Here is a 71,202-nt window from a genome sequence, read left to right on the forward strand (position 1 = left end):
AATGCTGGCATACACTGCCCTTGTTGGTCCTACAGATCCTGAGTCACAAAGCAAGGCCCCACTCTGTACTTTTGCCCAAAGTGTGGTGTGTGCGGGGGTATATCTCAGTGTAATGAATTTCATTTCAGCCAGTTAATTGTTTGTGCTATTAAATAACATGGACACGTGCCCAGAGGTGGTATTCTAGGCATATTTGATTGCAAAGAATTGCACAGTAGGTTAATAATTCAGTGGCCCCATAGATTCCCCAGAGGGGCTCACTTACTTAACAACTGCCATGTCTCAAGTGCTCAGATGCCCTGCAAGGGCTCCGAGTGAAGGTGCCATTTACTGCAAGGGGCAGTACTTCATTCATAAGGTTCTGGAGGAGAGAATGTGTCCATGGTCCAGCCTGGCACAACATCCCCATGTACATCTCCAGAGCTAGGAGGCCTCCAGCCATCAGACCTGGCCTTCGCCCTGCCCAGCTCGTGCTGTTACAGAGTCTTTTTCTTAGGCTATGTCTACACTGCACACCTTACAGAGAGTGGCTGCAGCCACGCCGTTGTAAGCTGCACAGTGTAGTCGCTCCGTGGTGCCGGGAGAGAGCTCTCCCAGCAACAAAATAAAACCACCCCGAACCAGGGCGGTAGCTCATTGCTGGACGAGAGTCTCCCGCCGATGAAGCACTGTCCACACCGATGCTTTTTGTTGTTACAACTTTTGTCGTTCAAGGGGGTATTTTTTTCACACCACTGAGCAACAAAGGTTTTAATGATAAAAGTGCCAGTGTAGACAGAGCCTTTGTGTGAGTAACATTTTAGTCTTGGAAGAAATGTTTGTGGTGTTTTGGTCATACAAGGCGAGAGGGAGCTGTGGGAGCTGCAGGACAGTTTGCTGTCTGCCCAGGGCTCTGATCAGAGTCAATTCTTGAGGAAGAGTTGTTTCCTGGCCCCCTGGCAGTGGTGTTGGGCTGAGATTCCTGGGAGAAGGGCCTGCCTGGCTTCTCCATTCCAGAACCGGAATAGGTGAAAATAAACTTAGCTACACTCAGAATATACCCAGACTCCACGTCACTGATTGCCTCTCCACTGGGGAGCTGGCCTTCAAGACCCAAATGTCTGCCATGGCTCACAGAGGGCTGACACTGGTGTCAGAAAAGGGACACTGATGTTGCTAAAAAAGGCAACAATACAAACACCTACTGGCAGGGGGTGGCTTCCATCTATTGGGCTGGGTCAATCCTCATCAAGGCAGGTGCAACTGCCTAAGTGCCGGGGTAATCCCTTCCACAGATGTGAGCAGGCTGGTGATGTGATCAGTGCAGAGAAGAACAAACACCCTGACAAGGAACAGCGTGAATGTTGGAAACAACCGTACACCGCTGTTCCCTGCAGCTGTGAGACAGACAGGAGGGGGCAGCGTTCCCATGAGCTCAGCGTGCCGGGCCTGAGCTCTTGTGAAACGCTGGAAGGACTGATCGTAGTAATAGCGATTCTGACCACCCGGGGGAGCTCGTCCTCTATCCAGTGCTGGAGCTGGGCGTCTGGGTGAGTGCAGCCGTGTCCAGGTGCCAGGCTACAAACTGCGGGGACAGAGACATCTCTGGGCTTGGGGCTTTTCATACCCCTACAACTGTCCCCTTTCCAATGTGACCCTGGAGGACACTGTGCTTTAGATTCTCACTCCCCAGCCACCCCCCTCCCCGCTCTGCTCCCCGGGCCCTGGAGCAGGGGCACTCAGACTGGCCGTCTCCTTTGGAATGGCTGGAGGGTCACGACAAGATCACCAAAACCCAGTGGCTGCTCTGACCCGGGAGGGGGAAGCGAAGGGGAGAGAAGCAGAAGTTCTCTCCCTCTTCTCCTGCCACATTCCCATCCCGCTGCCCACACCAGGTCCTTCTGCAGGGAAAGCCACAAAAATCCATCAGGAACCAGCTGCCTTGCTCACCAGGTGCCCCATTGCTCACAGTATCCTCAGCTGGTTCCTCACCATCTTTCAGTGAGTTTCCCATGGGCAGTGTGCAGCGCAGAAGGGTTTCAGCCCCTCCCCTACCCCTTTCCAGCAGGACATCCCTCAGCAGCATCTTCCAGGAGCACCATAACCACCCAGCCGCACGTCCACCACCCAGCAGCCGCCACATTGTCCGCTCCCAAACCCCCGCCAACACCCGCCCCAGGCAGCAGCTGCGAATCCCAGAAGCCATCAGTCCGCACCCGCCAAACCTCTCAGAGACACCTGCACAACCTGCACCGCCAGCAAGTCCCAGCACCCGTCCCACCAAGGACACACAGCCCCAAACCAGACAGGGTTCCTTGACGCAGCAGAAGATTGTGGGTCAGGGTCATGACAAGAAACCCAGCTAGCTTTGCAGTGCCAAGCAGACAACGTTGGAGACTCCTCACTCCGAGGGAGTGTTCTGAACGGTAATGGTCTGAGTAGAGAGAGCACTTAGGGAGCCCCTCACCCCCAATATAAGCTACATTTTTCCTTGCAAATGGGAAACAAAACAATTCTTGGGTCTGTCCGTAGCTGTACTGAGGGGAGGGAGGTGCCAGCAACAGCCAGTGAGCAGGGGGCAGATTTGCATGAAGGGGCTGTTCTCCAGCTCTGGGGGTTTAAGAGATAATTGGAGGGTCCCCGCCACAGACCCGTTTGCCTCAGGAAACCGAGCTTGTCTGGATCCACCATGGCCTGGGCCCCTCTGCTCCTCTCTCTGCTCACTTACTGCTCAGGTGCGGCGAGGGAGGGGGGGCTTATCTCAGTCTTTCAATCAAAGAGGGTCTTTGATTTTAGACCCATTTCTCCCATTGCTTCACGCGGCTGCTGGCCCAGAGCTTTCATCATCATGATTTTATCCCCGTGTTTTCTCCTCGTCTTGCAGGTTCGCTCGCCCAGTACGTGCTGACCCAGCCGCCTGCAGTGTCTGTGTCTCCAGGGCAAAATGCTCAACTCACCTGCACAGGCGAAAAGATTGACAAGCAGTATGTGAGCTGGTACCAGCAGAAACCTGGCCGTGCCCCCGTACTCGTTATATATGCAGATAGTGAGAGACCCTCCGGAATCCCGGAGCGATTCTCCGGGGCCAGCTCCGGTAACACGGCCACGTTAACCATCACTGGAGTCCAGGCGCAGGATGAGGCTGATTATTACTGTGAGCGGTGGGACAGTGACAGCAGCTCTGCTCACAGTGACACAGTCAGGCAGGGAAGTGAGACACAAACCTCTGTTGTCGAAGGGACACATTTATTCTTGTTCTTCCTGTGACAGCGTGAGGGGCCCTTTCCGAGGTGGGAATGGAGGCTTCTTATTTCATCTGCCCAGAAAGCCTTCTCAGCAGCCTGGGGTCACAGTATGGTTCCTTAGTAAGCCCTAGGAACCATCTCACCTCCCTGCATGGGGGAAAATCCTGGCCCCATCCATATACAAGGACAGCGAGGGACCCTCCAGAATCCCGGAGCAATTGTGTCTGTTGGGGCCCTGACTGATGCCATCTCAGCACAGCTCTGCTGGGGAGCTGGCCACACGTGGAGTCCTGGGCCGGGTTGGGCAAGGACTGAGTCTCTCCTCCCCTGACACAGGCTCTGCCGCTGTGCAGACAGGGCTCCGTGCTCCTCTGAGTGGAGAGGCCCATTCTGCTCCCAGAGGAGTGTTGGAAAGTCCCCCAGCAGACAGCTCCCCTGTGGGCTCCTGCCCCGGCCAAGCAGGCATTGCTACTGCAAACCCCAGGGGTCCTGAGGAAAGGGAGAGGGGACACACCCCTGCCTCTCACGAGGAGGCCGGGTTCCTCAGCAGCCCATCAGTTGCTCTACTTCTCAATCAAATCCCCAGGGGAGTGGGATGAATGCCCAGGGCATAGAAAGGCAGAGACGCTCTTCCAGGATATTGTGATTACACCTGAACTCTGTGGAGATTTACGGTTCCTCGGCACTCTCGGTGCAGGGGATCTAAGGTGGTGACAGTCAATTTCTAGTCTGTCCGGCAATGTTCAAAAGCGCAGGGTAAAGCACTGTGCAGGAGCCCGGGGTGGTTCTGCCTCGCTGCCCCTTCCCCTGGGGACGGGTCTGTCTGTGTCTCACAGAGTTAGATTCATGTAGCCGCACCCTGGTGGCTGCCCAGCTCTAGAATGTCTTAATCTTTATCCAGGGGGCTGCAGCTGCCTCAATAACTGGCTGATCTCTGCCCAACGTAACTAAGCCGAGGGCCTGATCCGCTGGTTAGTGTGGAGAAGGACATCCTGGAAGGAAGAGGCTGAATGCTGGAAGGAACTGGTTAGCAATGTTCCCTACAGCCCTGGAGAGTCAGGGACGTGACCATGGCAAGTGCGATGCTGGCCACTAGGGGGCAATAGTAATCTGTGGGAGCCGACCCCACTGCAGGGAGTGGCTGTGAGTGCTGGTGTGCACTGGCCCTAGATGTTGGGGAAGGTGCGTTTGCCACACGCTCAGAGGCAGGGGCTGTCAGCGCGCCCAGCACTAGACCCCTCCGCCTCGAGCCCACGAACACTCACCGTCTGCTGAATAACAAAGGACGCAGTGTGAGGGCTGCCAGAAATAAACGGGGCATCGCACTTGGCACGACGGCTTAAAGGGAGAAAGAAAAGATGAACCAGCAGCTCCTCACTCGTTCCCGTGGGGCGGCCAGGCCAGACCTGAGCAGGGCTGTGACCTGCTCACTAGGGGCCAGGTTGCAGTTCCCAGAGTGAGGAGCCAAGTCCAGCCAGCGCCGTGGAATGGGGAGTTTCTGCGTCACATTGGGACTGTCCTGGGAACCATGGATTTTTCTGCAAATATCAACAGCCTTCATCCAGCCTCCACTCCGAAACTAGCCCAAATCCTGTCTCCATCCAACAGCACCCACCCATCCAGCACCCACTCCATAACCAGCCCCCACACCAGTCCCCATCCAACAGCACCCACACCATCCAGCACCCCAGAAATGATCACCCCAAAACTGGCCAGCATTTCTTCCTGCAATGACCGAAAATAGTGGCATAACTCTGAAAACAATTGTGGCCTGGGAGCATGAGAAGAAACCACAGTTTAATGTGAGGTCCAAGGCAGATAAAATTGGAGACTTCTGGGGAGAGGGGTCTGCACTTGACGTTCTCAGCAGACCAAACCCACTGGGAGCTGCTCACCTCTGGCATGAGCTGAACTTTCTTCTTGCTGATGAAAAGCAAAGCAGTCTTTTCCCCTACAGGTGTCTCAGGGGATTTATGCAGAGAGGCTCTCCCCTGGGTCCCTTCGCTCTTGGGGAGTGAAAGGCAGCAGCAGCCAGTGAGCAGGGGGGCTGATTTGCATGAAGGGGCCGTTCTCCAGCACTGGGGGTTTAAGAGAGGATCGGAGGGTCCCAGACACAGACCCGTTTGCCTCAGGAAGCCGAGCTCATCTGGATCCACCATGGCCTGGGCCCCTCTGCTCCTCACGCTGCTCACTTATTGCTCAGGTATTACAAGCGGGATAGTTTTTCTCCATCTCTTTAGTCAGGGGATTTTCTCTTCCTCGGGTTCCTGCACGGCCTGTGGTGTGTTAGCTCTTGAAATATTGATTGTATCCCCATGTTTTCTCCTCCTGTCTCAGGTTCTCTCGCCCAGTACGTGCTGACTCAGCCGCCCTCAGTCACTGTGTCTCCAGGGCAAAACACTCAACTCACCTGCTCAGGGAACAACATTGGGGGCAAGAATGTGCAGTGGTACCAGCAGAAACCTGGCAGCGCCCCCCTACTCGTTATATACTATAGTAGCAGCAGACCCTCCGGAATCCCCGATCGATTCTCCGGGGCCAAATCCGGTAACACGGCCACGTTAACCATCACTGGAGTCCAGGCGCAGGACGAGGCTGATTATTACTGTCAGGTGTGGGACAGTGACAGCAGCTCTGCTCACAGTAACACGGCCAGATGGGGAAGTGAGACACAAACTGCCCGTTGACACAGGGGATCATTTATTCTCATTCTTTCTGGGACAGCGTGAGGGGCCATTTCTGAGCTGGGAATGGAGGCGTCTTATTTCATCTGCCCACGAACCCTTCTCGGCAGCCTGGGCTCACACTTTGTCTCCTTAGTAACCCCTGGGGTGGGAAAGGGCTGAGTCTTCCCTCCCCTGGCGCAGGCTGCAGGCTCTGCACGCCAGTGAGTTGACAGGCCCATTCTGAGCATTAGTAAGTCTCCCAGCAGACAGCTCTCGTGTGGGCTCCTGCCCCGGCCAAGCAGCCATTGCTAGTGAGAACCCCAGGGGGTCCTGAGGAAAGGGCGAGGTGCCACACCGCTGTCTCTCAGGAGGTGGCCAGGTTTCTCAGTAGCCCACCAGCTGCTCTTCTTCTGAATCCAGTCCTCAGGGGAGTGGGGTAAACCCGGCAGTGACACCGTTACCAAGTGTCCAGAGGGTTGTCAATGTGCACCTGCCGGACTGGAGTTGTGCAGATCAGTGATCGAGCGCTTCTGGGGGGATCTCAGCCCCGAAAGAGGGTTTGCTGAGAGTCCCCCCTGGGTTCAACACGGGGCATCGAAAGGCAAAGTGAGTTCCACGTAACTATTGCTGCTCCAAACGTTTCAGACAAATAACTTATTCGGCAAAAGGTGCAGTTTCAGTCCAGCCGAAAGGACGCACAAATTGGACCCGGCTCGTTTTGGCCAGTCACAAACTGGCCAGAGGGGGGCTGGTGCTGCTCTTACTGTTCCTGACACCCCCACCCATTCTTCATTTACCCAGTGGGGAGGGTGCTCACCTAGACCAGGGGCAGCCCACGTTCAACTCCCCGCTCTGGAACCATTCCAAACCAGACTTTTCACGTTTCAGATTCGATCTGAGCTGAACTGAAGACACGTCCAGTGACGCCGGCTATTTAACCATCTCCGGGGCACTGGCAGAGGATGAGGCTGATAATTACGGTGCTGTGGTGCACAGCAGTGCCTGCTCCAGTGACTCGGTCAGATGGGGAAGTGAGACAAACTCCTCCCTCCCCTTTCCCCATCCAAGTTCTGTGGTGGGAGGAACAAAAACACACAAGCTGCTGTGTTTGGTTTCTGCCCGTAACGCATCACACAACAGTTGTTCTTCTCAGCGAAGCTCATTTCCCCACTCTCGGCAGTTGCCCAGTGATTCCCTAGTCTTCCCTGTTCTCTCCTCAGACTCTCTCTGCTGGGGTCCAGGTAGACACCTCTAAGAACATAAGAACGGCCACCCTGGGTCAGACCAATGGTCCATCTATCCCAGTAGCCTGGCTTCCCACAGCGGCCAGTGCCAGAAGCTTCAGACGGAATGAACAGAACAAAGCAATTACTGAGTGATCCGTCCCCTCTCGTCCAGTGCTAGCGTCTGGCAATCTAGCCATTGATGGACCTATCCTCCACGAACTTACCGAGTTCTTTTTCCACTCCTAGTTATTCTTTTGGCCTTCACAACATCCCCTGGTAACGAATCCTACAGGTTGACTGTGCGTTGTGTGAAGAAGTACTCGCTTAGGTTTCTTTTAAACCTGCTGCCTATTAATTTCATTGGGTGACCCCTGGTTCTATTGCTATGGGACAGGTTAATAATACGTCCTTATTGACTCTCTCCGCACCAGTCATGATTTTATGGACCTCTATCATCTCCCCCATGTGTTCTCCAAGATGAACCATCCCAATCTTTAGAATCTCTCCTCAGATGGAAGCTGATCCATACCTCGAACCACATTTTTGTGGTTCCTCTTTCTACCTGATCCATATTGGGATACAGCTCCCAGATGTCAAGAGTTCCAAATAGAAGTGGTGGAACTTCTGAAAGGCCGACCGGGAAATAGACCAGGAAGCGCTGGAGAAGACAGTAGTGACAATACCAGCCTGGCATCTCTCGGTAAATGAGACCTACCATCGCTTCTGTGGTGCTGTCTACAAAGCAGCCTGCAGAGCCTTGACCAAGGCGGCTTTCGCCAAGGCCATAGCACATGCAAACAAGTACTCGCACTGACTATATTTGTTGAAAATGGTTCCAGAAAAACTTGAAAACAGGCGCTGTTTTCATCAATCTAACCACAGTGTACGATACGGTACAGCACACTGGCCTGCCCGTGAAGGTATCACAGGTCCTGCGACCTTGGGTCAAAGGCGTCATTTAACTATTCCTCCGCGATAGGCAATTCAGAGTCCATATGGGGGAGAAAACGAATGCTTGGAGATGACAGTGCAGTGGGTTACCCCAGGGTTCTGTGCTTTCGCGAACCCTGTTCAATCCTTACATCAATGTCCTGCCAACAACAGAGTCACAAAAGTTCATTTACGCAGACGACATCTGTTGCAGTACCCAAGCCCAGACATTTCACCAGATTGATGACACCTTAAACCAGGACATGATAAAGTTCGCTGACTGCTGGAAGACTTTCTGCCTCCAGCCAAGCGTCATAAAAACAGTCTCCAGTTTGGTCTATCTTCATCACACCAGTGCCAAAACCCAGTGGCTGCTCTGACCCGGGAGGGGGAAGCGAAGGGGAGAGAAGCAGAAGTTCTCTCCCTCTCCTGCTGCCACATTCCCGTCCCGCTGACCACACCAGGTCCTTCTGCAGGGAAAGCCAAGAAAATCCATCAGGAACCAGCTGCCTTGCTCACCAGGTGCCCCATTGCTCACAGTATCCTCAGCTGGTTCCTCACCATCTTTCAGTGAGTTTCCCATGGGCAGTGTGCAGCACAGAAGGGTTTCAGCCCCTCCCCTACCCCTTTCCAGCAGGACATCCCTCAGCAGCATCTTCCAGGAGCACCATAACCACCCAGCCGCACGTCCACCACCCAGCAGCCGCCACATTGTCCGCTCCCAAACCCCCGCCAACACCCGCCCCAGGCAGCAGCTGCGAATCCCAGAAGCCATCAGTCCGCACCCGCCAAATCTCTCAGAGACACCTGCACAACCAGCAAGTCCCAGCACCCGTCCCACCAAGAACACAAAGTAGGAGGCATCTGGTGACCCAGACGCCGCTGACCCTCTGATCGAATCATTGGACACTGCTCGCCGAGCCAGATGGGAGGAGACGACCGAGAGGATGAGCTTTACCTGCTCCAGATGCAAGTCTTGGAGTCGCACCAACACCTTCGAGCAGCACAGCAGCCACCTGCACCCTGCCGACCTTCAGTGACGTCAGTGGTGAAGAACTGCATCACACCACTGGAGATTCCATCGCTTGGCTAGACGACTATGCACACGCGAAACAAACACCTTTTCCAATTCTAAAACATCTCTTTTGACATGGGGTGTCCAGAACTGCACACAATATTCAAGGGCTGGGCACACCATGGTTTTATATAGTGTCATGATGATATTTTCAGCCTTCTTATCTATCCCATTCCTGTCATTCCGAACACTGTTTGCTTTTTTGACTGCAGCTGCACATTGAGCAGATGTTTTCAGAGACTTCTCCACAATGGCTCCAAGATCTCTCTCTTGAGTGGTAACAGCTAACAGCGACCCCATCATTTTATATGTGTAGTTGGGATGATGTTTTCCAATGTGCATTACTTTGCATTCATCAACATTGAATTTCATCTGCCATTTTGTTGCCCAGTCGTCCAGTTTTGAGAGATCCCTTTCTAACTGTTCGCAATGAGCTTTGAACTAAATTATCTTAAGTAGTTTTGTATCATCTGCAAACTGTGACACCTCGCTGATTGCCCCTTTTCCAGACCAATTAGGAAGATGTTGAACAGCACTGGTCCTACCCAGATCCTTCTGGACTCCACTATTTGCCTCTCCCCACTCTGAAAACTGACCATTTTTTCCTACTCTTTGTTTCCTATCTTTTAAGCAGTTACTGATCCACGCAAGGACCTTCCCTCTTATCCCTGGAGAGCTGGCCTGCACGGCCCCAGTATCCGCTACCGCTCACGGTGGGGTGCCACTGGGATCAGAACAGAACATTAGTGTCCCAGGAAGAGACAACAATAGCAAACCAGCTAGGAGGAGGTGACTTCATAGAATCACAGAGTATCAAGGTTGGAAGGGACTTCAGGAGGTCATCTCGTTACTCTTCGAAACCCTTCTCGTTACTCTTAACATCTCTTGCTAGCTGCAGCTCCAGGTGCGATTTGGCCCTCCTGATTTCATTCCTACATGCCCGAGCAATATTTTTATACTCTTCCCTGGTCATTTGTCCAATCTTCCACTTCTTGTAAGCTTCTTTTTTATGTTTAAGGCTCGCAAGGATTTCACCATTAAGCCAAGCTGGTCGCCTGCCATATTTACTATTCTTTCGACACATCGGGAAGGTTTGTCCCTGTAACCTCAATAGGGATTCTTTGAAATACAGCCAGCTCTCCTGGACTCCTTTCCCCGTCACGTTATTCCCCCAGGGGATCCTACCCATCAGTTCCCTGAGGGAGTCGAAGTCTGCTTTCCTGAAGTCCAGGGTCCGTATTCTGCTGCTTACCTTTCTTCCCTGTGTCAGGATCCTGAACTCGACCAACTCATGGTCACTGCCTCCCAGATTCCCATCCACTTTTGCTTTCCCTACTAATTCTTCCCGGTTTGTGAGCAGCAGGTCAAGAAAAGCTCCCCCTCAGTTGGCTCCTCCAGCACTTGCACCAGGAAATTTTCCCCTACGTTTTCCAAAAACTTCCTGGATTGTCTGTGCACCGCTGTAGTGCTCTCCCAGCAGATATCAGGATGATTAAAGTCTCCCATGAGAACCAGGGCGTGCGATCTAGTAGCTTCTGCGAGCTGCCGGAAGAAAGCCTCGTCCACCTCATCCCCCTGGTCCAGTGGTCTATAGCAGACTCCCACCACTACATCACTCTTGTTGCTCACACTTCTAAACTTCTAATCCAGAGACACTCAGGTTTTTCTGCAGTTTCGTACCGGAGCTCTGAGCAGTCATACTGCTCCCTTACATACAGTGCTACTCCCCCACCTTTTCTGCCCTGCCTGTCCTTCCTGAACAGTTTATCTCCATCCATGACAGTACTCCAGTCATGTGAGTTATCCCACCAAGTCTCTGTTATTCCAATCACGTCATAATTCCTTGACTTCACCAGGACCTCCAGTTCTCCCTGCTTGTTTCCAAGGCTTTGTGCATTTGTATATAGGCACTTGAGATAACCTGCTGATCGCCCCTCATTCTCAGGCTGAGGCAGGAGCCCTCCCCTCACAGATGTTCCTGCCTGTGCTTCCTCCCAGTATGCCGCTTGCCCACTTACCTCAGGGCTTTGGTCTCCTTCCCCCGGTGAACCTAGTTTAAAGCCCTCCTCACTAGGTTAGCCAGCCTGCTAACAAAGATGCTCTTCCCTCTCTTCGTTAGCTGGAGCCCGTCTCTGCCCAGCACTCCTCCTTCCCTAGCTTGGGTTGCATTCATCTTAATCTAGGCAGGTGCAACTTCTGAAACCCCTGGGGAATCCCTTCCAAAGATGGGACCAGGCTGATGACGTGATCAGTGCAGCCAGCACAGAGAAGAACACCCTGAAAAGGAACAACATGAATGCTGCAAACAACTGTACAGTGATGTTCCCTGTGGCTGTGAGAGACAGTGAGTGGGGGCCCGCTTTGTGATGAGCTCAGCATGAAGGGTCGACAGCTTTTGTAAAACCCCAGCCAGAATAATTTTAGTAACAGCAGCACTCACCAACAGGGGGTGCTCTTCACCTTCACAGTGCTGGAGCTCAGAGTCTCTACTCGGGCAGTGTAAAGCGAGTCAGGCTACACACTGATGGGCTAGAGAGATCTCTGGGCTTTGGGGCTTTCTATTCCCCAACAGCACTCACATGACCGAGCTGTACAAGGGACCCTAGAGACCACTGTTTGGATTCCAACTTCCCAGCCACTCCCTCTCTGCTCCCTGGTCTCTGGGGCAGGGGTTCTCCGACTGCCAGTCTTGCTTGGAGTACTGTGAGGGTCACGACAAGATCACCAAAACCCAGTGGCTGCTATAACCCAGAGGGGGCAAGCTTTGTCTTCAGCCTGCCCACACTGTCCTGCTGCAGGGAAGTACCACTATAAGGGGAGCAGTCAGGAACCAGTTGCCTTGATCCTCATGGTCCCCATTGCTCAGCTGGTTCCTCGCTGTCTTTCAGTGGGGCTCCTCTCCAGGAGTGTGCCGTGCAAAAGGGTCTCGGCCCCACCCTTCCCAGCAGAGCCTCACCTAGCAGCATACTCCAATAGCACCCCAGAGCCTCCCAGCAGCACCCATCCTGGTCAGTCCCAACCCCAATCAAAAACAACTCCAGAGCCCAGCAGCAGCCACTCACTCCTCAAGCCATCGGTCTGCAGCATCTCCCAGTGACACCTAACCAGCCAGCAGCCGTCCCATCAGACACACAGCTCCAAACTAGCCAGGGTTTCTTGTGGCCACAAAACCCATGGCAAAGGGACGCTGCAAGAGCAATCACGCACCACTCCCTAGCAGCTCAGGTACATCATTTCAGGTACCCGGAGCAGCTGGTGAAGAAGTAAATCACCACAGGGCTGGCGATACCCCATCCAGGAGCTCCAATCCTGAACCAGGATCAGCTGCTAGTCCCGGCTGGGCTGGAGGCAGGAGAGGAAGGGACTTCCTCTTCCTCTGCAAGGAGTACGAGGCTGTGTCAGACTCACCCCAAAAAACCTTCCCCAGCTGCAGCAAGCTCAGCATCCTCCCCGCTTCCTGCCCCCATCGCTCCTCAGCTGCAGGGGGAGGGGACACTGTACGGGGAGCTGCTCCCCCATTTCCCCAACACCCATGCATCTGGACCTCCCATATCCAGACACCCCCACCAAGCCTCATCCCATGCACCTAAAACTCACCTAGCTCTCCATACCCAAACCCCACCCCACTGAACCTCAACTCCTGCATCTGGAGCCCACCTGCACCCAGACCCCCTGCCTCCAACCTCCACCCCTGCACCCACACCGCCCCCACTGACCTCCCTGCACTCAAACCCCAACCCTTATGAGCTCCATCACCCTGAGCCCCCACATGCAGACCCCCATGCCACTTACCCCCCAACTAACTGCAACCAGATTCCCCGCTGAGACCCCCATGCCCAGACCCCTCCATTGATCCCCAGCCACCTTCACCTGGAAGCCCCTGCACAGTCCCATTGTCCCTGCACTTGGACCCTGCCCCTCCCCGAGCCCCTGTGCATCCACATCCTGCCACAGTCTGCCTGCACCCAGATTGTCCCACACAGGTGGGACACCTAGATCCCCCCACACTGAGCCTCTTCAGACTTGGATCCTGCCTGGTTCAGCCTGCCTGCCCCACACCGGGTCCACCTGGCACAGAGGGGAAGAGTCTCATGGTGTTTCTGGGACAGCAGCTGTTCGAACTCACGAGACAGCATGTCGACAAACTCACTCCCCCCCAACACACACTGCCTCTGTCTCTCCCTCTCCCGCTCACACACACAGACACACGCATCCTGTCACACACTCCCCCCGACCCCCACACCTGCACAGGAGAAGAGACTGACGAATAGTTTGTGCAGTAGGACCAGAAGAAGCCTGGCCTTGCCCCCCCCCCACTCATTATATACAAGGACAGTGAGAGACCCTCCGGAGCGATTGTGTCTGTTGGGGCCCTGGCTGATGCCATCTCAGCACAGCTCTGCTGGGGAGCTGGCCACACGCGGAGTCCTGGGCCGGGCTGGGCAAGGGCTGAGTCTCTCCTCCCCTGACACAGGCTCTGCCGCTGTGCAGACAGGGCTCCGTGCTCCTCTGAGTGGAGAGGCCCATTCTGCTCCCAGAGGAGTGTTGGAAAGTCCCCCAGCAGACAGCTCTCCTGTGGGCTCCTGCCTCGGCCAAGCAGGCATTGCTACTGCGAACCCCAGGGGTCCTGAGGAAAGGGAGAGGGGACACACCCCTGCCTATCACGAGGGTGGCCAGGTTCCTCAGCAGCCCATCAGTTGCTCTACTTCTCAATCAAATCCTCAGGGGAGTGGGATGAATGCCCAGGGCATAGAAAGGCAGAGACGCTCTTCCAGGATATTGTTATTTCACCTGAACTCTGTGGAGATTTACGGTTCCTCGGCACGCTCGGTGTAGGGGATCTAAGGTGGTGATGGTCAATTTCCACTCTGTCCGGCAATGTTCAAAAGCGCAGGGTAAAGCGCCATGCAGGAGCCCGGGGTGGTTCTGCCTCGCTGCCCCTTCCCCTGGGGACGGGTTTGTCTGTGTCTCACAGAGTTAGATTCATGTAGCCGCACCCCGGTGGCTGCCTAGCTCTAGAATGTCTTAATCTTCATCCAGGGGGGGAAAAACTGACTGATCTCTGCCCAGCGTGACTAAGCCGGGGGCCTGATCAGCTGGTTAGTGTGGAGAAGGACATCCTGGAAGGAAGAGGCTGAATGCTGGAAGGGACTCGCTAGCGATGTTCCCTACAGGCCTGGAGAGTCAGGGACGTGATCATGGCAAGTGCGAGGCTGGCCACTAGGGGGCAATAGTAATCTGTGGGAGCCGACCCCACTGCAGGGAGTGGCTGTGAGTGCTGGTGTGCAGCGGCCCTAGATGTTGGGGAAGGTGCGTTTGCCACACGCTCAGAGGCAGGGGCTGTCAGCGCGCCCAGCACTAGACCCCTCCGCCTCGAGCCCACGAACACTCACCGTCTGCTGAATAACAAAGGACACAGTGCGAGGGCTGCCAGAAATAAACGGGGCATCGCACTTGGCACAACGGCTTAAAGGGAGAAAGAAAAGATGAACCAGCAGCTCCTCACTCGTTCCCGTGGGGCGGCCAGGCCAGACCTGAGCAGGGCTGTGACCCGCTCACTAGGGGCCAGGTTGCAGTTCCCAGAGTGAGGAGCCAAGTCCAGCCACCCCCGTGGAATAGGGAGTTTGTGCGTCACATTGGGACTGTCCTGGGAACCATGGATTAATGTAAGGTCTGAAAACATCAACTGCCCTCATCCAGCCCCCACTCCGAAACAACCCCAATTCCAGTCCCAATGTAACAGCACCCTCCCACATACAGCATCCATTCCTTAACTAGCCCCAACACCAGCCCCCATCCAACAGCACCCACACAATCCAGCACCCCAGAAATGATCACCCCAAAACTGGCCAGCATTTCTTCCTGCAATGACCGAAAATGGTGGCATAACTCTGAAAACAATTGTGGCCTGGGAGCATGAGAAGAAACCACAGTTTAATTTGAGGTCCAAGGCAGATAAAATTGGAGACTTCTGGGGAGAGGGGTCTGCACTTGACGTTCTCAGCAGACCAAACCCATTGGGAGCTGCTCACCTCTGGGATGAGCTAAACTTTCTTCTTGCTGATGAAAAGCAAAGCAGTCCTTTCCCCTACAGGTGTCTCAGGGGATTTATGCAGAGAGGCTCTCCCCTGGGTTCCTTCGCTCTTGGGGAGTGAAAGGCAGCAGCAGCCAGTGAGCAGGGGGCTGATTTGCATGAAGGGGCCGTTCTCCAGCACTGGGGGTTTAAGAGAGATTCGGAGGGTCCCAGACACAGACCCATTTGCCTCAGGAAGCCGAGCTCATCTGGATTCCCACCATGGCCTGGGCCCCTCTGCTCCTTGCGCTGCTCACTTACTGCTCAGGTATTATAAGCGGGAGAGTTTTTCTCCATCTCTTTAGTCAGGGGATTTTCTCTTCCTCGAGTTCCTGCACGGCCTGTGGTGTGTTAGCTCTTGAAATATTGATTGTATCCCCATGTTTTCTCCTCCTGTCTCAGGTTCTCTCGCCCAGTACGTGCTGACTCAGCCGCCTTCAGTCTCTGTGTCTCTCGGGCAAAAAGCTCAACTCACCTGTTCCGGAAGCAACATTGGTAGCAAGAGTGTGCACTGGTACCAACAGAAACCTGGCAGCGCCCCGCTACTCGTTATATATGATGATAGCAGCAGACCCTCCGGAATCCCCGATCGATTCTCTGGCGCCAACTCCGGTAACACGGCCACGTTAACCATCACTGGAGTCCAGGCGCAGGACGAGGCTGATTATTACTGTCAGGTGTGGGACAGTGACAGCAGCTCTGCTCACAGTGACACGGCCAGATGGGGAAGTGAGACACAAACTGCCCGTTGACACAGGGGATCATTTATTCTCATTCTTTCTGGGACAGCGTGAGAGGCCATTTTGAGCTGGCAATGGAGGCGTCTTATTTCATCTGCCCACAAACCCTTCTCCGCGGCCTGGGCTCACACTTTGTCTCCTTAGTAACCGCTGGGGTGGGAAAGGGCTGAGTCTTCCCTCCCCTGGCGCAGGCTCCAGGCTCTGCACGCCAGTGAGTTGACAGGCCCATTCTGAGCATTAGGAAGTCCCCCAGCAGACAGCTCTCGAATGGGTGGCTCCTGCCCCGGGCAAGCAGCCATTGCTAGTGAGAACCCCAGGGGGTCCTGAGGAAAGGGCGAGGTGCTACACCGCTGACTCTCAGGGGGTGGCCAGGTTTCTCAGTAGCTCACCAGCTGCTCTTCTTCTGAATCCAATCCTCAGGGGAGTGGGGTAAACCTGGCAGTGACGCCGTTACCAAGTGTCCAGAGGGTTGTCAGTGTGCACCTGCTGGACTGGAGTTGTCCAGAGCAGGGATAGAGCGCTTCAGGGGGGATCTCAGCCCCGAAAGGGGGTTTGCTGAGAGTCCCCACTGGGTTCAGCCTGGGGCATTGAAAGGCAAAGTAAGTTCCACGTAACTAGAGCTGCTCCAAACGTTTCAGACAAATAATTTATTCAGTGAAACGTGCAGGTTTGGTCCAACCGAAAGGACGCACAAATTGGATCTGGCTCGTTTTGGCCAGTCACAAACTGGCCGGAGGGGGGCTGGTGCTGCTCTTACTGTTCCTGACACTCCCCCCTACGCTTCATTTACCCAGTGGGGAGGGTGCTCACCTAGACCAAGGGCAGCCCACGTTCAACTCCCCGCTCTGGAACCATTACAAGCCGGACTTTTACAATACTCCAAAACACGTAAAACCTTTCAGATTCAATCTGAGCTGAACTGAAGATACGTCCAGTAACGCCGGCTATTTAACCATCTCCAGTGCCAGAAGCTTCAGATGGAATGAACAGAACAAAGAAATTACTGAGTGATCCGTCCCCTCTCGTCCAGTGCTAGCAGCTGGCAATCTAGCCATTGATGGACCTATTATCCACGAACTTACCGAGTTCTTTTTCCACTCCTAGTTATTCTGTGGCCTTCACAACATCCCCTGGCAACGAATCCCACAGGTTGACTGTGCGTTGTGTGAAGAAGTACTCGCTTAGGTTTCTTTTAAACCTGCTGCCTATTAATTTCATTGGGTGACCCCTGGTTCTATTGCTATGGGACAGGTTAATAACACGTCCTTATTGACTCTCTCCGCACCAGTCATGATTTTATGGACCTCTATCATCTCCCCCATGTGTTCTCCAAGATGAACCATCCCAAACTTTTTAATCTCTCCTCAGATGGAAGCTGATCCATACCTTGAACCACATTTTTGTGGTTCCACTTTCTACCTGATCCATATTGGGATACAGCTCCCAGGTGTCAAGAGTTCCAAACAGAAGCGGTGGAACTTCTGAAAGACCGACCGGGAAAAATACCAGGAAGCGCTGGAGAAGACAGTAGTGACAATACCAGCCTGGCATCTCTCGGTAAATGAGACCTACCGTCGCTTCTGTGGTGCTATCTACAAAGCAGCCTGCAGAGCCTTGAGGATCTAAGGTGGAAATGGACAATTTCTACTCTGTCCGGCAATGTTCAAAAGCGTAGGGTAAAGCGCCATGCAGGAGCCTGGGGTGGATCTGCCTCCCTGCCCCTTCCCCTGGGGACGGATCTGTCTGTGTCTCACAGAGTTAGATTCATGTAGCCGCACCCCGGTGGCTGCCCAGCTCTAGAATGTCTTAATCTTCATCCAGTTGCCTGAATACCTGACTGATCTCTGCCCAACGTGACTAAGCCAAGGGCCTGATCAGCTGGTTAGTGTGGAGAAGGACATCCTGGAAGGAAGAGGGTGAATGCTTGAAGGGACTGGTTAGCAATGTTCCCTACAGGCCTGGAGAGTCAGGGACGTGATCACGGCAAGTGCGACGCTGGCCACTAGGGGGCAATAGTAATCTGTGGGAGCCGACCCCACTGCAGGGAGTGGCTCTGAGTGCTGGTGTGCACCGGCCCTAGATGTTGGGGAAGGTGCGTGTCCAACACGCTCAGAGGCAGGGGCTGTCAGCGCGCCCAGCACTAGACCCCTCCGCCTCGAGCCCACGAACACTCACCATCTGCTGAATAACAAAGGACGCAGTGCGAGGGCTGCCAGAAATAAACGGGGCATCGCACTTGGCACAACGGCTTAAAGGGAGAAAGAAAAGATGAACCAGCAGCTCCTCACTCGTTCCCGTGGGGCGGCCGGGCCAGACCTGAGCAGGGCTGTGACCCGCTCACTAGGGGCCAGGTTGCAGTTCCCAGAGTGAGGAGCCAAGTCCAGCCACCCCCGTGGAATAGGGAGTTTGTGCATCACATTGGGACAGTCCTGGGAACCATGGATTGATGTAAAGTCTGAAAATATCAACTGCCCTCATCCAGCCCCCACTCCGAAACTACCCCAATTCCAGTCCCAATGTAACAGCACCCTCCCACATCCAGCATCCATTCCTTAACTAGCCCCAACACCAGCCCCCATCCAACAGCACCCACACAATCCAGCACCCCAGAAATGATCACCCCAAAACTAGCCAGCATTTCTTCCTGCAATGACCTAAAATGGTGGCATAACTCTGAAAACAATTGTGGCCTGGGAGCATGAGAAGAAACCACAGTTTAATTTGAGGTCCAAGGCAGATAAAATTGGAGACTTCTGAGGAGAGGGGTCTGCACTTGACGTTCTGAGCAGACCAAACCCATTTGGAGCTGCTCACCTCTGGGATGAGCTAAACTTTCTTCTTGCTGATGAAAAGCAAAGCAGTCCTTTCCCCTACAGGTGTCTCAGGGGATTTATGCAGAGAGGCTCTCCCCTGGGTCCCTTCGCTCTTGGGGAGTGAAAGGCAGCAGCAGCCAGTGAGCAGGGGGGCTGATTTGCATGAAGGGGCCGTTCTCCAGCACTGGGGGTTTAAGAGAGAATCGGAGGGTCCCAGACACAGACCCGTTTGCCTCAGGAAGCCGAGCACATCTGGATCCACCATGGCCTGGGCCCCTCTGCTCCTCATGCTGCTCACTTATTGCTCAGGTATTACAAGCGGGAGAGTTTTTCTCCATCTCTTTAGTCAGGGGATTCTCTCTTCCTCGGGTTCCTGCACGGCCTGTGGTGTGTTAGCTCTTGAAATATTGATTGTATCCCCATGTTTTCTCCTCCTGTCTCAGGTTCTCTCGCCCAGTACGTGCTGACTCAGCCGCCTTCAGTCTCTGTGTCTCTCGGGCAAAAAGCTCAACTCACCTGTTCGGGAAGCAACATTGGTAGCAAGAATGTGCAGTGGTACCAACAGAAACCTGGCAGCGCCCCGCTACTCGTTATATATGGTGATAGCAGCAGACCCTCCGGAATCCCGGAGCGATTCTCCGGGGCCAACTCCGGTAACACGGCCACGTTAACCATCACTGGAGTCCAGGCGCAGGACGAGGCTGATTATTACTGTCAGGTGTGGGACAAGGACAGTAGCACTGCTCACAGTGACACGGCCAGATGGGGAAGTGAGACACAAACTGCCCGTTGACACGGGATCATTTATTCTCATTCTTTCTGGGACAGCGTGAGGGGCCATTTCTGAGTTGGCAATGGAGGCGTCTTATTTCATCTGCCCACGAACCCTTCTCGGCAGCCTGGGCTCACACTTTGTCTCCTTCGTAACCCCTGGGGTGGGAAAGGGCTGAGTCTTCCCTCCCCTGGCGCAGGCTCCAGGCTCTGCACGCCAGTGAGTTGACAGGCCCATTCTGAGCATTAGGAAGTCCCCCAGCAGACAGCTCTCGAATGGGTGGCTCCTGCCCCGGGCAAGCAGCCATTGCTAGTGAGAACCCCAGGGGGTCCTGAAGAAAGGGCGAGGTGCTACACCGCTGACTCTCAGGGGGTGGCCAGGTTTCTCAGTAGCCCACCAGCTGCTCTTCTTCTGAATCCAATCCTCAGGGGAGTGGGGTAAACCTGGCAGTGACGCCGTTACCAAGTGTCCAGAGGGTTGTCAGTGTGCACCTGCTGGACTGGAGTTGTCCAGAGCAGGGATCGAGCGCTTCAGGGGGGATCTCAGCCCCGAAAGGGGGTTTGCTGAGAGTCCCCACTGGGTTCAGCCTGGGGCATCGAAAGGCAAAGTGAGTTCCACGTAACTAGAGCTGCTCCAAACGTTTCAGACAAATAACTTATTCGGCAAAAGGTGCAGTTTCGGTCCAGCCGAAAGGACGCACAAATTGGACCCGGCTCGTTTTGGCCAGTCACAGACTGGCCAGAGGGAGGCTGGTGCTGCTCTTACTGTTCCTGACACCCCCACCCATTCTGCATTTACCCAGTGGGGAGGGTGCTCACCTAGACCAGGGGCAGCCCACGTTCAACTCCCCGCTCTGGAACCTTTCCAAACCGGACTTTTCACGTTTCAGATTCGATCTGAGCTGAACTGAAGACACGTCCAGTGACGCCGGCTATTTAACCATCTCCAGGGCCCTGGCAGAGGACGAGGCTGATAATTACGGTGCGGTGGTGCACACCAGTGTCTGCTCCAGTGACTGGGCCAGATGGGGAAGTGAGATTGGTGGGGGGGACAAAAACACACCAGCTGCCGTGTTTGGTTTCTGCCTGTAACGCATCACACAACAGTTGTTCTTCTCAGCGAAGCTCATTTCCCCACTCTCAGCAGTTGCCCAGCACTTCCCTAGTCTTCCCTGTTCTCTCCTCAGACTCTGTCTGCTGGGGTCCAGGTGGACACCTCTAAGAACATAAAAACGGCCACCCTGGGTCAGAGCAAAAGTCCATCTATCCCAGTAGCCTGGCTTCCCACAGTGGCCAGTGCCAGAAGCTTTAGACGGAATGAACAGAACAAAGCAATTACTGAGTGATCCGTCCCCTCTCGTCCAGTGCTAGCACCTGGCAATCTAGCCATTGATGGACCTATCCTCCACAAACTTACCGAGTTCTTTTTCCACTCCTAGTTATTCTTGTGGCCTTCACAACATCCCCTGGCAACGAATCCCACAAGTTGACAAGTGCATTGTGTGAAGAAGTACTCGCTTAGGATTCTTTTAAACCTGCTGCCTACTAATTTCATTGGGTGATCGCTGGTTCTATTGCTATGGGACAGGTTAATAACACATCCTTATTGACTCTCTCCGCACCAGTCATGATTTTATGGACCTCTATCATCTCTCCCATGTGTTCTCCAAGATGAACCATCCCAATCTTTTTAATCTCTCCTCAGATGGAAGCTGATCCATACCTCAAACCACATTTTTGTGGTTCCTCTTTCTCCTGATCCATATTAGGATACAGCTCCCAGGTGTCAAGAGTTCCAAACAGAAGCAGTGGAACTTCTGAAAGGCCGACCGGGAAATAGACCAGGAAGCGCTGGAGAAGACAGTAGTGACAATACCAGCCTGGCATCTCTCGGTAAATGAGACCTACCGTCGCGTCTGTGGAGCTCTCTACAAAGCAGCCTGCAGAGCCATCCCACGCGGTTGCTCCCCGCTCTACATCCCCTGTCTCGAGGAGGAGAGCGCTGCCTTGCACAAGCAGTAGGAGGCGTCTGGTGACCCAGACGCCGCTGACCCTCTGATCGAATCATTGGACACTGCTCTCCGAGCCAGATGGGAGGAGACGACTGAGAGGATGAGCTTTACCTGCTCCAGATGCAAGTCTTGGAGTCGCGACAACACCTTGGAGCAACGCAGCAGCCACCTGCACCCTGCCGACCTTCAGTGACACCCAGCCAGGTAGCCGGACACCTACTGAGAGTGGCCAGAGCACCTTTGGAGAAACAGGTGCGAAGACAAGTGAGGAACGAATGGCGTATATTTCAATATGTACACCAGATCAGAAGCTGCCCACAACCATTTACTGTAACAGAGCTGGAACAGACACTGGGTAGCATGAAGTGTGGAAGAGCTGCGGGCTATCTCCAGAATTCCTGAAAAACCTTGGCCCCCGTGCTTGGCTTTGGTGTGTGATATTCGTCACCAGGATCATCAGTGACGGTAGGTTACAGAAGATATGGCGCACCGCAAAAGTCATTGGCCTCCAAAAGCCTGGAAAGGACCCAAGTCCAGCATCAACCTATTAACCCATATCATTACTGTCGGTGTACTTTAAGGCCCTGGAGCGCTTTGTCCTACCGCACATGTTACCCGACGTGGAGAGAATTTTGAGCCTTGACCAAGCCGGCTTTCGCCGAGGCCATAGCACATGTGAACAAGTACTCGCACTGACCATATTTGTTGAAAATGGTTCCAAAAAAATTGAAAACAGGCGCTGTTTTCATCAATCTAACCACAGTGTACGATACGGTACAGCACACTGGCCTGCCTGTGAAGGTATCACAGGTCCTGCAACCTTGGGTCACAGGCATCATTTAACTATTCCTCCGCGATAGGCAATTCAGAGTCCATATGGGGGAGAAGACGAGTGCTTGGAGATGACAGCGCAGTGGGTTACTCCAGGGTACTGTGCTTTCGCGAACCCTGTTCAATCCTTACATCAATGTCCTGCCAACAACAGAGTCACAAAAGTTCATTTACGCAGACGACATCTGTTGCGTTACCCAAGCCCAGACATTTCACCAGCTTGATGACACCTTAAACCGGGACATGATGAAGTTCGCTGACTGCTGGAAGACTTTTTGCCTCCAGCCAAGCGTCATAAAAACAGTCTCCAGTTTGGTCTATCCTCATCACACCAGTGCAACCCGAGAACTGAATGTTTATCTGAATGGTCAGGAGGTGAAGCATGAAGTAGAACCGGTCTACCTAGGTGTGACCTTCGACTGCACACTGAGTTATCCTTTCCTCCTGAAGAAGACAGCAGCTAAAGTTAAGAAGCGCAACAATCTTCTTTGCAAACTGGCTGGTTCGTCTTTGGGTGCTCGTGCTCCAACCAGCCCCTCGTCGCCGACCCCACAATTTGCCTGCTCGGTTGTGACCTACCCCATCGCCAGTGGTCCCTGTTGAAGAAGTTCCAGACCGGGCCAGGTCTCTGTGCAGCCGACCAGTATCCCTGTGGCTTTGGTGGCAGCCCTTTGTGCAGCTGCGGCGTAACCCAGATGGTGACACACTTGTCAATGGAAGCTGCTGACCAGGTCCAGAGGTGGCCCAGAAGAACTGCATCACGCCACTGCAGATTCCATCGCTTGGCTAGACGAATATGCACACGCGAAACAAATACCTTTTCCAATTCTAAAACGTCTTTTTTGACATGGGGTGTCCAGAACTGCACACAATATTCAAGGGCTGGGCACACCATGGTTTTATATAGTGTCATGATGATATTTTCAGCCTTCTTATCTATCCCTTTCCTGTCATTCCGAACACTGTTCGCTTTTTTGACTGCAGCTGCACATTGAGCAGATGTTTTCAGAGACCTCTCCACAATGACTCCAAGATCTCTCTCTTGAGTGGTAACAGCTAATGGCGACCCCATCATTTTATATGTATAGTTGGGATGATGTTTTCCACTGTGCATTACTTTGCATTCACCAACTTTGAATTTCATCCGCCATTTTGTTGCCCAGTCGCCCAGTTTTGAGAGATCCCTTTGGAACTGTTCGCAATGAGCTTTGGACTAAATTATCTTGAGTAGTTTTGTATCATCTGCAAACTGTGACACCTCCCTGATTGCCCCTTTTCTAGACCAATTGGGAAGATGTTGAACAGCACTGGTCCTACCCAGATCCTTCTGGACTCCACTATTTGCCTCTCTCCACTGTGAAAACTGACCATTTTTTCCTACTCTTTGTTTCCTATCTTTTAAGCAGTTACTGATCCACGCAAGGACCTTCCCTCTTATCCCTGGAGAGCTGGTCTGCACGGCCCCAGTATCCGCTACCGCTCACAGTAGGGTGCCCCTGGGATCAGAACAGAACATTAGTGTCCCAGGAAGAGACAACAATAGCAAACCAGCTAGAAGGAGATGACTTCCCTATCTTGGGTTGCATTCGTCTTAATCTAGGCAGGTGCAACTTCTGAAACCCCTGGGGAATCCCTTCCAAAGATGGGACCAGGCTGATGACGTGATCAGTGCAGCCAGCACAGAGAAGAACACCCTGAAAAGGAACAACATGAATGCTGCAAACAACTGTACAGTTATGTTCCCTGTGGCTGTGAGAGACAGTGAGTGGGGGCCCGCTTTGTGATGAGCTCAGCATGAAGGGTCGACAGCTTTTGTAAAACCCCAGCCAGAATAATTTTAGTAACAGCAGCACTCACCAACAGCGGGTGCTCTTCACCTTCACAGTGCTGGAGCTCAGAGTCTCTACTCGGGCAGTGTAAAGCAAGTCAGGCTACACACTGCTGGGCTAGAGAGATCTCTGGGCTTTGGGGCTTTCTATTCCCCAACAGCGCTCACATGACTGAGCTGTACAAGGGACCCTAGAGACCACTGTTTGGATTCCAACTTCCCAGCCACTCCCTCTCTGCTCCCTGGTCTCTGGGGCAGGGGTTCTCCGACTGCCAGTCTTGCTTGGAGTGGTGCGAGGGTCACGACAAGATCACCAAAACCCAGGGGCTGCTATAACCCAGAGGGGGCAAGCGTTGCCTTCGGCCTGCCCACACTGACCTGCTGCAGGGAAGTACCACTCAAAGGGGAGCAGTCAGGAGCCAGTTGCCTTGATCCTCATGGTCCCCATTGCTCAGCTGGTTCCTCGCTGTCTTTCAGTGGGGCTCCCGTGCAGCAGTGTGACGTGCAGAAGGGTCTCGGCCCCACCCTTCCCAGCAGAGCCTCACCTAGCAGCATGCTCCAATAGCACCCCAGAGCCTCCCAGCAGCACCCATCCTGGTCAGTCCCAACCCCAATCAAGAACAACTCGAGAGCCCAGCAGCAGCCACTCACTCCTCAAGCCATCGGTCTGCAGCAGCCGCATCTCCCAGGGACACCCAACCAGACAGCAGCCATCCCATCGGACACACAGCTCCAAACCAGCCAGGGTTTCTTGAGGCCACAAAACCCATGGCAAAGGGACGCTGCAAGAGCAGTCACGCACCACTCCCTAGCAGCTCAGGTACATCATTTCAGGTACCCGGAGCAACCAGTGAAGAAGTCAATAACCACAGGGCTGGCGATACCCCAGCCAGGAGCTCCAACCCTGTACCAGAATCAGCTGCTAGTCCCGGCTGGGCTGGAGGCAGGAGAGGAAGGGACTTCCTCTTCCCCTGCAAGGAGTATGAGGCTCTGTCAGACTCACCCCAAAAAACCTTCCCCAGCTGCAGCAAGCTCAGCATCCTCCCCTGCTTCCTGCCCCCATCGCTCCTCAGCTGCATGGGGAGGGGACACTGTACGGGGAGCTGCTCCCCCATCCCTGCAACACCCATACATCCGTACCTCCCATATCAGACACCCCCACCAAGCCTCACCCCGTGCACCTAAAACTCACCTAGCACTCCATACCCAAACCCCACCCCACTGAACCTCAACTCCTGCATCTGGAGCCCCCCTGCACCCAGACCCCCTGCCTCCAGACCTCCACCCCTGCACCCACACCACCCCCACTGACCTCCCTGCACTCAAACCCTGACCCTTATGAGCTCCACCCCCCTGCATCACCCTGAGCCACCACATCCAGACCCCCATGCCACTGACCCCCAACTAACTGCACCCAGACTCCCCTGCTGAGACCCTCAGGCCCAGACCCCTCCATTGATCCCCAACCACCTTCACCTGGAAGCCCCTGCACAGTCCCATTGTCCCCGCACTTGGACCCGGCCCCTCCCTGAGACCCTGTGCATCCACATCCTGCCACAGTCTGCCTGCACCCAGATTGTCCCACACAGAATCCTCTCACCCGACACCTGGATCCCCCCACACTGAGCCCCTTCATACTTGGATCCTGCCTGATTGAGCCTGCCTCCCCCCCACCGGGTCCACCTTGCACAGAGGGGAAGAGTCTCTCATGGTGTTTCTGGGACAGCAGCTGTTCGAACTCACGAGACAGCATGCCGACAAACTCACTCTCCCCCAACACACACTGCCTCTGTCTCTCTCCCTCTCCCGCTCACACACACAGACACAAGCGTCCTGTCACACACTCCCCCCGACCCCCACACCTGCACAGGAGAAGAGACTGACGAATAGAAGAAACCTGGCCGTGCCCCCCCCTACTCATTATATACAAGGACAGTGAGAGACCCTCTGGACCAATTGTGTCTGTTGGGGCCCTGACTGATGCCATCTCAGCACAGCTCTGCTGGGGAGCTGGCCACACGCGGAGTCCTGGGCCGGGCTGGGCAAGGGCTGAGTCTCTCCTCCCCTGACACAGGCTCTGCCGCTGTGCAGACAGGGCTCCGTGCTCCTCTGAGTGGAGAGGCCCATTCTGCTCCCAGAGGAGTGTTGGAAATTCCCCCAGCAGACAGCTCTCCTGTGGGCTCCTGCCCCGGCCAAGCAGGCATTGCTACTGCAAACCCCAGGGGTCCTGAGGAAAGGGAGAGGGGACACACCCCTGCCTATCACGAGGGTGGCCAGGTTCCTCAGCAGCCCATCAGTTGCTCTACTTCTCAATCAAATCCTCAGGGGACTGGGGTGAATGCCCAGGGCATCGAAAGGCAGAGACGCTCTTCCAGGATATTGTTATTTCACCTGAACTCTGTGGAGATTTACGGTTCCTCGGCACTCTCGGTGTAGGGGATCTAAGGTGGTGATGGTCAATTTCCACTCTGTCTGGCAATGTTCAAAAGCGCAGGGTAAAGCGCCATGCAGGAGCCCGGGGTGGTTCTGCCTCGCTGCCCCTTCCCCTGGGGACGGGTTTGTCTGTGTCTCACAGAGTTAGATTCATGTAGCCGCACCCCGGTGACTGCCCAGCTCTAGAATGTCTTAATCTTCATCCAGGGGGGGAAAAACTGACTGATCTCTGCCCAGCGTGACTAAGCCGGGGGCCTGATCAGCTGGTTAGTGTGGAGAAGGACATCCTGGAAGGAAGAGGCTGAATGCTGGAAGGGACTCGCTAGCGATGTTCCCTACAGGCCTGGAGAGTCAGGGACGTGACCATGGCAAGTGCGACGCTGGCCACTAGGGGGCAATAGTAATCTGTGGGAGCCGACCCCACTGCAGGGAGTGGCTGTGAGTACTGGTGTGCAGCGGCCCTAGATGTTGGGGAAGGTGCGTTTGCCACACGCTCAGAGGCAGGGGCTGTCAGCGCGCCCAGCACTAGACCCCTCCGCCTCGAGCCCACGAACACTCACAGTCTGCTGAATAACAAAGGACGCAGTGCGAGGGCTGCCAGAAATAAACGGGGCATCGCACTTGGCACGACGGCTTAAAGGGAGAAAGAAAAGATGAACCAGCAGCTCCTCACTCGTTCCCGTGGGGCGGCCGGGCCAGACCTGAGCAGGGCTGTGACCCGCTCACTAGGGGCCAGGTTGCAGTTCCCAGAGTGAGGAGCCAAGTCCAGCCAGCCCCGTGGAATGGGGAGTTTCTGCGTCACATTGGGACTGTCCTGGGAACCATGGATTGATGTAAAGTCTGAAAATATCAACTGCCCTCATCCAGCCCCCACTCCGAAACTAGCCCAAATCCTGTCTCCATCCAACAGCACCCACCCATCCAGCACCCACTCCATAACCAGCCCCCACACCAGTCCCCATCCAACAGCACCCACACCATCCAGCACTCCAGAAATGATCACCCCAAAACTGGCCAGCATTTCTTCCTGCAATGACCGAAAATGGTGGCCTGACTCTGAAAACTATTGTGGCCTGGGAGCATGAGAAGAAACCACAGTTTAATTTGAGGTCCAAGGCAGATAAAATTGGAGACTTCTGGGGAGAGGGGTCTGCACTTGACGTTCTGAGTACACCAGACCCATTCGAGCTGCTCACCTCTGGGATGAGCTAAACTTTCTTCTTGCTGATGAAAGGCAAAGGAGTCCTTTCCCCTACAGATGTCTGAGGGGATTTATGCAGAGAGGCTCTCCCCTGGGTCCCTTCGCTCTTGGGGAGTGAAAGGCAGCAGCAGCCAGTGAGCAGGGGGCTGATTTGCATGAAGGGGCCGTTCTCCAGCACTGGGGGTTTAAGAGAGAATCGGAGGGTCCCAGACACAGACCCATTTGCCTCAGGAAGCCGAGCTCGTCTGGATTCCCCACTATGGCCTGGGCCCCTCTGCTCCTCACGCTGCTCACTTATTGCTCAGGTATTATTAGCGGGAGAGATCTTCTCCACCTCTTTACTCAGGGGATTTTCTGTTCCTCGGGTTCCTGCACGGCCTGTGGTGGGTTAGATCACTAAATATTGATTTTATCCCCATGTTTTCTCCTCCTGTCTCAGGTTCTCTCGCCCAGTACGTGCTGACTCAGCCGCCTTCAGTGTCTGTGTCTCCAGGGCAAAACGCTCAACTGACCTGTTCGGGAAGCAACATTGGTAGCAAGTATGTGCACTGGTACCAGCAGAAACCTGGCCGTGCCCCGCTACTCGTCATATACAAGGACAGTGAGAGACCCTCCGGAATCCCGGAGCGATTCTCTGGGGCCAGCTCCGGTAACACGGCCACGTTAACCATCACTGGAGTCCAGGCGCAGGACGAGGCTGATTATTACTGTCAGGTGGTGGACAGCGGTGCTGCTCACAGTGACCCAGCCAGATGGGGAAGTGAGACACAAACCTCTCATCATCAAAGGGAAACGTGTAATAGCATTCGTCCTGTGACAGCAGGAGGGGCCATTTCAGAGGCGGAGAAGCAGGTATCATATTTAATCTGCCTAGAAATCCTTCCAGGCAGAGCCTGGGACCACGCTGCGTCTCTCTCATAACCCTTGTGAACAATCTCACCCAATGCACAGAGCTCTCAAGTGGAAGGACAATTCAGAGAGCAATGGGATCTCGTCCCTATTCCTGTTACATGGACAAACTGGACTCGCACCCACTGGCAGGAGCAGATGAGCAATTGTAAGATCTATTCCTCAGTATGCTGAGTCCTGAGCCTTCCAAGGACGAGTGCAATGTGGATTTTCTCATTAATGATTACAAAACAATGAGTTTTAAAATCGATACTGGGGCACAGCCCAATGTGATGTCTGTAAAGTCATACAACACATTAAGGTCCAGACCACTTTGCACTTTAGTATCCAGCTGATGAGCTACTCACGGGACCCACTGGAAGTATGTGGTAAATGCAGTTTGAACTGTGAGCATCAGGGTAGGAAAGTGTTGCTGGAATTTCACTCGCAAGCCATACTGGGCTTACAGACTGTGACAAGTGGAGAGGGTCAATCTGGTAACGGAAGAACCAGAAGGTGATTAGGATATATTTAGAGAATAAGAGGATGGATGTGCAGGGTGGGGGTGCGTCCCAGGTAAGCACACCATAAAGATGAATTCACAAGTACCGGCTGCAACTCATGTACCTGGTAAAGTTCCAGTGGCATTTAGAGACAGGGGAGTGAAAGAACTGCACCATATGGAACAGTTGCGAGTAATAACAAGAGTTGCAAGAACTTACAAAATGGGTCAATTCTATAGTAAGTGTAGCCAAATCAGGTGGAGATGAAATAAGAATATGCTTGGATCTGAGGGATCTGAATAAAGCAATACAAAGAGAACACTTTCAATTGCCTACAGTGGAAGAAATTACCAGCAAGTTAGCAAAAACTGCCATTTTCCCTGATTTGGACCCCAGTAGTAGATTTTGGCAAGTACAGCTGGATGACAAAAGTTCTAGACTGTGTACATTCAGCACACCATTTGGGAAGTGCAGTTCACCAGACTTCCTGTGGGCATCTGTTCAGCTCTTGAAGGGTACCAAATAGTGATCCAAAAGACATATGAAGGTCTGGAAGGTGTTAAATATTATACAGATGACATACTGGGTGGGGAAATACCAGATGGGAATACGATGAAAGGCTCAAGAGAGTTCTAGACACCTGTCATGAAAGGAATCTGTGACTGAACTGGATCTGAGAGAGAGAAAATATTTGGGGCATCGTTTGCCAAATGAAGGTCTAAAACCTGATAACTTAAGTTATTGAAATGGCCTTATTGGCCTGCAAGGCTGAATTGCCAAGATTTCTTGCAATGGTTACTTACTTTGGGAAATGTATGCTGAACATGTCAACGGGAGCTACTCCTTTAAGGCAACTGTTGGGAAAGACGACATGTTTGCTGGGATGCCAGTACATGGAAGTGGCACATGAACTCTTGAAAAAATTGCTTACAAGGACACCTGTGCTGAAGTATGTACTGTCAAAGAACCAGTCGCTATGCCGGTGGATGCAAGCTCTCCCAATTAGGGGCTGTATTGCTGCAAAACAGGGCTCCTATGGCTCGTGTCTCTAAAGCTCTAAACTTCCACGCCACAGAACTATGCCCAGATAGAAGAAGAAATGTTGAAAACAGTATTTGGCTGTATTTGATTTAATCAGTTTACCTACGGGCAAAAAGTAGCTGTGAAAACATACTTTTAGGCCATTTTCAGAAAACCTTTGTAGTGCTCCACCAAGGTTTCCTAGATGGTTGTTAACACTCCCGAAATATTCGCTGGAAGTGAGACATAGACCAGTGAAAGAATTAGCACTTGCTGATTCTTTATCAAGAGCATACATGTTTCAAAGTGAAGGAGTAAGTTCAGAGGAAGCTGATGTTGCAATACGTCTTATGATAGCTTATTTTTCTATTTCCAAACAGAAATTGAAGGAATTCCAAGGAGCTACTGCAAATGATGTTGTCCAGCAAACCTTAAAACAAACTATTTTGCAAGGATGGCTGGATAAGAGACCGGACGTACCAGAGGATATCTGTGCTTATTCATTATATAATGCAGAACTAAGTTTGCAAGATGGATTTGTCTTTAAGAATGGTGGAAACATAGTACCGGCAAATCTCAGAAAAGAGATCTTGGCTATTATTCAGGACAGTCATCTTGGAGCAGAGCTATGTAAAAGGAGAGCTCAAGATGCCATCTATTGGCCGAGCACGTGCTGTCCAATTGAGGACATGATACAGTCTCTGCAACACATGTCAAACTTTCAGAAACAAAAATCAAAAGGAACCAGTGCTACCACATGAGGCCCCAGACAGATCTTAGCAGAAACTTGGCATGGACCTGTTGAGTTTCAAGGTGCAGAGTATCTTATTGTGGCTGATTAATATTCAGATACTTAGAAGTCTGCTTCCTTCAGAACACCACAAGTGTGTCTCTCATCAGACATCGCAAGTCTATATGTGCAAGGTATGGCATACCTGAAGAACTCATTAGTGACAATGGACTACAGTTTTGTGCCAGAGACTTAAAAACTTTTGCAAAGCAATGGGACTTGATTCACAAAACTTGAAGTCAAATGGAATGACCGAGAGCAGTTCCAACTATAAAAAGGATTCTTAAAAAATCTAGCCTGGGTTACACAGATCCCTATCTTAGCCTGCTGGACTACTGGAATACACCTAGAGGGGATATGAGATCACCTGCTCAACTCCACATCTTGGGAAGTCTAAGGAACCGATTCCTGACTTCATCAACGTTGGTACAACCTAAGCTCATACAAGGAGACATACAAACTAGCCTAAAATTGAGACAAGCAAAGCAGAAATATTTCTTTGACAAGGTGCAAAGCCTTTATCATCACTGAAAAATGGAGAGACTATTTGTCAAAAAGGAGTATGGAAATCTGCATTGATGATTGACCAAAACCCTGCTCCAAAATCTTATCTTGCTGAGACAGAGGAAGGAGATATCTATGGAAGAAGCAGACAGTATTTGATGAGCACTAACAGAATTGTGCAGGAGAAGAATGAAAATATGAGACAAACAGAAATTGTGTTAACATCCAGCTCAGAAATACCAGCAATACTAAACCAGTGTACTGAATCTACTGAGTCGCAAGTGGCCAGCTCAACGACAGGGGCGGAAATGGGCCCCTGATACTCCTGGTACTACCTCTAAAGGCAGAGTGCTGAGAAACCCTGCAAGACAGAGGAGAGGAAAGTGATCAGGAACAGTCAGCATGGATTCACCAAGGGCAAGTCATGCCTGACTACTCTAATTGCCTTCTATGACGAGATAACTGGCTCTGTGGATGAGGGGAAAGCGGTGGACGTGTTGTTCCTTGACTTTAGCAAAGCTTTTGACACGGTCTCCCACAGTATTCTTGCCAGCAAGTTAAAGAAGTATGGGCTGGATGAATGGACTATAAGGTGGATAGAAAGTTGGCTAGATTGTCGGGCTCAACGGGTAGTGATCAATGGCTCCATGTCTAGTTGGCAGCCGGTATCAAGTGGAGTGCCCCAAGGTTCGGTCCTCGGGCTGGTTTTGTTCAATATCTTCATAAATGATCTGGAGGATGGTGTGGATTGCACCCTTAGCAAGTTTGCAGATGACACTAAACTGGGAGGAGAGGTAGATATGCTGGTGGGTAGGGATAGGATACAGAGGGACCTAGACAAATTATTGGATTGGGCCAAAAGAAATATGATGAGGTTCAACAAGGAAAAGTGCAGAGTCCTGCACTTAGGATGGTAGAACCCCATGCACCGCTACAGACTAGGGACCGAATGGCTAGGCAGCAGTTCTGCAGAAAAGGACCTAGGGGTTACAGTGGATGAGAAGCTGGATATGAATCAACAGTGTGCCCTTGTTGCCAAGAAGGCCAATGGCATTTTGGGATGTATACGTAGGGGCATTGCCAGCAGATCGAGGGACGTGATCGTTCCCTCTATTCGACATTGGTGAGGCCTCATCTGGTGTACTGTGTCCAGTTTTGGGGCCCACACTACAAGAAGGATGTGGAAAAATTGGAAAGAGTCCAGTGGAGGGCAACAAAAATGATGAGGGGACTGGAACACATGACTTATGAGGAGAGGCTGAGGGAACTGGGATTGTTTAGTCTGCAGAAGAGAAGAATGAGGGGGGATTTGATAGCTGCTTTCAACTACCTGAAAGGGGGTTCCAAAGAGGATGGATCTAGACTGTTCTTAGTGGTAGCTGATGACAGAACAAGGAGTAATGGTCTCAAGTTGCAGTGGGGGAGGTTTAGGTTGGGTATTAGGAAAAACTTTTTCACTAGGAGGGTGGTGAAGCACTGGAATGCGTTACCTAGGGAGGTGGTGGAATCTCCTTCCTTAGATATTTTTAAGGTCAGGCTTGACAAAGCCCTGGCTGGGATGATTTAGTTGGGGATTGGTCCTGCTTTGAGCAGGGGGTTGGACTAGGTGACCTCCTGAGGTCCCTTCCAACCCTGATATTCTATGATTCTGTGATAAAGAGGGTAATTGTTCTAGACTTTTAAGAATTCAGATTAGAGTTGTGGGTGCTACATTAAGTCAATACAGATAAATAAAAATTTGAAAATTAGTTAAATTGTGTGTATTTTTTTAGAAAAGGAAATGTAACAACAGAAGGAACTTTGGAGTAGGAACAAGTTACCCGTTTTGTTGTATGGAAGGAGTCATCATGTCAGGAGACTTATCGGCAGGAGCACTTTGCTACAGCACTTGGAGCCAGGCAGGCAAGTCCACAGTAGTCAGTAATAAGTTAATTAAAGTGTTTACTGTTACATAAAGTCTCCCGGATTTCTTCTTATGTTATAATAGTTGGTTGGCAAGAGCTGTTACACCTTGCACTGGAGAAAGTCACTGGGCTCCTGGATCCAGCAGCAAAACCTCACTTCTCCCACTCTCCATCCCCAGGAGCATCTGGGATTCGCGGGCATCTGTCTCCTGAATGCAGTAGAACTCTCTGAGCCCTCCCAGCCTCCTCAGAGCCCGCACTCCAGCCCCAGTGCGAGCAGGGCCCGAGGCTTGTGAAAAAGGCACCAGCGGGAGAGAGAGACACAATCTCTGAATAACAGGACTATGAAGGAGCCGATTCCTGAGGTGAAACGTGCAGGAGCAGGAGGGCTCTGACTGCACAGAGCTGCACCAAACTCTCAGAGCCATGAGAGAGAGGGTGAAAGTTAGTGAGCATAGCCCTGACTTCGTGGCAAGGGCGGCAGTATGAATGCACTGGGCTGGGTTAGATTGGAGATGTCAACAGAACCTTCCCGTTGCTTTTCTCTTGGGGGCCAGTCTGGGTTTTTATCCACAAGACTGCCCGTAAAGATGCCACCCACACGCCCAGCTGCTTAATATTTCCAGACACTGGGCTATGTTTGTCACCTGAAATTAAGAGTTAGCCCTTGAATGGCACCCCCAAAGCCACGAACAAGAGCTGATGAATTCTCACCATGGCTCTGAGAGGTAAATAACTGCATGTTAAAGTCCCCACTTGTCAAATGGGAAAACAGAGACCTCATTGGCCAAACCCACCCTGATCTAGAGCCCTGTAACTCGGTGCAGTTACATCAGAGATAAACACGGCCCAGGGAGATCATATGACATGCCCAGGGGTGCGCAGGCAGTGCAGGAGCTGGGAGTAGAGCGATATAGTTCGCGGCTCCCAGTCCTATCCCAACAGCACTAGTCCTATCTCCGTCCCTATTTTATTCCTTCCCCTAGAGCAGAGTAAGTGCTGCTGAAGGTGGATACCTGCCCCTCTCCCTGGTCTGGATGTGCTGGGAACGAGGCTCTGAGACTGACAAACATTTATTGTAACTTCCTCAGCCCCCTTCAGCCACCGACTTGAGGGCTCTCCACACACCCCACAGCAGCTAGGGACCCCTGCAGACTCTACCTGCCTGCCCAGGCACTCAGAGAACCACAGAGCAGAACCAAAGGGTGGACACAGACTGAGAGCAGGCCCAGGGACCACTCGGGCAAAAGTGAGTTATGCATCACTAGAGCTGGAAAAATGTTTCTGACAAATAATTTATTCAGCTAAAGATGCAGTTTCGGTCAACGCAAAACTGTTCACAGATTAGACACAAATAGTCAAATCTCATCTGGGATGTGGAAGCTCTCTCTTATAGGGCTGTAGCTTGTCCCTCCTCCCGCACAGCCCCCTCCCTGGGATCGTCAGGGCCAATCAGATGAGAGCAGATGAACATAAAAGAAGACTTTAACCCCAGGAGGGTCAATATAAGGAGCAGACACTGTCAGGCATTGTCAGCACCTCTCGCTGCGTTTCTTCCAAGGGCCTGAAATCTCCTCACCATGCTCTGGGTTCCCCTCATTCCCATGTCCCCTGGGGACATGGTGTACAGGTGAGAACAGGGAGAGCAGGTTAAATACACAATGAAGTTACTGCTGAAGCCAATTGCACAAACCCTGTTACTAGTGGCTGGGGACGGACAGGGAGGGGTTGACACGTTTCTACCATATTTTTTCCAGGTTCCAGCTCGCAGCCTGTGCTGACTCAGCCGCCCTCAGTGTCAGTGTCCCCAGGAAACACCGTGAAACTCTCCTGCACCATGAGCAGTGGGACCAGTATCAGTGGCTACAGTGTGTTTTGGTACCAGCAGAAACCTGGGAATTCTCCACGATTCCTTCTGAGATACTATTCAGAGTCCAGCAAGGACCAGGGCTCTGGGGTCCCTGCTCGCTTCTCCGGTTCCAAAGACACGGCCAGTAACGCAGGCTATCTGACCATCTCCGGGGCCCTGGCAGAGGATGAGGCTGATTATTACTGTGCGGTGTGGGCCAGTAGTGCGAATCACAGTGATCCAGCCAGATGGGGAAGTGAGACAAAAACCTCCCTCCCCCACCATACGATGGTGTTGGGGGACAGAACCGCAGAGGCTGCAGTGTTTGGTCTCTGCCTATAACACATCCCACAAGAGTTGTTCTTTGCAGTGAAGTCCATTTCCTCACTCAGGAGATGCACAGCGCTCCCCTGATTCCTCCTTGTGTTCCCTCTGCAGGGGGTCGGATGGAACATCTCCCTCCTCCTTCTCTCTCTTTTTGTGGGAAGGAGGGGAGGACAACTCCTCCCAGCTGCCTCCGTGCACTGTGTGAATGGCCCTTCCCTGTCTCCCTCCTCCATCTCCTGGTGCAGGACGGGAACTCTCTACTCAGACTGGCTAAGGGTCATCACCCCCTCCAGCATGAGCAGGGGAGCTCCAGCTCCAGTTACACCCTCTTGAGACATCCCTAGTCAGGGCCCTAGAGGTCTTGCCAAGAGAACATAAGAACGGCCACACTGGGTCAGAGCAAAGGTCCATCTAGCCCAGTATCCTGTCTTCCAACAGTGACCAATGCCAGGTGCCCCAGAGGGAATGAACAGAACGGTAATCACCAAGTGATCCATTCCTTGTCACCCATTCCCCACTTCTAGCAAACAGAGGCTAAGGATGCCAGAACACTCGAGCCTGCAGCAAAGAGAGATCCTGAGATTTCCAGAGTAAAACAAGCCCCTGGGCCAGGTGACGGAGCAGGGCTGTTTGCTTAAATATTCACAGGGAAGCATCAGACTATCCAGGAATGACATTTGGACTGGTGTATGTGTGAACGAACAAGTTACACTCAGAACATACCCGGACTCCACGTCACTGACTGCGGGAGAACCGACCCGAACGGCATTAACGTCTGCCACCGCTCAGCAAAGGGGTGACGCTGGTGTCAGAAAAGGGCCGTTGAGGTCACCAAAAGGGGGAATGATATAGAACCCTACTGGGAGAGGGTGGCTGCTCTACCTTATCCTGGTGCGATTGCCCCAATACCTGGGCAATCTCTTCCAAAGCTGTGAGCAGGCCAATGACTTGAGGAGTCGGTCTCTGCACTCAGAGAGCCAGGGAGGAGCTGCTGGATTCTGAGCCCCCTATTTCCTGTGAGGTGCCCGGGTGGGAACTGAGCTCTTTCATAAGTGATCAGCAGGCAGAACCTGCTCCATTGGGCAGCTAGCCCTTGGAAACAGTCTCTGCCTTTGCCAGGAGCGACCAGATCCGTTGGTGCACGTTGACCTCTGCTGGCCTTGCTTTGCCTGCCCCAGCCCCAGCTTGTCTGACACCATGGTCCGTGAGGTGAGTGCTGGATTCACATCAGCTCCGATCTCTGTGGCTCTGCTGCCATCTTCAGGCTCATCCCAAGCAGGAAGCGTCTCCAGCTGTAAGGGTCTGGTTGACATAGACCCGGGAATCTTCACATGGCACTGCAGCAAAAGGACACTAGATGGGGATGTGCACCAGGGAAGGAGGTTACTGCAGGGCTGGGGGGTGCAGGCAGAGTTGCAGATTCCCACAGACACCCAGGAATCATAATCTGGCTAAGATGTTCCAAAAGGACAGGGATCTGGGGAGCCTCTGTTTCTATTTGCCCAACTGAAGACACGGGAAAGGAGCCTGATTTTCACACGACAGGTACTTCGCCCCCTTTGGATACCCGCAAATCACTAGCCACCTTTGAAAATCTTGGCCAATCTGTTTTCTTTTCCTCTGAATTGAGTTCCTGTTAGAGAGGCCTGAACTCAAGCCCTGGATCTAAACAGAAGCAAACTTTGGCAGGGGCAGGAGGCGGAGAGGTAACTGCAGGGGGAGTAGAGGCATCCAGATCTGAATTTCCTGGCACTGTCAGAGAGTTAGCAGAGGGAGGCTCATTGCTTAGCTCTGGGAATTGGGCCTTGCCCGTTATCTGAACTGTGTTGCGACTGATTGTCAGTGTCTGACATTTGCCCAATATTAATTTGTTGCTGCATTTCAGGGCTTAGGTCCATCTCCTGTTCCTGTCTTTGGCTAGTTTAATCATTTCCCTTTGCGTGGACTCAGACGTATGCATAACTTGATGGGAGATGGCAGCTTGCTACAAAACGTTTACCTGACCTGTATTATTTAGAGTATACGGCTCAGCATCCCTGTCTGAAATTGGGGCATTATGAGCTGCTAAGACTGCACTCATTAAGAAACAATGAAGTTGAGTAACCGACCATATTCATGTCCCTAAGAGACTCAAGTACATGCTGGGACAAATGACTGACCTGGAGGAGCGGCTTGTGGCCTGCTGCACAGCACACGTGCAGTGACGGCACGGTGAATAGTAGGCAAGGCTGCTCAAGCGGAGCACAGTCATCTGCCCCACCTTGCCATGCAAAGCTGCCCAAGTGCACCAGAGCAAAACCAACAGTCTCTTGCCTTGAGAAAGCCCTCTCTGATCCTGGAGGATTCCCAAAGCCCCTCTCAAAATGATCTACAAAGATCACCCATCATTGATCTGCAGCCACCTCTGGGGTGGAGAGAGACAGCTGATGTACAGCCCACAACATCACGACACACAAGTTTGGGGCAGGCAGCACAGAATAATAATACGGCCGATCCAATGAGAAATTGAGGTAGGTAGAATGTAACTAGCTTTGTTACAACAGGCCAGGTCACTGGGGTTAACACCTGAAAGTGCTGTGGAGTCTCATTGAACCCAAATGGCCAGGAGTTCCTTAGACAGCTGCAAAATGCTTCCAAAGTAGGAGTAGTATTTATCACAGGAGCTCAATTTCACGTCTCATCTAAAAGATGTTTCTTCCAGAAATCATGTCCCCTCACGCCGTGCTGAGACACCGACTTCCGATCGGTCTCAGCACCTACCCTGTCTACAACACCCAACTTCTTGCAGCCCCCGAGGTGTTTCTTGGAGGTCTCCATGTCCAGCTCAAGCAGTTGTAGTGGGAGAGGCCTGACATGGTGCCCAACCATCCTACGCAAGGCTACGCAGCTACTCACTGAGGCCTTAGCTGATCACTCAGCTGATGAGTGATCAGAGCTCAATTGGTCTTCGCTCCATGTGACAAGGGCATGGCCATTGTGAAGTGATACGTGTAAATACCCCTGACTGCACAACGTCAATGACCAATCACCGTCAGCAGAGCTGAAAGCTTGGCTCTGACACAGACTGTGCTAACAACAAGGTGAAAGGACACCCTGGCAAAGCACAACAAGCCCTGAGCCCCATGGAAGTTTCATTCAACCCTCCAAACAGGGTCTAGGTGTTGGGATGCTGCCCAGGCCCTGGCCTGTGGAGAGAACTGGGTGGGCTCGGCGAGCCAGGGACCAGCAGCCAGAACAACTGAAAAGAGAGCTGGTGATAATGGAAGTCTGATTAGCTTCAACTGGCCACCAGATGCCCTGAGCCACAAACAAGGTGGCGTGGGGAACACCGATGCTCGGGGGGTGGGAGGGCTACTGGCTGAGAAAGCTGGGCTAGTGCTTTCTGCTTTGGTTCGATTCTTTGCCGAGTCTCTGACCCTTACCAGTCCAATAAGCCAGGAAAAAGTAAAACAAAGGGGGTGGGATTGTCTATGAGACACTTCACACACACACACACAGGTTTGGGTTTTGTTGGAGTCTGAGTTTTTCTCAAGCTAAACGAAGCCGGTTGACCAGTCTGAATCCAGAACAAAGCAGCCCCAAGCGATGTGTGCGTGCTGGCTGGGCTGGCTCACACATTCACCCTAGGTAAGCACGGCACCCTAGGTAAGCAGGGAGTATGTTCTCTGGCCCAGTCGCTCCCAACCAGCCAGAATGAGCTGGTCCTGGCGGTAGTGAAAGGAATTAACGGGGCTCTTCACCTGGCTCTGGTTTAATGCCAACTGGTGAAACAGTTGCTCTGACACATAAGGGATTGATAGCCCTGGCTAGACCCAGCCAGAGCACCGGCCACTTCTCCAGGCAGCTCCACCCAGGCATCCTAGTCCTGACCCCCAGCACTGTGGTCATTCCACTCCAAGCTCTCCAAGTAGGGTGACTGCCCATGGGAACAGGGGCAAGGCAGAGACCAACTCAGCCTCATTCCTGCAATAAAAAGGCTTGGAATCCAGATACCCAGAGGTGAACGGTTACCAACTGAAGGAAGGGAGACTTGCTTTCCTGAAAGCCTGGCTGCTTGCATGATGCTTCTTGCGCATGCAGGGAACTATAAACAGAGTGATTGCCACTTGCACTGAGAGGCACTTACGCTCCCCAGAAACTACTCTGATTTCCTTTCAGGTTTAGCAGGAAAAGGAAGTGGTTTCCAGGAGCCAGACAGTTACACACCATCTGCCAGGTGCGCATGCAATCGCAGGACAGTTGGCAACGCAAGACTGCTCAACCCCACAGTGTGTTTCCCCCATGACTAGAGTGTTTCAGTGCATCAATGGAAAAAGAAAAAAAGCATGAAATCATGTAACCACAAGTCAACTTGTAATCACAGGAGCTGACCGCAGAGGGCACTTACTGATTACACGTGGTAACTGTCCTGCCGCATGATATCACACGGCAGGTTTTCATCGGCTACATGTTTCGGGACCAACTGGCACTTCCCCGCCTATGAGATAATTTCAGGTGTACAAAACTGCCACTCAGGGTCAAGCAACCAGCTGTGAAACAGGTAAATTTCATGAGTCCATCTGCCATCGTCAGCTGATCCAAGGGGATTCGGTTCTGATAAGGCAGGTGCAGTGCAGTATTTTCTTACCATTAGCGCATCTCAGCTCTGGCTGCTCCACACAAGGGACAGCAGAGAGGTGGCAGCCACTTTGACTGAAATAAAACTGTGAGTGGGGGACCCCCCGCCCCCCTCCAAGGAAGCTTTGGAAAGCTGGAGCCTTTTGCCGCCTCTAATTGCTTTCTAGGGTCTCCCCCCTGGTTGGCCATTCGGAGCAGTAATAGAATGATCAGGATGGGGAATGTTACGGGAATGCCCTCATCTTTTCAGCCGAACACCAGCTATTTTCCCAGCTGGGCAGGTTTCTGCTCTCCTCCCCCCCAGCCCCAAGAGCATGGAATCAGGTGTCTGAATATTTTGATGTTCACTTTAAAATCCTTCCATTTAAAATAGCACCCACCAGCTGGGGAGGGGGTCGCTCGGTCTGGACTGAACACCCTGCACAGTATGGGATTGGGGACTTTCAAAGGGGATGTTATTGAAGAAAGCTTTAAAGAGCAACAGGAAGCCCTAGTAGCTTGGGAATCTGGGGTTGACGGAGCAGGCTTGAATTTCAGTTTAAACCTTTCCCCGGGGACCTCCTATTGCAGATGTGTTCAGGCATCGGCCGTCACTGCCCCCGCTGACTCTGTCTGCTATCAGCCCTTGGCTCCTGGCCCCTCCCCTCCAAGCTCACATTGCCAGCTGTACCTATCACCCGATGTTCCTCTCTGTCTCTGGCCTGTACTGCGCACACCAAGCTCAGCTTGTCAGGCATAACTGGCTGAATCCAGGGGTTAAGAAGTGATGTTTCAGTTCCCAGTCAGGTGGCAGAGCCAGAGCAGTGGGATTCCTGAAGACGCCAGTTGAACAGAAGACTCTGTCCATGGCTGAGATGGTGCCCATCCATCCCCCACGGGGCAGATAGGGGAAGGACTTATCTTGCTACTGCAATGAATTATTAGACTGTAGGAGCAGCATCTGTTGGGACAATTTAGCTTTGTGCCTTGGACATACAGAAAGACGGACCTATGTGGCTTTCTTGGGACCCAGGAACTTGCACAGAAGATGCTTATGGTAGATGTCAATGGTGTGAACATCCAGAGGGCCATACTCTGCGAGGGGCAGCCAGACCCTCCCTAATCCTAAGAGACAGCACACGTCATGGCTCAAAACTTGGAAATGGCCTGTGGGTTCCCCTTGTTGTGGATCACTCCATGGTTCCCAGCAAGGACCAACCCCAGGGGCTAGGAGGGCCGTTTACAGCAAGAGTAACCCGTACATTGCGACAAACACCCAGGAGCCTTCCTACCTGCTGCTTCACAGGGATGTCTCTGACTGGCCTTCTGGGGAACCCGTTGGGCTCGCATGTTCTAAAGACGTCTCCAGCGCTGCCTTCGCTGTGGGCCGAATGGAGGATGCTGCTGATACTTCAGTAGCAAGTGTCCTTTAGCCACTGCATTCTCCTTCCAGGATGGGATTCATTCACGGCATCAAGGTGGATTTCAGAGCAAAGAACCTCATTGTCCTGACCTTCTGCGTCAGTGGGACCCACGGGGAATCAAGCCACAGGCTCACTGGAAATATAGAAATACGGAACCAGGTAAACCAGATTTCAAGTCCTAATATCGCCTTTTTCTTGATTTTTATTTGTCTTGACCTAAACGAAAGCAAGGCTGCACTGCGGCTAGCTCTGAGTTTCCAAAGGACCTGGGCAAAGGGACCCCTACACTCTAGACATCTGTCTGTGACCTTCTTGCCTCCCCGACCATTTCAGATCACACATTGATTCAGACGCTCAGCCTGAAAAGTAGGGGAGTCTGCAGCCATGGAGTGGGGGGAAGTGCCATGGTCTGTGGGGTGGTTCAGGGGAGATATGGATACAGGGGGGCCCATAAGGTGCTGGCTTCATAAGGGGAGACTATTGCTTGTGGCCCTTTGCTAGAACTGGCCCGGTGCAGCATTCTGGAAACTGGGAATAATCATGTAGCCTCTTTTCAATTCTGTCTATCGGCTCCAGTACGATGTATTTTATTGATCCATACTCCAGTCCCTGCCACCTTATCCATTCTGTGGACAACTTCATAACAGAGAGAGCCAGGCTCCCCTTCCTCCCAACCCCTATCTCTTAGCTCTCCACGTCTTGTTGTGCGGTTCCCTGGAGGCCCCTGGACTCCGGGCCGAAAGGTCCTGTGCCAGGCTGGCTGGTGGAAACTCTGCTCGTCTCTGTGATCTGGTTTATTCTATGGGTTCTGAACACTGCTGTGCACCAGCTCCGTTAACGTTACACTCACTGTGCTCACATATGTACACGGGGCCCGTTGCCAGGTAGCAGGGCACCGTAGAAAGGTCAAACACAGAAATGGAAACCAAGCTGGGCCCAGTGACCCCATTCTGCCAAAATGAGGAGGAAAAAAGATCCAGAAAGGACGAGCTGGTGAAGAAGACAGGCCAAGATGCTCAATGACAAACAGATCTGAATAGAAAGGCCCTGTGCTAGGACTCAAAGAGAAAGAATTTGTTCTTTGGGATTAGCATCCTATTTAACTCAAGACCTTGACCAGAGGCACAGTGGCTTATCCCTTGGGAGAGAAGCTGATTCCACAATTACACTCCCCACTAAATTATTGTCCGTCCCCCTGTATCACCCAAGTTTCTTCAGAGAAGAGAAATCTGGGTCCCTTCTCCCAAAGCTCAACATTCTGGCCAATCAACCTCCCCATCTAATTCACCCCGCCGATGGGACGCCTGGGCCACAAAGCAGAAGCAAGCAGCTGCCGGGATATTTTTGCACAGCCGTGTGTCACTGTGCGTATGTCTTCGGCGGCGGAACCCAGTTGACCGTCCTTGGTAAGTCACTCTAATATTCATTTACAATCGTTTCCCAGTTGTTGCGAGTTTTGAATTTTGTTCCTTTGTCTCCCCTTCTCAACTTCTCTATCTATTCCAGGCTGGGTGCTCTTCTACTCTGTCCTAATCACCATGAAAATGTGTGCGTGGACAGAGGGGGGGTTGCTCTGTTGAATGACAAAACGCAGGTCCTGTGTAGTTACAGATTTTTCCACTTGTAAAAATGTTTTTGCCCTTTTGTTACTGATGAGTCCCCACTGATCAAAGCTTTGGTCACATAACAGGGTTTTGTTTTATTACAGGCTATAGGTGTGTGTGGGGGGTACCTCCTAATTTCAGAGCCCAGCAAATTGTATTTTAATTGTTTATCTAACAAAACTTTCTATGTCAGTTTTCACTCTCTGATGGAAAGATTCCCAGGTAAGGCTATGGTAACGAGGAGAAAATATTCAGGAGTTTGAGATATAAGGTTTTAGTTTCATAGACGACTGGTCAGTCCTGCAGCCAAAAAAGAAAAAGCGTCTTTGTTTCAGAAATGGTCAAAAATGACAGCTGCTTTTTGTTTTTTTTTGTGTCTGATGCTTTTCCTGAGGTTATGCTGGAAAACTTAGACGGTTTTGGTGAGAATTTTCAACTCAGGGAAAGAAAATAGGAGTGGTCAATGAGCTGAGAGAGAGAGAGAGAAACTCCTCTTGAAAACATAGGTGGATGTTTTCGGTCATCCAGGGGGCAGAAGCAATTAAAAGGAGACTTTGAATTCTCAGGTGCAATTAAAAGGGATACAGAGCAAATGACTTCTTCTTGAAACATGAGACACCCTCTTTTGCAAATAGCCTGTTCAGTTTTAAGCATCTGGCTGGCTAGTCACTGTTGTATCGGAGCTTGCAGAGACTGAAAAGAGCCAGAGAAGGATTTCTCCTGGTCAGGCAGTTACTTAGATATTACTGCAATGGGCGCAAGGAATACCTGCGGTAGCTAGATAGGCAACAAAAATGGTCTTAAATAGCGAGACTCACATACGGATGAGGAACTGCTCCAAGTAGGACTCTGTCGCTTGGAATAGAGAGGTGCAGGAGAGGATTCAGTCGAAGTGTTTAAGGTTATGAATGAATTATTGTGATTGTTAACAAGCGAGCACGGCTCACTCCTCCTTTTTGACTGCCCGTTGAGCCACGGGGTCTCTAGGTGGAACGGCTGGCAAGTATGTATTCGCTAAGTAAAAGGGTGTGTTATCCCCTGGGGAGATGATAGAGTAGAACACTGTAGTTTGAGTTAACAAGAAGCTGGATAATTTTATGACCAGTTAACACCACTGTTCTGTGACTTGCACATGCAAAGACAAGGGAATTGATATCTTGTGCTTCGGGACAGAGGATGATCATTGCGATAGGACAGAAGCATGTCCCTGCCCAGCACTGCACAGCTGCATTGAAACGGGCCAGACTATGAATTCAGTGGGATCTGTGATGGCACAGTGCCTCTGAGAATCAGATCAATAGGAATTGCTGTACAGTGTCAGACCACTGAGCTGGCAATTACCACACATGCTTAGGAGGAAAGTGACCAACCCTTATTAGCTAATTTTCAGAAGTGCTGCACGCCCATAGCTCCCAATAGCAGTGCTGGGTGCTCAGCGTCTCTGAGAATCAAGCTGTGTGTGCAGGTCTGAACATGTCTGTGCAGTCAGAATATGCAGAACTAAGTCAAGGGATGATTTCCTTTGGGAGTTTAGCCACAGATATTTATTCCTCTCTACTAGCGAGAGGGAAACCCGCAGCAGATAGGGTCACACCAGCAGTGTTCAAAATTTTTTTTTTTTTGAGAAAGCTTCTCTTAAAACATCTAAGACAGTGGTTTTCAACCCTGGGGGGCCATGGACTATGGCTAAGGTTGTCAAAGGGGTCCGCGCCTCCATTCAAAGTCTTTGAAGGGTCCGCAAATGAAAAGAAGGTTGAAAGCCACTGAACTAGAAATTTTAGATATTCTGATGGGACTAACGTTGTCATTTAAGAGAAAACGAACCCCGATCCAGAAACAATGGGCCAAATCTGCTCTCGGTTACATTGGTGTAAATCTGGAGTAACTGGATTCACTTCGTCCTAGAAGATATTAAAATGATGGGTTCTCCTGCCAACAGTGTGTTTGTGTGTGTGTGTTTGTGTGTGTATACACACACACACTAACACAAACATTTTATAGATATATATTGGCCTCTCTCAATCAAAGCCGTGAATTTACAATAGCTGAGAATCTGACCACAACCTTGAGCTCTGAGTGACTATCATTGACCACTGAATCCAGTGGGCCTCTGTGCTAGCACATGGGTCCCCTTGGGGGAACTCATTGCAGGATAAGGGCTTAAGTCTCTGAAAGATCAGTTTCCCTTCAGGAGGAGGGAATCTTATCGGTTATTGGTTGCTACTTATTGGTTGCAGCATTAACTGCAATGTAGCACTGAACAATCATTGATGAAACACAGGGAACTCTAGATGGCTCTCTGCTTCTCTTGATTGTTCGGCAATCAGTGCTGTGAATATTAGCCGCTCTGGCAGTTGTTAGCAAGGAGGTTTCTTTAAACATGAGCTGAAATTGACTTCTGAAAATATTGGGCCATATTCTTCTCGGTACTGTGGCAAAAGTGCATTGACTACACAGGATTTACACAGCGTAGATGAGAGGAGAGTTTGCCCCAGAGACTCTAGTTAACTAAAGATATATCTTTGAATTGCCAAACGCTGTACAACTGAACGCAGGAGAGCGAGCCCTTCCGGTTCTCTACTCCGATAAAATATTGCCCCACTCCTGCGATTGGATCCACACAGGCATACTCACAGAGCATCTTTGAAGCCAATAGGAATCCAGCCCGGGCCGGTGGTATGGACCTGATTGCAGGATCAAGGCCTAAGAGGCTAAATTTCTCTGACTTGAACACAAAGAAATAATCTGACGTATCAATGCCCCGGAGTGATTGTGAACTCCGCAGTAACGGAGCTATGGGATTAAATGTTGGCTTGTGCCAGGTCAGCCGTCGGCTGAGCATTTCTCAGTAAAGGGCCATTCATTCCCACTAATGTGATGTTCAGCTGGTATAGCTGTAGAGCCAATGAGGTCGTAATGGACAAGATTATTAATGCTAGGACCAAAGGCCTAATTCCAGGCAAGCAGGATATCTGCAGTGGGAGAACTGTGCCCACAGGAATTATCAATGTAGGGTGCCATGACAGATTCTGAATCTGCGGAAACTTTGATGCTGCCTATGAGCCATAATCTATCCTAAATCTTTGCACAAAGAATCTGATCCAGCAGAGCAGTTAAGCACGTGCTTAACTTTAAGCGCATGAGTAGTCAGTCTATTGACTTCCAGGGGATGGCTGATGCATGCATCTAAGTGCTCAACTGGATTAGGGCCCTAGTTCTTATTTTAAGGGCCCAAATTTTGCTTTTGGTTTCTCTGATGCAATCAAATTAACATCAGTGGTTTAACATTTCCCTCAGTACCTGCTTCAATGCGAGCTGAATTTGCCGACATGCGGCCCCAAAGTATTGAGAAAACAGTAAGAATAAAAACTTGAAACACACTATGTGAGTTCTCTGCCGTGTATGGAGTATCCTGCAGGAGGAGATACTGAAGGGGCACAAATTTCTAGAATACCAACAAACCAATTTAAGTAGCTCTCAGGTCAGGCAGGATTCCAAATCAGAGCTAAACCTGGAATCCTCTGAAACATCCACTTTTCCTACAGCCAGCGACACAAGATGGCAAATGCTAGCTGGCAGTTTTAAAGATAGACATGTTAGAGCCAGATGACAGCAGACCAGCCATAGCGGAGCGCCATTTTGCATATGAAAGCAACAGCTGCTTTCGATGTTCTGAGGGCAGCTCGCAGCAGATCAAACATGGTTGACTCAAAGAATAAGCCAGCTACATTCCTCGGCCCTGAATTCCTGGGCAATCATGCAAATGCAGCGTCAGTGCCATATGGTTCCTTAGCTGGTGGGAGAGGGAACAAGTACAAGGAGAGATGCTGGGGGATGTTTAACACGGGAGATCATTATATTGGGCTAGCGCAGTGTTTTAGCTGAACTTAGCTTTTCCTGTTCTACTCCACTCTAACTTTACCAGATAGAATCCGGGGATATAGGTGAGCTTTCATTTGATTTTTAATGGTAAGACTTTGTAGTTACAAAGCAGCATTGATTTACAGTTCAGGCAGTTTCTCCCTCAGCTGTCATGGAACTACATTCATTTATAGTAGGTGAGGATCTAGCTCAAAATATCTAGTACCTTGGATTCTGCACTGGCAGCGTCTGAATTTGATGTTCCACTGTGTATCTGAATTCTCTTTGGCTTTGTTCCTAATCTGACTCTGAATCTCCTTGTCTTGTAGGTCAGCCAAAGGCATCTCCTACCGTGCACCTCTTCCCTCCATCCTCGGAAGAGATCAAAACAAAGAGCAAAGCCACACTGGTCTGTCTGCTGGGCAGCTTTTACCCAGGCTCAGTCCAAGTCACCTGGAAAGCTGACGGCCAGCAGCTGTCCACTGGAGTGGAGACGACCAAGCCATCCAAACAGAGTGACGACAAGTTCATGGCCAGCAGTTACCTGTCTCTGGATGCATCAAAGTGGAAGACTCATGAGACCTACACCTGCCAGGTGACACACGATGGGAAGAACTTCGAGAAGTCCCTGAAGAGCTCAGAGTGTTCTTAGCCCTCTGACCACAGGGGGCTCAGCTGGTTCCCGAATCAGTCTGTAGGGGGTTCCCCAAGGGAACCTGGATCTGTCTGTAGCATTCCCATAATGCTGATTTCCAGCAAAACTCCTTCCTCTTTAAGGTGGGAGATTTTACCAATCCATATGACACCTGTCTTTATTCCCACGTCCCCACTGCTCTCACCCCCTGCATTCCCTGGAAATGTCCTTCCTGCTTTAGTCTCTGATGCAGCCTTGTTAGGATATTAATAAAATCAGAAAAATTTGACTATCACTGTGACTCTGAAGGGTTTAACTTCTTCTGTCCCCTTTTCTCCTGATGTATTAATTGCAATATTCACATAATCTTCCAATAAAATAAACTTACCTTTTATCAGCCAATATGGTTTTCTTTTTAGTAGGGATCTCGTTGGCTTTGGGGTTTCAGACAAGCTAAGGGAGAAGTAACGCTGAGTGACGTGTAATATCATGGAGATCAGGGGAGGGGGAGAGATGTCACAGAGGGATCATTACCCAAGCTGTGACTGTTCTCCCCTAACACGGGTCACTCTGGCTCTCAGCCAGCCTTCTGGGAGGGGTGACAATTGCTGCTGCACAAATCTCTCTGCAGAGTACACGTTGTGTTAGGGAATCACTGGGGATCATGGGCTGCATGAGAGCATAATGCAAACCCCTGTGGCTCTGCAGCCAGCCCTGCTTGTGCTGGGATCCTGGCACCTCCCAACAGACCAGCAGGGCTAGGCTGGCTCAATGCTCAGCTGGGTCACTAGCCCTGCAGAGACCAGTCTGCTCTGTGAGTTAGTATTGAGTCACCCTCTGCCCTCGCAGGGGGCAGATTCCGGCTCCCGTTTTCTCCCTTTAGTCATTCTTCAAGAAGCCTCATTAGAGTCAGTCAATGGGCTATTGGCTGAACAGCTCAGGACTCAGGGGAATAAGCGTCCAAATCTGGCCCATAGGGTGAGGGGCACGACACTGCTGCAGGTTGGTCCCTGGGTTAGGCTATAAATAGAGCTCCTGGCTACTTCTGGTCAGTAGAGACCCAACGGACCTCTTTGGAAGAGTTCCATTGGGCAGGATATTAAACACCAACTTGGGGGACAGCTCCCTACGCACCCAACCTGCCCTCCCAGCAGGGGCAGCTGTACATGGAAATCTGCCTGAATTAAACAAGTGCTGCTGGCCACTGAGACACACCTGCTGTGTTTCAGCCAGAGGGGAAGGCAGTGACCTTTATGTGCAGTTTGACCAACTGTGTAAATGAGTAAAGTGCTTTGGGAGTCTTCAGATTCAAGATGCTTTTCAAATGAAATCAAAACATTACTGATGATATGGATTCTCTGGAAACACTCAGGCCTTTGTTACTTCTGGGCTTTTGCACAATTTGAGCCTTGACAGGCCAGAGCAGACAATTTGTGTCCCATTAATTACCCCATAGTTGTCCTGGGGAATCAGTTTCATGTGAGACTGGATACTCGGAGGGGAGCTCCGGGGTCTGTCTCACCCTTCCCAGACAGCAGCATGCACCGTGTGTATAGCTGGAAATTTGCATCACAAAGACATTTATCATGGACCCCGAGCCGTGCTGGGCCACCAGCCAAAGGAGACCCTGATTCCCTGACAGTCCTGGGGCCAGGGAGGTAAAGGGATACGTTTGTATCACATATGCCACATATGTGTCAGATACCACCGAGCTGTCACCTCTCACAATACGGGTGACATGGATGGGTGGATGGATGGCCAGTCATGCACTGCCATCTCCTACAGAAGGGGTTAAGTGGAAAGGGAGCAGAGGGAGGCTGCGATATGGATGAGTTTGAAAGAATGAAGGGTTCTTAAACTTCACAAAGTATTTTTAACATCACCAGACCAACTGTCCCACCATTCCCCCCCTACACAAACAGGTCTGTACATGGTGGGAGGGTAAGAATTCCAGGTTATGATTTGTGGAGCCCCAAGAGTGTGCAGTACACAGAGGAGACAAGGGCTCTCAGAAGTTTTCAGCAGCTCACACAGAACGTGTGTATGAGAGGGAGAACGAGCATGGGCCATGGAGTTCGCTACTCGAATTCAGGGCGTGCGCTGATTTTAACACTACTTCATTGACAAAAAGGCTCTGTTGCCTTGCACATGTAAACTACAATAGACTGATGAATGGACTGAAAAGCTACATGAAGTATTTAAGGGGTTTTCAAAAGTGACTAACTCCATTAAAAGTCTAAGTTCAACTGAAAGTCAATAGGATTTAGAAGTGTAAGGGCCAGATTTAAAAGGCAATGAAATGAATGGGCGTTTGGCAGCTAGGTGCTTTTGAAAATCCCGCTAGGTGCCATCCTGTACATATAGGTGCTTAAATACCTTTAACACTCCAGCCCAACGTGCTGAAGTCCCTTCTGACAAGGGGACTTCAGCACTTTTGCCAGAGGCTCAGGCCTCCCCTCCCTACCCAGGGAATTCTCACAGAGTCTGAGCCTGAGCCACTGAAGTCACAGGAGCTTCCCCACCAACTCCAGTAAGTGTCTGTTAGTGTGTCAAACACAGCATGTGAGCCTTGGCTTCAACTGCGGCCCATTAATGAGGAAATTAGGCTGGTACCATTCACACCCCTGGCCGTGCTGAGCTGACACACACCAGGCACTAAGGGGGGGTTCGTGTTTACAGTCAGAGGGAGGGTCCAGGGCCCTGGTTTAATTCACGAGAAACCAGCTGAGCATGGACACAGCTCACAGCCTGGACGTTTACTGGCCCTGCCTTTGGCGAGAGGGGCACCACACGCCCACACTCTGCTGGGCAGCAGGCACCAGTGCGGCTCCCCTAAGGTGAGGGGAAGGGAATAGCCCAGCAATGGTGGGAGTCTCATGGCAGCTCCGTCCAGGGAGACAGCGCTGGGATTTACTGCTGAGAACAGCTGGGAAATACAGAGCACATGGCTGTCGTTGGGGGCAATGTGTTAATTTCTAAAGGCAACTGGAGGCTCCCACGAGGAAAGTGCTGATCTCTGCTGTGCACTGCACATGGGCGGATACCAGCCTGGCCTTGTATTGGTGCCAACAGGGTCTGGGGCATTTTCCAGCATATGTCAGCTGTGCGATGGACACGGCTTTTACAAACACCAAAGGTTCTGAGCATCTTGCTTGACTCTGGGCTTCCAGCAATGCCTGCACCTGACCCACTGCTGGGGTTCAGACAGAGCGTGGTGGTCATCGGTTTCATGGCACATGGATCTTCAGCCCTTCCTCAGGCATGTCCAATGTGGAGACTTCACCAGCCCCCTGCATGGCTCAGCTGAGAGCGAACACAGGACGTCATGACGCAGCGTCTGGCAGAAGGGCTGTGCCCAGTGAGTCAGAGCGACCCCCTGGACGATCTGAAGATCCCGATCAGGTACGTTAGGACAATGGGGGAGGGGACGTCTTAGCTTCTCACGGACAGGTGCAGGGAGGCTGCACTATTCAGAGAGTAGACGAGGACAGCACGTGGTTTGGATCACACCCGATCCACGCGTGTGCAGCGCCTGACATGTCTGATCTGTCTCTTCGCTGACACTTATTGGTGGGTCACCGGGACATGCTGTACATTAATTAGGTCGAGAAGGATGCTGGTGCTCCCAGGCGTGTGGGGTTCCGGACACGTGCTTTCTAAGTTTGGTTATCGCATCCGTAACATACACGACAGCTCGTGCGCCTCATTCTTTCCCCGACGTAATTCCACTGAAGTCATTACAATGGCACCAGTGACGAATGTGGCCCAGTATTGACCTGTCCTGGCCAAATGGCAGTGGAGGGACCAACACGCAGTCCAGTTGTGTACATGCCCTCCAGCACCCAGACCCGTTCTCCACGGGCTCCAGGCACAGCAGCACAGACACGCATGCAGATCCACAGCCGGTGCGGGGGTTGGGGGAGCGCTGTAGTGGTGGGACCCAGCACAGTACCAGAGCACAGAGCTCCTTTGGTTCCCTCTAGGTACCATCACGCCCCCATCACTGTAGTGCCTGAGCATCTCTGGGACACGACAGAACTTATCCTTACACCACCCTCGGAGGCACGGAAGTGCTGCCCCCATTTTACAGACGGGGAATGGAGGCACAGAGAGGGTGTCACTTGCTCAAAGATACAAAGTCAGTGGCAGAGCCAGGACATGAACGCCGCTTTCCTGACTCCCAATCCACTGCCTTAACGACAAGCCCATCTTCTGCTCTCTTATGTGGGCTGTCTGCGGGGACCAGGGTTTGGCCTTATTCTGAGTTCTCCCAAGGAATACTCCATTGCTTCACTTCCCAGTGGATCTTCACTCCTCCGATTGTACAATGAGTTTCTCCGGAAAGGATAAACCTGCACTCCCATGGGGTGCCAGTGGAGATTGCCCCATACCTCTTTTCCCCCCCTCACGGGCAGTGGAGGTGACCTCTCCCTGCCATCGACTGGGACAGGTTTTTGTACAGCCGTGTGTCACTGTGGTGGATCTTCGGTGGAGGAACCCAGTTGACCGTCCTTGGTAAGTCACTGAATTACTCTCAAACTTTCCTCCTCCTGGCTGTATTGTACATTTTCCATGGTTTTTTCCTGCTTTCTTCGTCTTCATGCTGGGCTCGGGACTCCTCTCACTTTATATATGGACCTTTACACTGTCTTGGGAAGAAAGTTTAGTCTCTCTGGATAGTCATAGCAGGTGTACATGGCCCATGTTGGATTTTCTTTTCTTTTCCCACTCAAGAGAAGTTTGAATTTGACCATGAAACCTATTGAGATTCTGCCACTGGGTCCCCACTTACGATGACCTAGTTTTAGCCCCTTCAGGAAAAGATTTTCCCTCTTTTTCTTTTCGGGTATTAACTATTTCTCATTAGCACCGGGTGCTAGTTAGTGTATGAAAGAAACCCCGGGCCAGCTTCTCCGGTGCCGTGCAATGCCCTAGCTCCATTGTCCGCAATAGACCTCCACCAGCACTCACCCCAGGATCCTGCAGACAGGTGTCCAATCCCGTGACATCTCATCTGCTATAAAAATCCTTGCTCCCTGGTGATTTAAAATTGGATTTGTTGGGGGCCGTTGGAAGGGAATGCTTAGGAATGAGAGCTGGGCAGAAAATATGGTTTTCTTCTGTGAATAATTTCAGAAAAAGCAAAACAAAAAAATCATTTTCATCTCAATGGGCCCAAAATCCCAAACAAGCATTTTCAGCTGAAAACCGAGAATGCTTCAATTATTGAGAGGTTTTGGCTTAAGATTTCCACTTTTTCCATTTTCGGATTTTCAACAAAAAAAATGATTTTTTTTTGAGAAAAGCAGATACTTGCCACAAAAATATTCATTCAGTGGAAAACCAATTTTCCACTGAAAATGGTTTTGATGGTCATTTTCAACCAACCCTATTGTAGCATTGCTCAGTTGGAGCTAGACAAGGGACTGATCAAATTCTAAAAATAGATGGCCAGCTCCCCACATGGTGTAAATCCACGTAGCTTCCTTGCGAGCAATGGACTACACTGATTTACGCTTACCCTGAGTGAGTCTAATTGCACTGACTGACTTACTCCTGACACTGAAGATCTGCTCCATTGTACCTTGGAGAAAATTGGATTTCAGTTTGGCTATGCAACCCAAACCCACCCAAAACCTTTCAGATATGCAAGATATTAGTTAAATGGGGTGGGGTGGGAGCAGCCTGCAGGGGGAAGGGATTTAAAGAGGTTGCACTAACTGTGCACTAGCAAGGTTGCTGGCCAGTCTGAAAGGCTGGACGGCTTCATAGAGGCTGGATTGTGTGTCTGCCAAGCTCAGAGCTCAGTGATCAGGATGCTGGCTGGACCAGCCGGCTTCACTTACAGAACAGCCTAGGGGACATAGTGGACCTGGCTTAGCCAGTGCTCAGTAAGTCAGGGCTGACAGTATTAGCTCAAATACCATTCTTGGCTGCTTTGACCTACATAAAGCGTGAAATAATTAGGGCCCAGACTGCGGGAGCCCTACTCATGCCGAGTAGCACATTGCTTTTCATACAGTCCCACTAATGTAATGGGACCGACCGCCTATGGAGTAAGGTGCAACCTGGCGCGAGGACGGGCATCCCAATTTGGCCCCAGCACCAAGGCTGCTGCTGCAGAAATGTTACTAAGGGTTTAAAAATTCCCCAAACTTTTGCGTCCCTTCTTAAGCAGGTAGTGCCTTCAATGTCCCCCCGTCTCTATGCAGTTACACAGCATAGTACCAGGTTAGGGCCCAGGGGAATCTACTCTGCCCCCACCATGAAATCAACCCTCAGTGTGGTAGTTTGCAAGGTCCCTTTTCCTCTGGTCTTGAGCCCCAATCTAGCAAAACACTCAGATGCACACTGGATCGGGCCCTGAAGCAGGGATTGGTCCCATAAATGAGTCTGTACTTTACAGCTGCTGAACACAAGCTTGCTTGATAACTAGGCTGTTCAGCAACAGGAACAGGCAACCAGGCTGTGGTAGGAGATTGTTTGTCACCCAGGTGTTAAGCAGAAGATCTGACCCTTAGCAGAGAGACCTACAGACCCAGACAGACAATGATGATTCAACAATGGGTTTATCGACCCACTTGGCAGAATAGAGAATTTATCCCTGCTATGGAATTCCATAGGATGGTTCACAAACAAACTCCCCCCCCCACCTCAAAACTACAGAATTTTATACTACTTTCTATAAAACACTATTTAATGCATGTAGCTCTCCCATCCTATGCTTTGGATCCTACTGTTTTGTTTTTTTTCTAATTATCTGTTATAGCATTTTTTTCATTTGGAAATATGTGGGTTACCCCACATTCCTCTGTGACTCTAGTGAAGCAGCCCCCAAGGCCTGAACAGGCAAATTAAACTCTAAGCTTAGACCCTAAGAAATAGCCCCATTCTCAGATAGTCTGTTCTTGAGAAATGAGAGAGAGTGTTTTCACCATGGAAATATCTTCCTACTTAATTCAATGAGTAGCACCTTCCTCTGCACTAAATGGCACCATTTGAGAAGGAAGGTGCTACTCAATGTGAGGAAAGGTATCAAAATCTTGCACTTAATAGGGAGGAATTCTCTGCAAACTGCCGAGGTTGCTAGCTGTTCAGAAGTCGTATTTCCCTTTCTCTGAGCAACAATGAATGAAAAGGTGAGCTTGGAAACAATCCTGATAATACTTCGCACTTCTACAGCACCTTCCACCAAGTGTCTCAGCGCTTTAGAAATATGTAAAAAACCATAAACCTTGAGAAAAAGCCTGCGTGCGCTGAGGTCAGTGATGTGACCCCCTTCCATAGCCTGAGAGGTAAGTGACTTCATCAGGTTCACTAAGGAAGCCTGGGGCAGAACTAGGAATGGACCCCAAGTGTCCAGATTCCCAGTCCTGTGCCTTAACCACAAGAACACCTTACATCCCAGATCATTACCCTGCCCATGGTGCTTGTGAGAAGTTGGATTTGTTACACTGCAGAGATCTGTTTTAGAGTAACAGCCGTGTTAGTCTGCATTCGCAAAAAGAAAAGGAGTACTTGTGGCACCTTTGCAGAGATCTGGAATTTCTTACATTCTGCACTGGGAGTCTCTGGATTTGGGTTTTCTAACACTGAATCTCCTTGTCTTGTAGGTCAGCAAAAGGCATCTCCCACCGTGCACCTCTTCCCTCCATCCTCGGAAGAGATCAAAACAAAGAGCAAAGCCACACTGGTCTGTCTGCTGGGCAGCTTTTACCCAGGCTCAGTCCAAGTCACTTGGAAAGCTGATGGCCAGCAGATCTCCACTGGAGTGGAGACGACCAAGCCATCCAAACAGAGTGACGACAAGTTCATGGCCAGCAGTTACCTGTCTCTGGATGCATCAAAGTGGAAGACTCATGAGACCTACACCTGCCAGGTGACACACGATGGGAAGAACTTCGAGAAGTCCCTGAAGAGCTCAGAGTGTTCTTAACCCTCTGACCCCCGGAGGGCTCGGCCGGTTCCCGTGTCAGTCTGTAGGGGGTTCCCCAAGGGAGCCAGGATCTCTCTGTAGCATTCCCATAATGCCGATTTCCAGCAAATCTGCTTCCTCTTTTAGGTGGGGGATTTTACCAATCCATATGACACCTGTCTTTATTCCCATGTCCCCACCGCTCTCACCCCCTGCATTCCCTGGAATTCTCCTTCCTGCTTTAGTCTCTGATACAGCCTTGTTAGGATATTAATAAAATCGCAAAAATTTGACTATTGCTGTATCTGTGAAGAGTTTAACTTCTTCTGTCCCTTTTACATCTTGTGTATTAATTGCAACATTCACCTTCTCTTCCAATAAAATAAATTTACCTTTTATCAGCTAATATTGTGTTCTTTTTACTCTGGGTCAATGCTCAGCTGGGTCACTAGCCCTGCAGAGAGCAGGCTGCTCTGTGAGTTAGTACGGAGTCACCCTCTGCCCTCGCAGGGGGCAGATTCCGGTACCACCTTCTCCCTGAGCATTAGTAATTCTTCAAGTAGCCTCATTCGAATCAGTGGGGTTATTGGCTGAACAGCTCAACACTAAGGGGAATAAGTGACCAAATCTGGCCCATAGAGAGAGGGGCACTGCTGATGGCGGTTCCCTGGGATAGGCTGTAAACAGAGCTCCTGGCTACTTCTAGTCAGTATAGACACAAACCCCTCTTTGAAGAGTGGCCTTTAATATCCTGCCAACACCGACTTAGGTGACAGCTCTCTGCCCAGATATCCAGATGATGATTTCTGGAGCACCAAGCGTGTGCAGAGCACAGAGGGGATAATGGCTCTCAGAAGTTTTCAGGAGCTTACAATGCTAGGATGAGAGTGAAAGGATCAGACAGAGCATGTGTGTGTGTGTGAGTGAGAGAGAGAGCGCGTGTGCCAACGAGTACACTACTGGAACCCAGAGCGTGCGCTGATTTTAACGCTACTTCATTGACAAAAAGGCTCTGGAAAGCGATTCACTTCCTTTGCTCAATGTTTAGTAATTGGTCCTGCTCCCTTGCACAGGTGAACCGTAATAGACTGACGAAAGGACAGAAAAACTGCATGAAGTATTTAGGGTATTTTCAAAAGTGACTCACTCCATTAAAAGTCTAAGTTCAACTGAAAGTCAATAGGACTTAGGAGCGTAAGGGCCAGATTAAAAAGGCAATGAAATGAATGGGGGTTTGGCAACTAGGTGCTTCTCAAAATCCCACAAGGTGCCTACCTGTATATTTAGATGCTTAAACACCATTAACACTCCAGGCGTGAGTACTTACGTCACTTCTGACAATGGGACTTGGGGACTTTTGCTGGTGGCTCAGGCCTGCCCTCCACTACCCAGGGAATTCTCCCAGGGTCTGAGCCTCAACCACTGAAGTCACAGGAGCTTCCCCACCAACTTCTGTAGGTGCCGGATCAAGTGTCAAACACAGCACGTGAGCCTTGGCTTCAACTAGGGCCCATTAATGAGGAAATTAGGCTGGTACCATTCACACCCCTGGCTGCGCTGAGCGGGGACACACCAGGCGCTAAGGGGGGGTTGTATTTACAGTCAGAGGGAGGGTCCAGGGCCCTGGTTTAATTCATAAGAAACCAGCTGAGCATGGACACAGCTCACAGCCTAGACGTTTACTGGCCCTGCCTTTGGCGAGAGGGGCACCACACGCCCACACTCTGCTGGGCAGCAGGCACCAGTGCGGCTCCCCTAAGGTGAGGGGGAGGGAATAGCCCAGCAATGGTGGGAGTCTCATGGCAGCTCTGTCCAGGGAAACAGCGCTGGGATTTACTGCTGAGAACAGCTGGGAAATACAGAGCAAATGGCTGTCGTTGCTGGCAATGCGTTAATTTCTAAAGGCAACTCAGGGGCTCTCTTCAGGAAAGTGCTGATCTCTGTTGTATACTGGATATTGATCCCAACATTGCCTTGTATTGGTGCTAACAGGGCTTGGAGCATTTTCCAGCATATGCCAGATGCAGAATCTTGGCTTCTAGAGAGGCCGCCAGGAACGCCTGCATCCGAACCAAGGCTGGGGTCCCAGCAGATGATGGTGGTGATTGCTTTCATGGCACACAGATCTTGTGCACTATTTACTTGTTCCTCCAACATGTCCAGTGTGGAGACTTCACCAGCCCCTGGCATGGTTCAGCCAAAAGTGAACACACGACGTTTTGACACAGTGTCTTGCAGATCTTCTGTGCCCAGTGACTCAGAGCGACCCCTCGCCCACGGACTATCTGCAGATCCTGATCAGGTAAGGCAGGATCATGTGTCATGGGATGGGGTAGCGTCTCACTGACGGGTGCAGGGAAGGCTGCATTGTCCAGATGAGAGACGAGGACTACACGTGGTGTTGGTTTCCTATCCACACACAAGCAGTCCCAACATGGCAGATCTGTTTCTTTGCTGACACTTCTTGGTGTGAAGCTAGGATAGTTTTGACACTGACTAGGTCTGTAGAGAGGCCAGTGCTCCCAGGGGTGTGGGCTACAAACAAGTGCTTTGGAAACATGGGTATCGCCCACATGAGATTCCCTATTGGATACATTAAATACTGACAATAAATGGGCCTAATTCTTCGGTAGTAAAATTCCATACAAACCACTATAATTGCACCAGGGTTGAACCTGGCTCAGCATGTTCACTATCAGCATCCCAAATAAATCTGCCAGCCTGTCCCTCCTATGGACCTACGAGGGCCAGCTGAAGATCCACAGACCGTGGGTGTGTTTGGGGAGCACAGGGGCAGTGGAACCCAGTGGAGTGGCAGCTGCTTAGCACACAGCCCCTTTACTTCTATCTAGGTTGGTTTATGACCTGTAGCACTGTTGTGCCTGAGCATCTCACAGCCCTAAAGGAATTTATCCTTACAGCATCCCTGGTGAAATAGGGAAGTACTATCCCCATTTTACAGATGGGGAATTGAGGCACACAGATGATCTGACTTGCCCAAGGGCACAACATCAGTCTGTGGCAGAGCCAGGACTTGCATCCCGGTCTCCTGACTCCTGCTCCAGTGCCTTAAGGACAAGACCATCCTCTGCTCTCTTACATGGGCTGTGTGCTGGGACCAGGATTTGGCCCCACGTCAGCTCTCCCAAGGAATACTCCATTACTTCTCCTCCCAATGGATCTTCATTCAATCAATTGTACTTTGAGCTTCTCCAGAAATGATGAACCTTCACTCTCATGGAGAGCCAGCAGAAGTTTTCCAATGACTATTTTCCCCACACGTGCAGTGGTGGCGACCCCTCCCTGCCATTGTTCATGACTGGTTTTTGTACAGCCGTGTGTCACTGTGGGATGTCTTCGGTGGAGGAACCCAGCTGACCGTCCTTGGTAAGTCACTGAATTACTCACCGCCTTTCCTTCTCAATGCCAATACTGTCATGTTTCCATGATTTTTTCCTCCTTTTCTACCTTAGTGTCAGGCTCGGGTCTCCTCTCTCTTTATGCACACACCTTCCCACAGGGTTGAGAACAATGTTTAACTCGTGGATAGTCAGAATAGGGTGTACATGTCGCATGCTGGATTTTCTTATATTGTACCTGTGAACAGGGTTTTGAATTTGCCCATGAAACATGTCCAGATTCTGCTGTCAGGTCCCAATTTTGAAATAACTGGTATTAGCCTCTTCAGGGAAATATTTCCCAACCCCCAATTGTTTTTTATTTGCTTTGGTTTTACTGGATTAGACATTTCTTATTAGCACTCGGTTTTGACTCATATGTGAAAGAAACCAGGGGCCAGATTCTCAACCAAGATCAAACAAAATAGTCCCATGGTCTTCAATAAACCTACACCAAAAATCATCCAAATCTCTTTAAGATGGGTGTACAATACCTTGAAACGTAATGTGATAGAGAAAATAATGTGTTTGTTGCAATCTAAAACCCGATTTGTCTGGTTAGCTTGAAGAAAATTCAAATTAGTGAGAGTTGGTCACAAAATATTATTAAAGTTTCCTTATAGGAAATTTTCAACAAAAATTTAAAAAAAATATTTTCATCTAAATTTTCAGCAGAAAATTTTGACTTTTGGGCAAAACCCCCAAACCCAAACACCAAAATGTTGTCACCGAACAATTACTGAAAAGCCGGGGAGGTGGGAGAAATCAGAGTTCAGGTGAAAATATTTGGTTTTGAGTTTTTGCTTTTCCAACAGTAAAAAAAGATGTTTTTTCGAGATCTGGAGAAACATTCTGCAAAAACTTCCATTTAGATAAAACCCCAATGTTTTAACTGACAAGAGATTTGGTGGGTAATTTTTAACACCCCTATTTGCAGTCTCCTTTCAGAGCAAGTTCAGCGATTGATATTTTTACAGTATAAGAACAGATCCTCATGTGGTGTAAATCAGTGTAGCCCCCTTGGCACCAATGGAATGACACTGATTTACACTTACACGGAGTGAGTGCAATTGCACTGACTGACTTCTGACCCAGGGGATCGGTTCCATTGTTCCTTGGATGACTGTGGCTATCATGGATTTCAGTTTGGAAATACCACTCAGACCTGATTTTCTGACTGTGCTGAAGGACACCCAACACCTTTGAAATATGGAGGGCTGAAGATAAATGGGGGTGGGGTGGTTTGGAGCAGCCTATGCGGGGTGCAGGAAGGACTTGAAAGAGGCTGCACTAATTGCCTCTCCGAAGTCTGGAGCACATTAACAAGGTTGCTGGCCAGCTTCTTTGAAGCTTCATTCTAGGGCTGCCAAGCTCAGAACTCAATGGAGAGGATGCTGGCTGTGCCAGCAACTTCTGTTAGAGTAAAACCTTGAGGAGCAGATAGTTCTCGGCTAGCCAGGGCTCAGTAAATCAGGGCTGCCTGTGCTAACTCAGACAACATTGTTTGTCACTTTGACCTGTGTAAAGCGTGAAATAACTACAGCCCGCAGGCTGCACTGAGCCTACTCATGCTGAGTAGCACCTTGCTCTTCAAACAGGCCCACTGACGTCAGTGGGACCGACCCCTTGTGGAGTAAAGTGCTACCTGGAATGAGGAAGAGTTGCTCAGTTTGGTCCCAGGTGTCTGGATGTTACAAGTCTGAGGAATTTTTAAACCCCTGGTGCACCCATTCCTAAATCAGTATGTCCTTTATTGTGTCCGTATCTTGCAATGTCCCTTTTCCTCTTGTCTTGGACCCTGATCCAGCAAAGCACTGAGACACATACTGACTCGAGTCCTTTGGTCCCATAAATGTTTCTGAAAACATTTTAGCAACAAGAAGAAAAGGAGTACTAGTGGCACCTTAGAGACTAACCAATTTATTTGAGCATAAGCTTTCGTGAGCTACAGCTCACTTCATCGGATGCAACTGATGAAGTGAGCTGTAGCTCACGGAAGCTTATGCTCAAATAAATTGGTTAGTCTCTAAGGTGCCACTAGTACTCCTTTTCTTTTTGCGAATACAGACTAACACGGCTGTTACTCTGAAACTTAGCAACAAGAGTATCCAGTATATAACACGGTGCGATAAAAGGCTATTTCCCAGCCAAGACTCATGCAGACAGATCTGACCCTTAGCTTAGAGACCTACAGAATGTGATGAACAATGGTAACTGCTCAATGAGATCTTTGATTTATGTTGCAGAATTTTATATCCTGAAACTTTATCTGTGCCATAGAATGACATAGAGTGGTTCAAAAGAGCTCTCTCTATGAAAGTGCTGTACTATATTACAGTAGTTTCTATGGAATGCTATCAATGTGTCTAGATCCCCTGTCCCATTCTTTGGCTCTTGTTGGTTGCTTTGTTATTACATTTTATAGGATTATTCCATACGGGAAAATGTGGGTTACCCCAGATTCCCTTCTGGGCACTGAAGCGGCTTCTGGTGCCCTAACCACACACATTAAACTCTAAGAAATAACCCCAAACAAATATCCAGAACATAGTCCAAAACCCTTAGAAAGCGGATTTTAGATTTCTAAAATGCAGCACAATGTAGAACGAATTGCAGCTTTTCTTTGTGAACCACTCATGCTAGACATCCAATGCATATAGATCGCAACATACTTCTTTGCTCACTTTCATAACAATAATTTGTATCTTTAGTGCCAACGCTGTACACCTTGCAGGCCCCAAGTTATTATTTGAAGTCAGTGGGAGTTATGGGTGCAGCAGGAATACAAGATAAAGCCTTCACGGATCAAAGTGACAAAAAGGATGAGTAAAGTAATATTATCCCCTTTTACAGCCATAGGGACAGTAAATAACTAGGCCAGGTTCACTAAGGAACCCTATGGCAGAGCAATGATTAGACCCCAAATCTCCTGATTCCCAGTCCTGTGCCTTAACCAGAAGAACATCTTACATCTCAGATAATTACCGTGCCCATGGCACTTGTGAGAGTTTGGATTTGTTACACGGCAGAGATCTGGAACGTTGAACATTCTGCACTGCAGTCTCTGGATTTGGGTTTTCTAACACTGAATCTCTTTGTCTTGTAGGTCAGCCAAAGGCATCTCCTACCGTGCACCTCTTCCCTCCATCCTCGGAAGAGATCAAAACAAAGAGCAAAGCCACACTGGTCTGTCTGCTGGGCAGCTTTTACCCAGGCTCAGTCCAAGTCACTTGGAAAGCTGACGGCCAGCAGATCTCCACTGGAGTGGAGACGACCAAGCCATCCAAACAGAGTGACGACAAGTTCATGGCCAGCAGTTACCTGTCTCTGGATGCATCAAAGTGGAAGACTCATGAGACCTACACCTGCCAGGTGACACACGATGGGAAGAACTTTGAGAAGTCCCTGAAGAGCTCAGAGTGTTCTTAGCCCTCTGACCCCTGGAGGGCTCGGCCGGTTCCCGTGTCAGTCTGTAGGGGGTTCCCCAAGGGAACCAGGATCTGTCTGTAGCATTCCCATAATGCTGATTTCCAGCAAAACTCCTTCCTGTTTAAGATGGGAGATTTTACCAATCCATATGACACCTGTCTTTATTCCCACGTCCCCACTGCTCTCACCCCCTGCATTCCCTAGAACTGTCCTTCCTGCTTTAGTCTCTGATGCAGCCTTGTTAGGATATTAATAAAATCAGAAAAATTTGACTATTGCTGTGACTCTGAAGGGTTTAACTTCTTCTGTCCCCTTTTCTTCTGATGTATTAATTGCAATATTCACATAATCTTCCAATAAAATAAACTTACCTTTTATCAGCCAATATGGTTTTCTTTTTAGTAGGGATCTCGTTGGCTTTGGGGTTTCAGACAAGCTAAGGGAAAAGTAACACTGAGTGACGTGTAATATCATGGAGATCAGGGGAGGGGGAGAGATGTCACAGAGGGATCATTACCCAAGCTGTGACTGTTCTCCCCTAACACGGGTCACTCTGGCTCTCAGCCAGCCTTCTGGGAGGGGTGACAATTGCTGCTGCACAAATCTCTCTCCAGAGCACACATTGTGTTAGGGAATCACTGGGAGATCGTGGGCTGCATGAGAGTGTAATGCAAACCCCCATGGCTCTGCAGCCAGCCCTGCTTGTGCTGGGATCCTGGCAGCTCCCAACAGACCAGCAGGGCTAGGCTGGCTCAATGCTCAGCTGGGTCACTAGCCCTGCAGAGACCAGTCTGCTCTGTGAGTTAGTATTGAGTCACCCTCTGCCCTCGCAGGGGGCAGATTCAACAAGCCTCATTGGAGTCAATGGGCTATTGACAGAACAGGTCAGCACTTAGGGGAATAAGTGTCCAAATCTGGCCCATAGAGTGAGGGGGACCACACTGCTGCAGGCTGTTCCCTGGGATAGGCTGTAAACAGAGCTTCTGGCTACTTCTGATCTGTAGAGACACAGCCCCCCCCTTTGGAAGAGTGGCCTTTAATATTCTGCCAGCACCAACCTGTATGACAGCTCCCTACGTACCCAACCTGCCCTCCCAGCAGGGGCAGCTGTACATGGAAATCTGCCTGAATTAAGCAAGTGCTGCTGGCCCCTGGGTGACACCTGCTGCATTTCAGCCAGACATACTTATGTCCAGTATGACCAGCTGCATAAATGTGTAAAGTGCTTTGGGAGCCTTCAGATTCAAGATGCTTTTCAAGTGAAAGCAGAACATTGCTGACGCTCTGGATTCTCTGGTATCACTCAGGCCCATGTTACTTCTGGGGCGCTGCACAGTTTGAGCCCTGATGGGCCAGAGCAGACCGTTTGCATCCCTTAAAAAAACCATTAGTTGTGCTAGGGAATCGGTTTCATGTGAGACAGGATACTCTGTCTGAGGGGTGCTCTGGAGTCTGTCTCACCCTTCCCAGACAGCAGCATGCACCATGTGTACAGCTGGGAACTCACATTACAGAGCGGGTTTATGATGGACCCCGGAGCCGTGTTGGGCCAGCCAGCCACAAGGGACCCTGATTCTCCTACAGTCCTGGGGCCAGGGAGGGAAAGGGATACATTTATGCCACGTATTTGTCAGATCCCATCAAGCTGCCCCCACTCACCATATGAGTGACACTGATGGATAGATGGATGGCCAGTCATGCACTGCCATCTCCTACAGAAGGGAATAAGGGGAAAGGGGAGCAGAGGGAGGCTGAACTACGGAGAAGTTTTAAACAATGAGGGTTTTTTAACCTTCACAAAGTATTTTTAACATCCCCAGACCGACTGAGCCGCCCCCCGCCCCCATCCCAACACACTCACAGGACTGTACATGGCAGGATAAGAATCCCATATAGTGATTTGTGGGGCACCAAGAGTGTGCAGAGCACAGAGGGGACAAAGCAAGGATGAGAGTGAAGGGATGGGACAGAGCGTGTCTGAGAGAGAGAGAGCGCGCATGTACCATAAATAGTTCGTTGCTAGACCCCATTGAAGTAGTGTTAAAAATCAGCACACACCATTGGCAAAAAAGCTCTGGAAAGAGATTAACTTCCTTTGCTCAAAGTTTATTAACTGGGCCTGTTCCCTTGCACATGGGAACTGCAATAGACTGATGAATGGACTGAAAAACTACATGAAGTATTTAGGGTATTTTCAAAAGTGACTAACTCCATTAAAAGTCTAAAGTTCAACTGAAAGTCAATTCAAATTAGCTTCCTAAGGGCCAGATTTAAAAGGCAATGAAATGAATGAGGGTTTGGCAGCTAGCTGCTTTTGAAAATCCCACTACGCGCCTGCCTGTAACTATAGGTGCTTAAATACCTTTAACTCTCTGTCCCCAAGTGCTTACGTCGCTTCTGACAATGGGACTTGGGCACATTTGCCAGCGGCTCAGGCCTGCCCTCCACTACCCAGGGAATTCTCCCAGGGTCTGAGCCTCAACCACTGAAGTCACAGGAGCTTCCCCACCAACTCCAGTAGGTGCCGGATCAAGTGTCAAACACAGCACGTGAGCCTTGGCTTCAACTAGGGCCCATTAATGAGGAAATTAGGCTGGTACCATTCACTCCCCTGGCCGTGCTGAGCTGACACACACCAGGCACTAAGGGGGAGTTCGTATTTACAGTCAGAGGGAGGGTCCAGGGCCCTGGTTTAATTCATAAGAAACCAGCTGAGCATGGACACAGCTCACAGCCTGGACGTTTACTGGCCCTGCCTTTGGCGAGAGGGGCACCACACGCCCACACTCTGCTGGGCAGCAGGCACCAGTGCGGCTCCCCTAAGGTGAGGGGGAGGGATTAGCCCAGCAATGGTGCGAGTCTCATGGCAGCTCCGTCCAGGGAAACAGCGCTGGGATTTACTGCTGAGAACAGCTGGGAAATACAGAGCACATGGCTGTCGTTGGGGACACTGTGTTAATTTCTAAAGGCAACTGGGGGACTCCCTTCAGGAAAGTGCTCATCTCTGCTGCACACTGGACACTGATCCCAACATTGCCTTGTATTGGTGCTAACAGGGCATGGAGAATTTTCCAGCATATGCAAGATGCAGAACCTTGGCTACCAGCTAGACCGCCAGGAACACCTGCATCCGATCGATGGCTGGGGTCCCAGCAGAGGATGGTGGTGATTGCTTTCATGGCCCACGGAGCTTGTGCACTATTTACTTGTTCCTCGGACATGTCCGGTGTGGAGACTTCACCAGCCAAATGAGAGACGGAACAGGAGGGTGCAGTTTCTTCAGAGCAACCCCTGGCCCACGGACTATCTGGAGATCCTGATCAGGTAAGGCAGGATCATGTGTCATGGGATGGGGTAGCGTCTCACTGACGGGTGCAGGGAAGGCTGCACTGTCCACATGAGAGACGAGGACAACATGTGATGTTGGTCTCCTATCCACACTCATGCAGCCCCGGCATGGCAGATCTGTTTCTTTGCTGACGCTTGTTGGTGTGACGCTAGGATAGTTTTGACACTGACTAGGTCTGTAGAGAGGCCAGTGCTCCCAGGGTGTGAGCTACAGACACGTGCTTTAGAAACATGGGTAACGCCGACATAAAATACACTATTGGATACATTAAATACTGACAGCAAATGGGCCTAATTCTTCTCTAGTAGAATTCCCACAAGTCACTATAATTGTAGCAGGGTTGAATGTGGCTCAGCATGATCACTCTCAGGATCCCAAATAAATCTGCCAGCCTCTCCCTCCTGGGGACCTATGAGGGGCAGCTGGCAATGGAAGGACCAACAGCTTAGCAGCCCCAATTCAAACACTCTCTGCGTCCCCTCCACCACCCACAGTGGTGCTAGATGGAGCTCCATCCACAGCAGCACACACAGGCATGCTGGACATATCTGTAGATCCACAGACTGTGGGTGTGTTGGTGGAGCACAGGGACAGTGGAACCCAGTGCAGCAGCAGCTGCCTTGCACACAGTTCATTTGCTTCTATCTAGGCAGGTTTATGACCTGTATCACTGTCATACCTGAGGAGCTCACAGCCCTAAAGGAATTTATCCTTATACCACCCCTGTGAAATAGGGAAGTACTATCCCCATTTTACAGATGGGGAACTAAGGCAAGAGATGACGTGACTTGCCCTAGGGCACAAAGTCAGTCTGTGGCAGAACCAGGACTTGAACCCATCTTCTGACTCCCACTCCAGTGCCTTAAGTACAAGACCCTCCTCTGCTCTCTTATGTGGGCTGCATGCTGGGACCAGAATTTGGCCCCATGTCAGCTCTCCCAAGGAATACTCCATTGCTTCACCTCCCAATGGATCTTCATTCAATCAGTTGTACTATGAGCTTCTCCAGAAACGATGAACCTTCGCCCTCAAGGAAATCCCAGTTGTCGTCCTGTGTCTATTTTCTCCACACGTGCAGCGGTGGCAACCTCTCCCTGCCATTGAACATGACTGGTTTTTGTACAGCCTTGTGTCACTGTGGATTGTCTTCGGTGGAGGAACCCAGCTGACCGTCCTTGGTAAGTCACTGAATTACTCACCGCCTTTCCTTCTCAATGCCAATACTGTCATATTTCCATGATTTTTTTCCTCCTTTTCTCTCTTAGAGCCAGCATTGGGTCTCCTCTCTCTTTATGCACAGACTTTTCCACAGGATTGAGAACAATGTTCAATCTGTGGATAGTCAGAACAAGGTTTAGATGTCCCATGCTGGATTTTTCTTATCTTTTCCCAATGAACAGATTTCTGAATTTGCCCATGAAACCTACCCAGATTTTGCTGCTGGGTCCCAATTTTTAAATAACTGGTGTTAGCATCTTAAAAGAAAACATTTTAAAAGAAAATGTTTTTTGTTTTAATGGACTAGACATTCCTTATTCACACTGGGTGTTCCCAAAATGAGAAAGAAACCAAGGGCCAAATTCTCAGCCAGGGTAAAACGACATAGTGCCTTTACTTTCAATAGATCTCCACCAAAATGCACCGAAGCCTCCTTAAAATAGATGTACAATCCCTTGAAATGTAATGTGAGAAAGGACACATTATTTTCATGTCATTTGAAATCTGACCTTCTGGAGTAGTTTGAAGACTTTTCATTTTGGCAAGAGTTAGTCACAAAATGGGGTTTCAATTTCTGGAAAATTTCAACAAAAATGAAAACTGTTATTTTTGTCTAAATTCTCAGCAGAAAATTGATTTTTGCAGGAAAAAAATTTAAAAAACAAACACTCTCTTTTCAGTAATTATTGGGTGAAAAAGAAAACCCCCAGATATTTACAGAAACCTTTTGGTTCTGAGTTTTTGCGTTTCCAACAAGAAATATTTTGACCTCAAACACATTCTGTAAAAATTTCCATTGAGATGAAAACCCAGTTTTTCACTGACAAGAGATTTGATGGGTCATTTTTGACAGCCCTAGTTGTAGAATTGCTAATTTCGAGCGAGATATGAGATCAATGTAATTTTACAGATATAAGAACGAATCCTGATGGAGTTTAAATGAACACAGTCCCCTTGACAACAATGGAACTACACTGATTTACACTTACACTGAGTGAGTGTAATTGCACTGACTGACTTAATCCTGACCTGGAGGGTCGGTTCCATTGTTCCTTGGATGGCTGTAGCTTCAGTCTGGAAATACCCTCAGACCTGTTTTTCTGCAGGTGCTGAGGGACACCCAACACCTTTGAAATATGGAGGGCTACAGATAAATGGGGTGGGCTTGGAGCAGCCGGAGGGGGGAGAGGGCTTGAAAGAGGCTGCACTAACTACCTCTCTCAAGCCTTTAGCACATTAACGAGGTTGCTGGCCAGTCTGGACGGCTTCCTAGAAGCTGCATTCTCGGGCTGCCAAGCTCAGAGCTCAACAATCAGGATGCTGGCTGGGCCAGCAGGCTTCAGGTACAGCAAAACCTTGAGGAGCAGATAGATCTCAGCTAGCCAGGGCTCTGTAAATCAGGGCTGCCTGTGCTAATTCAGACAACATTGTTTGTCTCTTTGACCTGTGTAAAGCGTGAAATAACTACAGCCCGCAGGCTGCACTGAGCCTACTCTTGCTGAGTAGCACCTTGCTCTTCAAACAGGCCCACTGACGTCAGTGGGACCGACCCCTTGTGGAGTAGGGTGCTACCTGGAATGAGGAAGAGTTGCTCAGTTTGCCCCAGTTAGAAGGCAGGTGCCTTTTACTAGGGGGTTGAAAATTCCGCAAACTTGTGTGTCCCTTCCTAAGCCAGGAGGTCCCTTATTGTCTCCATAGCTCCCTGCAGTAACATAGCACAACATCGTGCAAGGGGGCAGGGGACTCTACTCTGTACCCACCCTGACATCAACCAATACTGTGATATTTTGCATTGTCCCTTTTGCTCGTCTTGAACCCTGATCCAGCAAGGCACTTAGACACATACTGGCTCGAGTCCTTTGGCTGCAATTGGTCCCGTACAGGAGTCTGTACATTACAAGCTTCTGAAAACATTTCAGCAACAAGCCAGCTTGGTAACAAGGCTGCTGTTCAGCAGCCGCCATATCACAGGAGGAGTTAGGAGGTTATTTCCCATTGAGGTCTTATTCAAAAGTGCGGTCCCTTAGTAGAAAGGCCTGCAGAGTGTGACAGACAATGATAACTGCTTAATAGGTTTATTGACCCATCTTGCAGAATTTAAGGTATAGACTTTATTCCTACCATAGGATGGTTAAAAAAAAAATCTTTCTTTTAGAACTCCATAGAATTTTATGGTACTTTATATGAAACACTCTTAAACTTGTCTAGCTCTCTGCCCCATTCTTTGGATCATGTTGCTTGCTTTGTAATTACATTTTATAGGATTATTTCATAAGGGAAAATGTAGGTTACCCCGGATTGCTCTCTGAGCACTGAAGTGGCTTCCAATGCCCTAACCACACACATTAAACTCCAAGTAAAGCTTAGACCTTAACAAATATCCTTAAACTAGTAAGTACAACGTCATCCAAAAGCTTTAGAAAGCTGCTTTTAGATTTCTAAAATGCAGCACAATGCAGAATCAGCTGCAGCATTCCTTTGTGAAAGGCTCTTGCGAGAAGTCCAGTGCATACAGATTGCAATGCAATTCTCTACTCCCTTTAACACCAATTGATTTTTCTTCCCTTTAGCACCAACACTGTACCCCTTCAGGCCCCAAGTTGTTATCTGAAGTCAGTAGGAGATACCTGTGTAGGAGGAATATGGGATCAAGCCTTCAGTGATTCAAGGGACAAAAAGAATGAGTAAAGTGATATCCCCTTTTACAGGCATAGGGACAGTTACTAACTAGGCCAGGTTCACTAAGGAAGCATGTGAGAGACCAAGGATTGGGTCCCTGATTCCTAGTCCTGTGCCTTAACTAGAAGAGCATCTTACATCTCAGATAATTACTCTGCCCACGGCACTTCTGAAAAGTTGGATTTCTTACACGGCAGAGATCTGGAACGTTGAACATTCTGCACTGGCAGTCTCTGGATTTGGGTTTTCTAACACTGAATCTCTTTGTCTTGTAGGTCAGCCAAAGGCATCTCCTACCGTGCACCTCTTCCCTCCATCCTCGGAAGAGATCAAAACAAAGAGCAAAGCCACACTGGTCTGTCTGCTGGGCAGCTTTTACCCAGGCTCAGTCCAAGTCACTTGGAAAGCTGACGGCCAGCAGATCTCCACTGGAGTGGAGACGACCAAGCCATCCAAACAGAGTGACGACAAGTTCATGGCCAGCAGTTACCTGTCTCTGGATGCATCAAAGTGGAAGACTCATGAGACCTACACCTGCCAGGTGACACACGATGGGAAGAACTTTGAGAAGTCCCTGAAGAGCTCAGAGTGTTCTTAGCCCTCTGACCCCTGGAGGGCTCGGCCGGTTCCCGTGTCAGTCTGTAGGGGGTTCCCCAAGGGAACCAGGATCTGTCTGTAGCATTCCCATAATGCTGATTTCCAGCAAAACTCCTTCCTGTTTAAGATGGGAGATTTTACCAATCCATATGACACCTGTCTTTATTCCCACGTCCCCACTGCTCTCACCCCCTGCATTCCCTAGAACTGTCCTTCCTGCTTTAGTCTCTGATGCAGCCTTGTTAGGATATTAATAAAATCAGAAAAATTTGACTATTGCTGTGACTCTGAAGGGTTTAACTTCTTCTGTCCCCTTTTCTTCTGATGTATTAATTGCAATATTCACATAATCTTCCAATAAAATAAACTTACCTTTTATCAGCCAATATGGTTTTCTTTTTAGTAGGGATCTCGTTGGCTTTGGGGTTTCAAACAAGCTAAGGGAGAAGTAATGCTTAGTGACATGTAATATCATGGAGATCAGAGGAGGGGGAGAGATGTCACAGAGGAATCATTACCCAAGCTGTGACAGTTCTCCCCTAACACTGGTCACTCTGGCTCTCAGCCAGCCTTCTGGGAGGGGTGACAATTGCTGCTGCACAAATCTCTCTCCAGAGCACACGCTGTGTTAGGGAATCACTGGGGGGATCGTGAGCTGCATGAGAGCTTAATGCAACCCCCGTGGCTCTGCAGCCAGCCCTGCTTGTGCTGGGATCCTGGCACCTCCCAACAGACCAGCAGGGCTAGGCTGGCTCAATGCTCAGCTGGGTCACTAGCCTTGCAAAGAGCAGTCCGCTCTGTGAGTTAGTATTGAGTCACCCTCTGCCCTCGCAAGGGGCAGACTCCAGCTCCTGTCTTCTCCCTGAGCATTAGTCATTCTTCAAGAAGCC

General features: G+C 50.5%; 2 protein-coding genes across 2 annotated transcripts; both read left to right on the plus strand.

Annotated features, from left to right (window-relative positions):
- Positions 1–28,074: 28,074 nt before the first annotated feature.
- LOC140898989 (immunoglobulin lambda-1 light chain) lies at positions 28,075–48,122 on the plus strand. Its single transcript, XM_078848965.1, has 4 exons — positions 28,075–28,128; positions 28,263–28,562; positions 42,981–43,034; positions 47,423–48,122. The coding sequence occupies exons 1-4, from the start codon at positions 28,083–28,085 to the stop codon at positions 47,743–47,745; spliced, it is 723 nt and encodes a 240-aa protein (XP_078705091.1). The 5' UTR covers positions 28,075–28,082; the 3' UTR covers positions 47,746–48,122.
- A 2,930-nt stretch (positions 48,123–51,052) lies between these two features.
- LOC140898990 (immunoglobulin lambda constant 1) lies at positions 51,053–56,009 on the plus strand. Its single transcript, XM_078848985.1, has 3 exons — positions 51,053–51,129; positions 52,178–52,242; positions 55,341–56,009. The coding sequence occupies exons 1-3, from the start codon at positions 51,053–51,055 to the stop codon at positions 55,661–55,663; spliced, it is 465 nt and encodes a 154-aa protein (XP_078705111.1). The 3' UTR covers positions 55,664–56,009.
- Positions 56,010–71,202: the final 15,193 nt, after the last annotated feature.

The sequence above is a fragment of the Lepidochelys kempii genome, chromosome 15 (assembly GCF_965140285.1).
Source record: "Lepidochelys kempii isolate rLepKem1 chromosome 15, rLepKem1.hap1, whole genome shotgun sequence".
NCBI lineage: Eukaryota > Metazoa > Chordata > Testudines > Cheloniidae > Lepidochelys > Lepidochelys kempii.

Coding starts and splice junctions, on each gene's coding strand:
- LOC140898989 (XM_078848965.1), top strand. CDS start 28,083: ATGGCCTGGGCCCCTCTGCTCCTCACGCTGCTCACTTATTGCTCAG. Junction 28,129..28,262: donor GCTGCTCACTTATTGCTCAG/GTATTATTAGCG, acceptor CTCCTGTCTCAG/GTTCTCTCGCCCAGTACGTG. Junction 43,035..47,422: donor AACCCAGTTGACCGTCCTTG/GTAAGTCACTCT, acceptor CTTGTCTTGTAG/GTCAGCCAAAGGCATCTCCT.
- LOC140898990 (XM_078848985.1), top strand. CDS start 51,053: ATGACGCAGCGTCTGGCAGAAGGGCTGTGCCCAGTGAGTCAGAGCGAC. Junction 51,130..52,177: donor GATCTGAAGATCCCGATCAG/GTACGTTAGGAC, acceptor CGACTGGGACAG/GTTTTTGTACAGCCGTGTGT. Junction 52,243..55,340: donor AACCCAGTTGACCGTCCTTG/GTAAGTCACTGA, acceptor CTTGTCTTGTAG/GTCAGCAAAAGGCATCTCCC.